The sequence below is a fragment of the Helianthus annuus genome, chromosome 13 (genome assembly GCF_002127325.2).
Source record: "Helianthus annuus cultivar XRQ/B chromosome 13, HanXRQr2.0-SUNRISE, whole genome shotgun sequence".
NCBI classification, from domain to species: domain Eukaryota; kingdom Viridiplantae; phylum Streptophyta; class Magnoliopsida; order Asterales; family Asteraceae; genus Helianthus; species Helianthus annuus.
In genome coordinates, this window is record NC_035445.2 from 135,069,790 (window position 1) to 135,141,878 (window position 72,089).

The following is a 72,089-nucleotide window of genomic DNA, read 5'->3' on the forward strand; positions in this document are numbered from 1 at the left end:
ATTTAATTACGGGCGCATAGGAAAAAGAATCGCGTAAAACGGATCAATAACGAAGAAGTTATGGTCGTTTCCGTGAAATTGGGTTGAGCTCGGAACGTACAGCAACAGCTGAAGCACATTCTGTGAAAACGGAGGCTAGGCGTCACGCGACGCCCCTTGGCGTCACGCGACACCCCCTAACTCCAAAAACTTTTAATTTTTGTCATTTTTAACCCCTGTACTTGTTTGAACTAAATATTTGACTATCAAAACTAACTTTTAAGTTGGTTTTGATCATAGGTGAATACCAAGAGTGCACGGATGAAGATCAAGCGTCGAGCAAGAACCGAACACGATTACGAAATAAGCTTCCGCACTATGTATCGTTATTATGTTAAACGATTAACTTACACATGATATGTTGTATACTTTTAAATTGTAAAAAGTTTTTAACAAACCCGTAATTTCCAATGCATATATAATCTTAATTACATGATTGTTTTCGTAAATGATACGTAAAACCTTAATTTATAAGAACGGGTGTTACAAGTTGGTATCAGAGCCTTGGTTTAAGAGATTCAAGTATGGTGGGAAAGCTATGCTTGGACTTAAACCTCACGCTCTTGATAAAGATTAGTGTTCGGTTCGAGGCTTGATCGCAAATCCGGTAAGTACATGTATATCAATGGTTTAATATGATTAAAGTGTTGAGAACAACACATATGGTTATCGTGTAATACACGTTACACCAATAAAATCGATATAGAGTAGATATAGTCAACGAAATTACACGCGTTGATGCGTATAGTAGAAAAGCCTTGTATTATAATACGAGCATCCTTTAATGTTGAAATTATTAACTGTTGTATATGTTTTAGTTGAAGGACACTCGCATATGAGGATAGCGAGAGCTTAACAAATTACGGATATGATAGAAGAACGGTCCGAAGTATGACAAGAGGGACATGCTCACCAAGGACTAAATCGCGTAACGACCGCGAACAAATTTAAAGGCAAGAAACGCCCGTCGGGGCAAGCATTACCAGGTGCGTGCTTTTAAATATAATCGCACAAATGACAATATGCAACAAACATGTAGAAACTGATTGTTGCATATGTAAGCTAGAAACTTGGAAAGCCTGAATAGAACACCTATCCAGGATATTACTTCCAAGAAAACTAAATAGAGGCGTTACTTACATAGGGCGTGATGTGAAAACTATAAAAAGGTCATGCGTGTCATGTGTTAATCGCTTACTCTGGCCAAGTAAGTAGTGGCATATGGCACCATGAACTTCTTGTAGCGGACACATTTACGTCTGACGTAGTATGGGCGGGGTGAAAGGGACTAACTTAAATAGTACCCAAATGAATCAAATAAATAAGATGTTTGATAGTAAACGTAAACGCAAGTCGGACGACGGAAGCGTATTACGTTAAAATGATGAGCCCGAGAGAAGGGACAAAGATCGGAGAAAATTAAAATACAAACTAACTAATGAGAATGCTAAGGCATGGGGATAAAAATTTTTATCGACATAAGCGATGAAATTCACGTGGACAAGTCAAACGAATTAAATAATGAATGAAGGACTTAATTAAATAAAAGCGATGGATTTCGCTAAGACGACCAAATAAATTGAAATGATGTCTAAAACCATATAAGAATGGTTACTTGATAATGATTACGGTAAAAATACCCGATGAACGGGTAGGATTGTGGGTGAATGCGCAAACCGAGAGACGGGAGCGCGAAATAGAAAGTCAAAAGACTCGGAATACGAGTCATGACTAAAGGATGACAAGAATTTTTCGCAAACATAAATTTTGGTAATTACGTTCAACCATTTCAAAGTTGGACGGGTCAAATAGAAAATGAAGTTTGACATTCACAAGTGATGAAAATTCACCCCAAAATGAGTCAAACGAGTCAATAGAGGAATAACGCTTAATATAATAGGAAAACACAAACCGGTGAAATCGGAAGGCTGAAAACAATAAGATAGAAGGACCCAGGTAATGGGTTGTAAAGGAGTATAAGTATAAACCGGGTAACGGTAAACGTAAGACAAACCGACGTGTAAATGACGTTAGAAGTCGTAAAGTCGGAAAGATAGCCCGAAAGTAAACAAATGAAACCTTAGACTACGGTCAAGGTCAACCAAAGTTCAAAAGCAAAATTAAATGATTCCAAACATAACAAAGGATGCTTTAAAGATATATATGTATAAATAGACATATGAATGTAGACGTGAATAAAAGACGATCTATGGGATCATCATAACCTACAGGATAAAATGTAGTGATAAGGTCTACGAGACCAAGGAGACCGTTGGGTCATAAATAGGAAGAGACGAACTGTTGGGTCTCACCTTAAAAGGTGAAACTTATAAAGAAATAGCCCATGAGGCTAAGTGAAGAAACCTACGGGTCAATATTGTAAAGCAAGGGAAACTGGTTACAATTGTCCGTGTAAAATAAAAACGGTCAGGAATAAAACTTAAAACGGAAATTCCTAGACATGAGAAAAAGATATAAGACAAGGAGAAAATGTAAACTAAAAATTTAGTTTTCAGTCAAAAGCAATGTTTTAACAAACATAAGTAGTATGAGATGGTTTAGAAAATCTTAGACACACATAAGGCCGAAGATGGCAAATTAGTATACCCGTGTCACGGGGTATGAAGTGACGGTGTCAAATTAGGCTAGCCGGCAAAACTATTCAAAGTTAAGAAAATGTCATGACGAATACAAAACGCTTGTTAATATAAGACAAGCGCGTGATAAACCTGTTAAAAGACTAACGAGACTGAGTGGTCAAGTTACAACTCAGTCAATAAAGATTAAGGGTTATAAGCAGTAAGTAACGGCCCGCGAGGCCTTACACTTGAAAGATGTACGCGTCAGTATACATGAAAACTTTTAACTAAAAGATAACGAGTTTTTAAATGGTTACCTTATAAGGTAAACCATAGCAAATAATAAGGGTAAAAAGTAACTGGACTAATAAGTCTAGTTAGTGAGACCGGTTGAGGTCATTTAAGTAATTTGGTTGCTTGTAGGCGGTGGATTCGGTATATCTGAACCAAATAAATGAATTTTAAAACAAAAGAAATTGTTGCTAAAAGTGAAAGATTTCACTAAAGACCTTTAAGCGGGTCAAAGTAACGGATTCATAAGGAATTCGATAGTATATGAAAGCGATGGATATCACTAAGTTAACTAAACTAGTGGAAATAACGAGATTACGTTATTTCGAAGTTACACTATGTCGTATGAGATATGTAGACAATTAGTAACCAAAAAGATGTTACCATACTTTTCGGGTAATACTAACGATTGGTTAAAAAGTATAAGTAATTTCTCGGATAGAATACATTGAGTTTAAACTCAATGAATTATGTAAGAAAAGGTTTCGAGGACGAAACCTCTTTAAGGGGGGTAGACTTGTAACACCCCGAAAACGGGTTTGGTAATTAAATCCCGTTAATACTAAAGACGGGGAAAGTACCGTTAGTGGTAAAAGTAAACTGGTAAGTATTCGGAATTTATTTAAATAATCCTAATATTTATTTAAAGTAAATAAGAGCTTTCAAGAAAATAGGAAGATATAAGGCCCGATTTAACGGGACTTAAAGTAAAACGGGTTACGACTTTCCGTACCTACTAAGCTAACTAGGAATAATTCTAACCTAGTTAGATAGTGACTTATAAGTGGGTTAAAACACTTAAATCATGAACTAAGGAAATGGAGGGGCCATAGATGTTAAAATTGAAACTTATGTTGCTAATTTTAATTAAAACAAAAACCAAACACCCCATTTGGGGATGTCTGGTCGTACAAAGAAGCAGGAGGCGACCTGGGTTTCTTCAAACCCTAAAATCCTCAATAAACTCTCAAATTGGAGGTGCAAATCTGGTCCAAAACGAAAATTGAGCATAGATTATTGATCCTCATCACAAGAGGATTACAAGGTATGTAAAATCTGATGAAAACTCTCAACTTGAAATTCTCATGAAATTGGGAAAATCTGAAATTATGGTTGCATGTGTGTCTTATGATGATACCCATGGCGTAAGCCGAAATAGGGTCAAGATTGTAAGAAATGAGTTAAAAAGAAAAGAAGGGGTCAAGAGGCAACATCCGAAATGAGTCGTAGGTGTAAATTGGAAATTGAAAACCCAGTTTTACTACATATGTAAATGTTCGGTCATATGAGCGAAACGGGTCAAACGGTGGTGATAACACCATTTGACAATAATGACTAATGTTGGTTGTCAAGTCCTATGTAAACAGGAGTGAGTAGCAATTTTGGGATAATTGCGGCGCTATAGAATATTGGTTAATAAATGCGAGGTGTAAACGGGTCTATACGTTGATCCGAGCCAGGTACGCATAAATAAGTTGTAGTAAGATGTGCAATTTGGTCAAATATTAGTAGAAGTCCTTCATCGTAAAAAATGAAGGATTAAATGTGACCAAAAAGCCCTTGATGGGTAAACCGGGTAAACAACCCTTAGAGGTTGTTTAGAAACTTATATTATGATTATTGTAACCTTTAGATGCGTATAAAAGTTGTAGGCGTGACTTTCAAAGGTTAAATGCCTTAAAATGCTTCTTGCCATAAAATCTCTTATCCGAGGGGTAAAACTCGGAATATATAGATATCCACATTAGATCCAACACACTTATAGTTGTAGTGGAAGATTATAGGATAAGAAATGTGGTGATGAAACGTTAGAAGGAATCGAAAGCGATTTTAGGCTCGAAAGTGCTTAAATACCCTTAACGGGTCAAAATAAGCATACGAGCGAAAACGGACTTAAATGGTGTAATAAACCTATGATTAGAACCTAATATAGTAGGTAACATTAATTTGAAGAAATGTATGAGATATAGGAATCAAATAAATACGTTTGTTAGATGAATTCATAAACGGGTCAAAAGTCGGTACAAAGGGGTAATAAGCTGAGGATTAAAGTCTGAAATTTTATTATGTTGGATGTTGGATTTTAACTCCATAAGATGGAGGATTTAATTACGGACGCATAGGAAAAAGAATCGCGTAAAACGGATCAATAACGAAGAAGTTATGGTCGTTTCCGTGAAATTGGGTTGAGCTGGGAACGTACAGCAACAGCTGAAGCACATTCTGTGAAAACAGGGGCTAGGCGTCACGCGACGCCCCTTGGCGTCACGCGACGCCCCCTAACTCCGAAAACTTTTAATTTTTGTCATTTTTAACCCCTGTACTTGTTTGAACTAAATATTTGACTATCAAAACTAACTTTTAAGTTGGTTTTGATCATAGGTGAATACCAAGACTGCACGGATGAAGATCAAGCGTCGAGCAAGAACCGAACACGATTACGAAATAAGCTTCCGCACTATGTATCGTTATTATGTTAAACGACTAACGTACACATGATATGTTGTATACTTTTAAATTGTAAAAAGTTTTTAACAAACCCGTAATTTCCAATCCATATATAATCTTAATTACATGATTGTTTTCGTAAATGATACGTAAAACCTTAATTTATAAGAACGGGTGTTACACTAATGCGTTCAACCAACTCCCTCAAACCCCGACTCCTAACGCGTTCACGCAACTCTCTCAAACCCCGAATCCTAACGCGTTCACGCAACTCCCTCAAACCCCGCAACCAACTAGTTTATTTCAACTTCAACAAATCCAGTTTCAACAACAATATCAGCAACAACTAAAAACGCTCCAACAAAGCCAAAGTCGGCCTATTCATACGAAAGTCCAATTGCAACCGACACCCGATACCCCTTCGTTAGACAATTTGGATGACATTGCCGTTGTACCCGAAACCCAACCTCAAAGTTCTAAGAAAACATCTACAAAAAAGCGTTCAAAGAGGCTAGAACAAGAAAATTTAACCACTGGTAGAGGTCAAACTTGGACATCGATCGAAGAGTTGGAGTTGGCAAGGGCGTGGACCAATACGTCTACGTGTCCGATTGTAGGTATGTTATACTTTTCTATTTATACTAAAATAATATTTTATTCAAGATAAAACAACATTTATTTACACCTTGATACTTTTTTTGTAGGTAATAATCAAAGGTCTGGTAGTTTTTGGAAGAAGGTTTGCAACAAATTTCATGCTTTGATGCAAAAAGAACCGTACCGAGAAGTGAACTCAATGGGCTCAAACTATCGAGAGATGAATAAGAAGATATCGGCGTTTTGTGGTTATTACAACAATGCTCATTCGAATCGGCCAAGTGGGGCGAGTGATGAAACGGTTTTTGCCATAGCTATGTCAAAATACCATACGAAAGAACGTAGTGCGTTCACATACGTAGGGGCTTGGGAAATCTTTAAAAATTGTCCCAAGTGGGCGCCGGTTCCTAACGAGGTGGCAAGAGCAAAGAGGTGTAAAACATTCGAGTCGATAGAGCATAGTGCCAGTGATTCGGATGTGCGTTACCATATTAATATTAATGACGAACCCGAGTTTGACGATGAAGTGACGGAGATTCCGGAATTGAAGCGCCCAAATGGTAGAGACAAAGCAAAAAAGGAAGCGGCGGCCAAAAATAAAGAGGCGTCGACAAAAAATGAAACTCCGGGTGAAACGAAGGTGGATAAGTTGATGAGCAAGTTCACCGAATTTAACGAAATACAAGCGGCGAGACTTAAGTTGAAAGAAAAAGAAATGTAAGAAGCGGCCGATCGTGAAGACTTTAAGCTAATGGCGATAAACATCGACTCGCTCCCGAAAAAAGATAAAGAAGTGTTGCAAAAAATGAAGGTGAAAATTGCTCAAAAATGGAAATTATGTCGTTATCATTTTTTATATTTTCTAGTTTTCATCTTTAATTTATGCCGCAATCGCTTTTTATATTTTCTAGTTGTAACAAAATTGATTCAGTTTTATATTTTATGGATTAAATTACTTTTCATTTTTCAATTTTTGGACAACTCTGTTATATATCTTTCATGTAATTTGGACTAAATCGGTTATATTATTTGTACCTACAGTAGCAAAGAAAAAGAAGAAACAGGTTATCCCACCACCATGGCGTCACCTACTTCTTCCGACGAGATTAACGAATTTTTTTTGAACGTGGTGATGGAAACGACACAAATAATTATAGAGGAGGAAGAAACCTCTTCCAAACGGAGAAAACGACAACAATGTTTAAATAGGGATCGTGAAGGTATTTTTTTTGTGCATTATATTTTTTGAAGTGCCGTTTATGTCTTAGTGTAATTTATATTTTTGTAAAATATGTAGGTGCCCACGATAGGTTGATGGCCGATTACTTTGCCGAAAACCCGGTATACACGGATGAAATGTTTAGGCGTCGTTTCCGAATGAGCCGTCGTCTTTTCTTACGTATAGCCAACGATTTGGCTAATTATTACCCATTTTTCACATTAAGATGGGATGCTACAGGTAAAAGGGGGTTTACCACTTTACAAAAGTGTACGTCGGCAATTCGCCAATTGGCTTACGGTACAAGTAGCGACATGTGGGATGAATTTTTGAAAATGTCTGATAGAACTTCACGAGAGAGTTTGTATCAATTTTGCAAAGGGGTGGTCAAGCTATACAGCACGAAGTACTTACGAAGGCCAACAAATAATGATATCATAAAGTTGTACCAGGCACACGAAAGTAAACATGGTTTTCCTGGAATGCTTGGTAGCATAGATTGTATGCATTGGCCTTGGCGTAATTGCCCTAATGCATGGCGAGGTCAATTTACTCGTGGTGATCATGGTCATCCCACATTAATTCTAGAAGCCGTGGCATCAAATGATCTTTGGGTTTGGCATGCTTTCTTTGGTGTTCCTGGTTCGAATAACGACATTAACGTTCTTGGTCAGTCAGATGTTTTCAATGATATCATTAATGGTATGAGGCCTGATTCTAGGTTTTCGGTTTCATGAGTAGAATACAAGCATGGGTATTATCTAGCTGATGGAATATACCCAACATACACATCGATTGTTAAAACTATACCGTATCCAGAAGATGAAAAAAGAAAGAAATTTGCAAAATGTCAAGAATCTGCTAGGAAAGACGTTGAGCGTCTATTTGGGGTTCTACAACAAAAATGGCACATAGTTGCAAACCCAGCATGAGCACTTGAACTCAAAACATTGAGATATTGTATGTATGCTTGTATCTTGCTGCATAACATGATTATCGAAGACGAAGGTAACGCCATATGTGAATATGATCCTAACGACATTCATGAGAATGTTGTACCAGTTGATGAAGGGCAACAAGAATCTAACATGTGGGCGTTATACAACGAGACTACGCATAACCATCTTCGTTCGGATTTGATTGAACATGTTTGGCAATTTGGTCGGGTTAACAACAACGAGTAGTTTTTTTCTTAATTTATAATATGTAATTTAAATTTGGATGTTATTTTTTTACTAATTTGAATGTTATGTAGTTTAAATTAGAATTGTGTGTTGGTGACAAATCTTATAGAAGAGATTAAAGTGATGGGTTTTTTGTGGATGAGAAGAAGGTCAAAGGGTGAGGCAATAACCTGGGAAAATTGGCTTGAGTTTGAGTTAACAAGTTCGGGATTTAAGATGTATTTTTTTTCTCTTCTGTTGTATCATGATGTGCTGGTTAACATGTCTGTTAGCCTATGCCCACCATAGATTCTTGCACTATTAATCTTTTACTAGTAAAAAATAAAGAGCAAGTGCTTCTCTTGTATGTGTAAAACACACGTAATATACTCTAGTAGACTAGGCAAATATGGAACCAACATGTGGATGAAAAAGGCTTCCAGCACTAACAGTTGTACCAAGTGGAGTGAAAGGTATACTAACAATCATCTGTTTATATATAGGGCAATAGATATTTTCTAGTCTAAGATATTACTCTTGAATTATCCATTTGTTTATTTGCCTTGCAAATCATATTTTTCTTATTAATTTGAATGTTACGTAGTTTATTACTATAATTTATTTGATGTTATTTGTTGTTTGTTTAAAACAAATAAAATATATTTCATAAAAAAAAGGGTGGATGGTGGTTTGGGTCATGACCACACCCTTAGGATGGTGGTTTTGGATGGTGGATGAGAGATCGATGACATGGCGATGACATGGAGGGTCATGGTGGTCATGAGGGTCATGACCACACCCTATAGCCTAAGATCATACCTTGTTTTCGAAACTATAAAAGTATGTCCTAAATATAACATCCTGATCACAATGTGACTTGTGTGTTAGAGATATTGAGATCGCAACCCCGCCATTGAGACCATGAAATCTAAATTTTAGGTGTGTAAACAAGCCCAGATGCTCGAGAGCTACCGTAAATACTTATCGAATCATTGGCAAGTATAAAACTACAATATTCACAAAGTAATCACGGTTTCAATGAATATATATTAAATAAAAGTAAACTGGTTACAGTTGGATATATATATAGAAGAACGAGTACGTTGGTGATTTTTATAAAATAAAATACACATTCCATGAATTTTGGCGACACATGTAAAGAAAGTATCTTGTTTATTCTATGATTTCCATCTTGGGAGCAGCGTATCCCTTAAACATGTTATGTCTATGAGCTTAAAGTATTTTTTTTTTGAAAAGTGAACTTCATTAAAAAACCGACTAACCCGAAAACCGGGAGGCAACAAACAAACAAACAGAGACTACATAATTACAAATTTACACCAATTTTCCCACGATAACTCTTTATACTTAGTTCTATTCCTAGCCCACAAATACCCATACGACTTCACGTCGCTTAAAATCTTTTCGATTCTGAGTCTCCTGTTCCTGAACTTAGCTTCGTTTCTAGCCTTCCATATGCACCAGCACGCAATGATAATAATGCCATACAGAAAGGTTCTTTCCGGATCCTTTAAGCCGCTGAAGTCATGGGCCGCCAAAAGATCTTGGAACGAAAACGCAAAGATCTGCGGCACCTTGCACCACCTACTAATCGCATTCCAAATCACATTAGCCACATAACATTCCGTAAATAGGTGAGAGACCGAGTCTTCTCCTTCATTGCAGAGCCCGCAACCCGAGTCAGAAATATTGACGTTTCTTTTGCGGAGAGCGTCCACCGTAGGAATTCTTCCTAAATCCGCCCGCCACGCAAACACATTACACTTCACTGGCAGCCACTTACACCACAAAAAGCTGGCCTGCACCGCCGGACAATTACCTTTGGCCAAAGTCTTTTTCACCGCTCCGACGCTAAAACTTTCAGGGCCGTTCCCGATCCAAGCCCACTTGTCCGCACTATCCGAGACCTGAAAATTATCCAGCAAAGCCGATAAGCTGGACAAATCACCCAGCTCCGAAGCCGAGGCTAGCGGCCTTTTCCAATGCCAACACAGCCTGTTTCCATCGCTATCAGTCAACACACGCTCACTAATTTTAACCTTCCTATTAGACTCCAATTGAAATAAATTTGGGAACAGGTCTTTAAGAGGTTCACAGGAGACCCACGGGTCTAGCCAAAAAGCAATACACTCAAATTATTGCATCACCTTAGGTTGTGTTATAGCGAGGTGAAAGGTGAAAAATGTTGTGTTACATAGACTCATGAGTCAATAATAGGATCTGTAAGCTCGCGAGTCAATCTTCATATGTGAAGCTCGAGCTCGTCTAAGCTTGGCTTAAGATACAAGATTTTGGCTAACTGATCTCGATCGAGTAGCTCATGAATAGTTTGATTTAGTTCGAGTGATTCCATTCGTCAAATGAACTTACCATCAAGGGCGGACCCAAGCCTACTCCAAGGTGGGCGGGCGCACCCCCGGGGAAAAAAAATTAGTGCTAAGTTCCGTCGAAAATCCCGTCCGCACCCCTTGGAATTTTTCGTCCGCACCCCTTGGAATTTTTCGACCGCACCCTTGAAATTTTTCGTCCGCACCCCTTAGGTAAAAAGTGTTATCAATTTATATTTTAATTTTTTTTAGTAAGCTCTTATTTAAAAAAAAAAATACTACCTAAATTATATAACTTTTAATACCTAACTAACTAAACCCAAATACCCATACCTTTACCCACTTATAATTCCTAACTAGCTAGCCCACTAAGTCTTAGCCAATTAACCAAACCCAACAATATTTCAAACTATAATAAAATAATTAAAGCCCAAAACCTTTAGAAATTCTCTCCGGCTCTCTCTCTCTCTCTCTTGCGTCCCTACACTGCCAACGAACAACATCACCCAGCGACAACAGTCCAGCAGCCGGCGACCACCGTAGTCAGCCACCATACCACCGTCGTTTGACACCAAATGTAACCGGAATCCGAACACGGGTAAGTTTCTTTGTTATTTTGATGATTTTGGTTGATATTATAGGAGAAAAAAGGGTAATAAAGTTGTTAAATAGGTTTGAAATTTTGTGTGTTTTAACGTTGTTTATGGTTGTTTAGATGATTTTTAGGGTGATTATGTTGTTTATATATTTTTAGGGTGATTACAACTTACGTTATGATTTCTAGTGCTTGAATAGTTGAAAACTAAAATTGAAACATTATGTTATGGAGCGATGAACTTATGTTATATAGAGAAAGAATTGTTTAAGAAATTAGCTTTAGATGATGTTTTGGATAGATTTCAAAAAATGAAAACCCGTAGGGCGTCGACGTTTTAATTATGTTTGTAACAAGGTTTGACATGTTTTTGATGATTATATAAATTTAGTTTGATGTTCGTTTGTTTTACATGACCCGACCCGACCCGATACGAACCGATTTTTTTACTTATATACCTAGGGGCCTAAAATTTTTAAAAATGTTCCGCACCCCCATGGAAAAATTCCTGGGTCCGCCACTGCTTACCATGGTAAGGGAGATAGGGTTCACTTAGCCGATATTCTTTGTTCATGTGAGTGATGGTTTGCCGAAGTCATGGCGTACTGAATCATGTTGGGAGTGGGTTGGGTCACGGTATGGTGCGGTGTGGGTGCAAAGATGGGTATGTAGTATACTAGTATATGCCCCGCCCGCGTTGCGGGGCGATTGGGCGGGGCGATGGCCGAATAATTCTCAATCAATTACATAAAGACTACTATAATTTTGCTATGGGGAAAAAAACGATGATATGACCGTAATTTTGGGCCTCCCTCTGTATGGCTGTACAGAGGGCAAAATCATAAATATATTTTGAACCGGAGGCGAAATCATAATTTTAAACTGAGAGCAAAATCATAATTTTTAGGTAGGGGTAAAAACATATTTTCATTTTGAACGGTGGGGAAAAGCGTAATTTTGAGCTAGAGGGGAAAACAACATTTTATTTTTAGCTGGGGGGGAAAACGTAATTTTAAACAAAGGGCGAAACCGTAATTTTAAACTGGGAACAAAAGTAAAAGTTAGGTTTTCAATCAAGGGTAAAAGTGTAATTTTGAGCTAGGGGCAAGAGTATAATTTTATTTTGAGCTGGGGGCAAAAAGGTAATTTTAAACAAAGGAGGAAAACGTAATTTTAAACTGGGAATAAAATTAATTTAAAAATAGGTTGGTCCAATGGGGAAGTGTCAGGCAGCTGGCTGACACTATTCCCCCATTTGGGTAAATTTTTAACTGAGAGGAAAATCATAATTTTTTAGCTGGGGGGAAAAAGCATAATTTTGAGCTGAGAGTAGAATCGTAATTTTGAGCTAGAGGGAAAAACAACATTTTATTTTTAGCTGGGGGAAAACGTAATTTTAAACGGATGGCGAAACCGTAATTTTAAACTGGGAACAAAAGTAAAAGTTAGGTTTTAACCCGATGGCAAAAGCGTAATTTTTAGCTAGGGGCAAGATTATAATTTTATTTTGAGCTGGGGGCATAACGGTAATTTTAAACAAAGGACGAAAGCGTAATTTTAAACTGGAAATAAAATTAATTGAAAATTAGGTTGGTCCAATAGGGGAGTGCCAGGCAGCTGCCTGGCACTGTTCCCCCATTTGGTATTTGGGTAAATTTTTAACTGAGAGGAAAATCATAATTTTTTAGCTGGGGGGAAAAAGCGTAATTTTGAGCTGAGAGTAGAATCGTAATTTTGAGCTAGAGGGAAAAACAACATTTTATTTTTAGCTGGGGGAAAAACGTAATTTTAAACGGATGGTGAAACCGTAATTTTAAACTGGGAACAAAAGTAAAAGTTAGGTTTTAACCCGATGGCAAAAGCGTAATTTTTAGCTAGGGGCAAGATTATAATTTTATTTTGAGCTGGGGGCACAACGGTAATTTTAAACAAAGGACGAAAGCGTAATTTTAAACTGGAAATAAAATTAATTGAAAATTAGGTTGGTCTAATAGGGGAGTGCCTGGCACTGTTCCCCCATTTGGTATTTGTAGTAGTTAGAATTAGCAAATGGTTGGATCTTGGTCAGATATTGATCTATTGATAAATGGTTCAGTTTATGAGCTATTTGGTTGGATCATGGGTTCGTAACTCATTAATTTTAAATAATTCAGATAATATATTTTTTAGACTGAATAAAATAAATATATCATTGCTCTAAAAATTTAATTATTTTTTATATTGTATCCATCACTTTGTGTCCTCTCTGATTTACATAATAAATGTTACCACTACTTTTATATTCACGATAAGATTGGTTTTCAAGCCCCATAATGTCCTGAAAATTGTTTTTTATTTTTATTTTTTTAGTTATTAGATTATTTTTCTAAACTACGTGTTAGATTTTTTAATAACTAATAAAAACATGTAAGTTTGTCCTTTTTCTCTGTAATATTACATGTTTCTAAACTATGCTTACTAAAAAAAGTTTAGTCATTGTTTAACATAACTTATAATTAAATATATCTAAGACATAAAAAAAGAAAATAAAATTTAACTATTACTTAATATCCGGACTCTTATATGCTCGCTTAAATGTCTTTTATTGTCTAAGTTGAGGCTTATTGTTCTAGGATTGCTCACAATCAAGCGTGTACTTAACTCTGACGTACTCTTATCATCCATAACAATGCGCTCAAACACTCTCCTATGGTGGTATTTGAGACTAGTTAGCTTCACTTACCAACGACCATTGTGACATTTGCCAATTCTTTAGGTGTTATGCTTTAATAAGTAGAAACCGATAATCATTTAGCTATAGTATATACCAACAAAATAATTTTACATTTATTTAAACAAAATTTATGTGACGACCCATTAAGTAGTTATGAAAAATAGTTATTTTGATCGCAATAAAAACATAAAAAAAAACTATGACAAATAAGTCGTATGAGACACTATAACACTAAGGCTTACATTTTAACTTTTGAACCAACAAAAACACACTTGCTCTAAAATCTGTTAACAAAATATACTTATTACCCATTTTATGGGACTCTTATCCGCACTACTCTAGTGGGGATAAAAATCTGGTGCTACTTGGCCAAGAGGACATTGACATTATGGGTTACGCGCTACTTTAGTGGGGATAAAAATCTGGTGCTACTTGACCAAAAGGACATCAACACTATGGATTACGTAATTCGTTGATATCTTAAATAAATAAATAAATAAAGTTATGCGCTACTTTAGTGGGAATAAAAATCTGGTGCTACTTGGCCAAAAGGACATCAACACTATGGGTTACGTAATTCGTTGATATCTTAAATAAATAAATAAATAAATAAATAAATAAATAAATAAATAAATAAATAAATAAATAAATAAATAAATAAATAAATAAATAAATAAATAAATAAATAAAGCCATATGATCCTTGGAATAGCCCAACGACAATTGTATTTGTTGCAGAGACCATACTGAGTGAGGGAACATATAATGGGCCGAATTGGCCCAATATTAAAACAAAAACGATTTATCCTAGTGGGCCAAATCAGACCAATCCAATAAGAGAGACGCATTATTTGAAAGTTGAATATACTAAAAAGTAAAAACTAAGTAAGTTAATATGCCCTTAACTCCTTATGTCCTGTTATAACCGAAGTTTCAATATTATTTATTGATGATGGGGTGGGTTAAAACTCACTTCCCCTCCCGTAATAATAGAAGGATATTAAGAATTCATTCACATAAAAGCAATAAGAAGGAGATATTCACTTGTAAACGGGTAAGCATACACAAGACAAGCATAGCCATGCGTCGTCTTCAGGAATAAACAAGGAGGAGTCATCTCCTTGTCAGCAAAGCACCGACTCAAAGGCATGATGCCCGAGGCAAGTAAGAAATCTCATCATTCAAAGACAAAAGGTTGAGACAAGATTCACTAATATTAGGCCCAGTGGCGGACCCAGGATTTTTTTTCAATGGGGTCCGCTTTTTTCAAGTCTTAAGATTTTTCACAACCCAACGTTAGAATTTTCGAGTCGGTCATCATTCGGGTCGGGCCAGGCGAGGAGTGTAATAAAGAACAATAGGTTTTTCCTCAACATTATTTGTCTATATATGTAGAAATATAAACAAAAAGGTAACAAAAAATATTTCTTCACATCTTCTAGTTTTATATGTGACATCTTAAAACATCAAACATCTAACAAAAAGGAGAAATTCAAGAAAAATTATTAAGTTGTGAGATTAAATATATAAATGTAATATTTAATCTTGTAGCCTATATAATCATTTATATTATATTAGATCAAATTATATTTATTAACCTATTAATAATTAGTTGGTAATTGTTGATGGACCATATTACCCTTATTAACTAATTGGGTTTCCTCTTGGGTGTATAAATAAGGGGCTTATTAGAGAGTTAAAGGGTTACACACATTATACAATCACAACCCTCATTAACATCAAGAATTTGTGACTCTCTCCCCTAACCGAAATTACCCTACTTCGGTTTTCATCACCATCATAACTTACACCCCAAAGAGGAACCAGATCATCCTGACAATCATGTCGAACTCAATGGCTGCATCTCTGACTGGATTCTCTGCTGGCCTGTCTGCTGTAACAGGTATTATTCATGTTTTCCATTACATTTAAACAGAACTGATCCAACATGTGGTATCAGAGCATATGTTGATAAACCAGTTCTGTTTTCGTATCCATTATTCTTGGATCAAAATCTGGAAAACGGAAGTTTTTTAAGCCTTAAAATCAAAAACTGTTTTCGGGTTGTTTGTGACCGAAATCCCTGTTTCGGAAACTGTTAATTGATAAACCGACTCGAAATTATAAAGATTAAACTTATTATCACGAAATCCCTTACAAAACCATTAAAATCAGGTTTCGGATTTCCAGATTATGTTCTTATTCTGTTAGGGTTCATCATAATGTTCTAAGAAAACTTGAAAATTCCCTAAGATTTGGAATATAATTTAGATTAGTGGGTGTTTTTCCTGTTTTTGATCTTATTTTTATCTAATAAAATTCCGAAAACTGTTAAAGAGATATCAGTTATTATTTTCGAAATATTTTGATAAGTTTAGATCAGCATTAAAACAGGAAACATTATCCCACAATCCCTTAAATTTCGAGTTTTCAGTTATTATCACAAAACAGCTGTTAACGAGGTTGCTACTCGCAACCATGAGGTTGCTACTCGCAACCATGAGGTTGCTACTCGCAACCATAAGGTTGCGACTCGCAACCATAACGTGATTTATCGCAACCATGAGGTTGCTACTCGCAACCATAACGTGATTTATCGCAACCATGAGGTTGCTACTCGCAACCATGAGGTTGCTACTCGCAACCATAACGTGATTTATCGCAACCAGGAGGTTGCTACTCGCAACCATAAGGTTGCGACTCGCAACCATAACGTGATTGATCGAAACCATGAGGTTGCTACTCGCAACCATGAGGTTGCTACTCGCAACCATAAGGTTGCGACTCGCAACCATAAAATGATTAGTCGAGACTAAGGTTGCGACTCGAGACCGCGCTAACAGGTGGTTTGCTATTAAATACTTGGTTTTATTAATACTTAATTCATTAATCAGAATCAGATAATTTTACAAAACCAAAATAGCTTTACTTGAATGAGCTTCTGATGTATTAATTCTGGCCAAAGCTGATTTAATACATCTATTTATTGTTCAAGTATTATAAAAGGCTATGTTAAGCATGCATTACAAACCTGAAATGTCTTAATTCTGGCCAAAGCTGATTTAATTCATTTATGTTTAGCATGCTTGACAAGTGCATAACTAAAGTGATTGTCTCATTTCTGGCCAAAGCTGATTTGTCACGATTGCTTTGCACACATACTTAAATGATTACACTTCTGGCCAAAGCTGATTTGTCTTCGTTTAAGTAGAATTTTTACTAAGTCTATTATTTTGATGTTAGTAATAGACATTATCACAGCTTCATAATTAAAATGGTCATTATTTATGCCTGCCTTAGTATAACATGCCCATTAGATCACATTAGGATTTCTTCTTTTGTATCATAACTTGCTCATCTTATTTCCATTATCAGCACCCAATTGCGGGATTCCACCTTTGACTGGTGATAACTTTGCTGAATGGAAGGATGCTCTCATGCTTACGCTTGGGCTGCTGGACTTTGATTATGCCCTAAGAGAGAATAAGCCAGCGGACCTTACCGCCACCACTACTGCTGCTGAGCAGATAGTCCATGATAAATGGACTAGGTGTAACCGCATGTCTCTCATGTTCATGAAGCAGTCTATTCATAACTCAATCAGAGGAGCCATTCCTGATTCTGAAAATGCTAAAACCTATCTGGCTTCTGTGGAGGATCAATTCAAGGGAACATCAAAAGCACACGCTAGCACTCTTATCCTCAAGCTGGTGACAACTAAGTATGATGGGAGGAGCGGCATTCGCGAACACATCATGATGATGCATGATATGGCCAATAAGCTGAAGGGCCTAGAGATGGAAATCAGTGATGGTTTTCTCGTTCACTTCATCATCACTTCGCTTCCTTCGTCCTATGAAGCTTTCAAGATCAATTACAACACTCAGAAGGACAAATGGACGATGAGTGAGCTGATCGCTATGTGCGTGCAGGAGGAAGAGCGTATGAAGATGGATCGCACTACTGATGTTGCTAACTTCACCACTTCCAGCTCAAAGAAGAGGAAGAACTCTTATCAAAGAAAGGATGCTTCTAAGGTTCAAAAGCCAAATCCAAATCCTAATACAAGTGCACCTTCCAGCTCTAAGAACTCCTTAGGCAAACCCTATTGCAAGTTCTGTAAGAAAACAGGACATAAGCAAAAGGAATGCCCTGACTTTAAGGAGTGGCTGGCTAAGAAAGGTAACGATTTTTTCATGATACTTGAGTCCTTTAATTTAAATGTTCCTGCTAATTCTTGGTGGTTTGATTCTGGTTCTATGGTTCATGTAACCAATTCACTTCAGGGATTCCTTACAATCCGGAAGCTGGGAAGAAACCAAAGAACACTTAAAGTTGGGGATGATCGGGAATTAGAAGTGAAGGCCATAGGAACATTACAATTATTTTTGAAAACTGGTTTATGTATTAAACTTTATGATACCTTATATGTTCCTGAGGTAACTCGGAACCTTGTATCAGGACCAAAGTTAGACATGGACGGTTTTGTCGTTTCTCATGGTCATCGCAAACTCTCTATTCTCTATGATTCCGTTGTTTATGGTACTGGCATTCTGGATGGTGGTCTCTATAGATTAGAACTAGATGATAATTTTTCCAAATCTTTGTTGTCATATAATATTAATGAATCACTCACAAAGATGGAAAAGAAACAAATTCGAGACTTAGAGACTTCATCTATGTTGTGGCATCAACGTTTAGGCCACATCTCAAGAGAACGATTAAATCGTCTCGTAAAGGATGAAGTCTTACCTCCTCTCGATTTCACCGATTTTGGAACATGTGTCAAATGTCTTAAAGGCAAAATGACATCAGCGAATAAGAAAGGTGCCACTAGGAGCTCTAATTTATTAGAACTCATTCACACTGACATTAGTGGTCCCTATCAAATCGCTGGCATCACAGGACATACTTCATTTATCACTTTCATTGATGATTATTCTCGTTACATGTACTTGTATCTTATAAAGGAAAAGTCTGAATCTCTTACAACTTTTAAAGATTATAAAGCTGAAGTTGAAAAGCAATTAGATCGTCAGATTAAAGTTGTGAGATCAGACAGAGGCGGTGAATATTATGGAAGACATACTGATGTGGGTCAAGCTCCTGGTCCATTTTATGAGTTTTGTAAGGGCCAGGGGATTGTGAACCAATACACCATGCCTGGTACACCTCAGCAGAATGGTGTCGCTGAACGAAGAAATCGTACCCTTATGAACATGGTGCGCAGTATGTTAGCCAACACTAATTTACCATTATTCCTCTGGACTGAAGCGTTAAAAGCAGCTGTTCATATACTCAATAGAGTTCCTTCTAAGTCTGTCCCTAAAACTCCTTATGAACTTTGGACAGGAAGGAAACCGAGTCTTAAATATATGAAAGTATGGGGCTGCATTGCTGAAGCAAAATTATATAATCCTTTCCTAAGGAAACTTGACCCTAAAACAGTTACCTGTTTCTTTATCGGGTATCCCGATCATTCAAAGGGTTATCGTTTCTATTGTCCTTCCCATGTCACCCGTATTGTTGAAACCAAGCGTGCTGCGTTCCTGGAGGATTTCAAGGTCAGTGGGAGCAGTACTAACCCTTATGAAGAATTGCAAGAAGTACAAGACGCGGGGGGGAGAGACTCGTCGCTTACCATTACTCCGTTTACTCCTCTTGTACCACATGCAACTGCACCTGAAGCCACTGCACAAACTCTAACTCCACAACCAGAACTCATTATACCTCATAACGAAGGCACATCAAACGCTCAAAACCAAGACAACGCTCAACCCGAAAATCAGCTCAGGAGGTCATCTAGGCAAAAACGGCCTACTAATTGGGATGATTATATTACCTACCTGACTGAAATGGATGCTGGAAAGCTCAATGATCCTATCTCTTATAATGAAGCCATTAGCAGTGATCAGTCTTCTGAATGGAACAAAGCAATGATTGATGAGCTTGAATCCATGAAGAAAAATGACGTTTGGGATTTGGTAGAATTACCCAACGGTGTAAAACCTGTAGGTTGTAAATGGGTGTTCAAAACAAAACTGGATCCGAATGGGAACGTTGAACGCTATAAAGCGAGATTGGTTGCAAAGGGCTACACTCAGAAAGAGGGAATTGATTATCAAGAGACGTTTTCACCTGTCTCTCGTAAAGATTCATTAAGGATCGTCATGGCCCTAGTAGCTCATTTTGATTTAGAGCTGCATCAGATGGACGTCAAAACTGCTTTCCTTAACGGAGACTTAGACGAAGATGTTTACATGAAACAACCTGAAGGCTTTAAACCTGAAGGTCAGGAGCATCTAGTCTGTAAGTTGAAGAAATCCATTTATGGGTTAAAACAAGCATCACGTCAATGGTATCTCAAGTTTGATGAAGTCATGAAGAGGCAAGGTTTTATGAAGAATCAAGTGGATCAATGCACCTACCTCAAGATGAGTGGGAGTAACTTTACTATACTTGTCCTTTACGTAGATGACATTCTATTGGCAAGTAATAGTTTAGACATGTTGCATGAGTCGAAGCGGTTACTCTCGCATAACTTCGACATGAAGGATCTCGGAGATGCTTCTTACGTCATTGGTATCGAAATTCACCGAGATAGACACAAAGGGATCTTAGGATTGTCTCAAAAGACTTACATAGATCGTGTCCTTACACGTTACAACATGCAACAGTGCAAACCCTCCGTCGCTCCAGTAGTTAAGGGAGATGTTTTCGGTTCATTCCAGTGTCCGACAACAGAGGTTGAAAAGGAGCAAATGAGCCAGATACCTTACGCGTCAGTAGTCGGGAGCCTGATGTATGCTCAAGTCTGTACTCGCCCAGATATCGCTTATATTGCTGGAATGCTAGGCCGTTATCAGACTAATCCTGGCCTAGATCACTGGAAAGCAGCTAAGAAGGTCCTCAGATATCTGCAAGGGACGAAAGACTATAAACTGACTTATAGAAGAAGTGATCACTTAGAAGTGGTAGGTTATTCTGATTCTGACTTTGCTAAATGCAAAGATGACAAGAAATCCACTTCGGGCTACATCTTTATGTTAGCAGGCGGACCCATCTCATGGAAGAGTCATAAACAACAGTTAACTACAACTTCCACAATGATGGCAGAATACATTGCTGTTTACAACGCAACCTGTCATGGAATGTTGCTTAGAAATCTGATCACTGGACTCAAAATTGTTAATTCCATTTCTAGACCATTGAAGCTTTACTGTGATAACTCAGCTGCCGTTAGTTTCTCGAACAGTAACAGTTCGACTGGAGCTGGTTTATATCTCGATACAAAGTACTTGTTCGTACGTGAACGTGTTGAGGAAAATAATCTTTGTATAGAGTATATTAGTACTAAAGATATGCTAGCGGATCCGATGACTAAAGGTCTCCCACCTAAAGTTTTCGAAGAACATGTATCGAATATGGGACTTACTAAAAACCTTGTTTAATGGCATATTGTACTAGCTTATGTTTTAATTAATAAAATTTCCTCAGTTTGATTTTGTATGTCTCTAACATATGTTCTGCCGGTGTAATGACATATAGACAAATATAAATACAAATCAGACGCTAAAGGGCTTATACATATTTTGATCGTAACTATTAGGTTTTAAATTGAGGCTATAGTATGACTAATGGGGGTCCTGAGTCGAATGATGATTCAACGGCTGTATTTCTCTGCTATAGTTCTTGGTTTAAAGCTAAAATGAGTGTTAACTCCTGGCCAGGCTTACCTAATACTCATGATAAATGATTACTTGGCTAAGTGGGAGAATGTGAGATTAAATATATAAATGTAATATTTAATCTTGTAGCCTATATAATCATTTATATTATATTAGATCAAATTATATTTATTAACCTATTAATAATTAGTTGGTAATTGTTGATGGACCATATTACCCTTATTAACTAATTGGGTTTCCTCTTGGGTGTATAAATAAGGGGCTTATTAGAGAGTTAAAGGGTTACACACATTATACAATCACAACCCTCATTAACATCAAGAATTTGTGACTCTCTCCCCTAACCGAAATTACCCTACTTCGGTTTTCATCACCATCATAACTTACACCCCAAAGAGGAACCAGATCATCCTGACAATCATGTCGAACTCAATGGCTGCATCTCTGACTGGATTCTCTGCTGGCCTGTCTGCTGTAACAGGTATTATTCATGTTTTCCATTACATTTAAACAGAACTGATCCAACATAAGTTTTATCTTTGATCACTCAGAATGCTTATCTTTGTTATATCAAATTTGTTGTTAGAAAAACATTAGGATAGGAAAACAGTTTGAAAATTGTACATATTAATATATTATCACATCTCAATCTTTTGTTCAGAAATAAGAACTGTGATGGAAATTCAAGTAACAAAACTCAAAAAAACAAACAGAAAATATGTTTACCTGTTGGATTTTAAAATATTAGCCAAAAAACGTGATGAAAATGATTTGAACCAATGACCTCTTGGTTGGAAAACAAGGGATTTGCCACTACAACAAGTTTAATTTTGATACTATGGGTTCCATCTGTAAATTCTTATGGGGTCCTTGAAAAATTTAACATACCAACTCTACTACGTTTACTAAAAACATTGGGGTCCCGGGACCCCGATCCACAAAGAGTGGGTCCGCCCCTGATTAGGCCTATAAACGAACCGAACGTTCATGAACTGTTCGTGAACTTGTTCGGTGGGAAGTCCGTTTATGTTCGTTTATTTGATAAACGAACGAACACGAAAAAAATTTTGTTCGATCTAATTAAACGAACGAACATGAACACACCTTATGTTCGTTTATTAATGTTCGTGAACGTTCGTTATGTTCGTTCATTTATGTTCGTGAACGTTCGTTTATGTTCGTGTAAATTTAGTAAATGCAAAAATAGTTATATTTATATGAATATTAGGCTTTCTAACTACTTATATCAATAAAACTAATTAGTAATTGAGTTTTCTAGTAAAAAAAAATGAAATTGTAAATTTTTTTAGATCGTAACTGATCACTTACATAATATTCATATAAAAACCTACTTAATTTTAGCATCTATGAACTCTAATTTAGATGTGTTTTCGGATAAACTATAATATATTTGAGTTGTTTGTTTGTGTTTGCTAATGTTAAATTGTGTTTGTTCATATTTGTTGAATTACGTTCATTTGTGTTCATTTTTGTTTGTTCAATCATGTTTCTTTGTGTTTCGTTTGTGTTGGGTTATGTTCGTTTACTGTTCGTTTAGGCTTTAAACGAACGAACATAAACGAACACGAAGATGCTCGATTTCTTAATAACAAACACAAACAAAAAAATGTGCTCGGTTATATGTTCATGTTCGTGTTCGGTTAAAGTTAAATGAACGAACATGAACATGCCTATGTTCGTGTTCGTTCGGTTCGTTTACAGGCCTAATTAATATGGCATAAGGAGACAAGACTAGATATGTCGCTCTCAGCAGGAGGGAGGTCAAAGAGTTATCCGATATGGTATGGTACGGAAGAGAAAAACACAAGTCTGGAAAGCAGGAAAGGAACCTGGTACACTTCTTCTCCTGGAAGCGTCACGGGTTGGCTTAGGAACAAGAGGAGTCACTTGGCTGGCTATAAATACCAAGCCAAGGGGTCATTGAAGAATACTTTAGATAGAAGACTCATATCTCAGAATTGTAAACCATTCGCTACTTTACTCCTCCTTTGTATTCTAGTATACTCTTCCTTTGTAATTCTATTATACATTTTCCAGCTGTTACATGTACTCCTTCTTTGTACTCTTACCATTTAGCGTTGATTTTCCCAAGGATAAGTGCTTTTTTTTTTGGGTAAAGGTTTCACCCTGGTAAATTTTTATATCACAACAAAACCAACAAAGAACAAGTGGTAGACAGAAACGTCTACCAATTCAAATCCCCGACATGCCGGGGAAATGTACAACCAAGAAAGAAAAAACATCTAACACACGAACCACAACTAACCACCAAACAAATCAGACTAGCATCCTAGACGAACACTAATTTGATCTGAACATTAACACAACCATATTAGCCTAGTTGATCGTAAATTACTAGCCCTTTCGGCAGCTTCCAATATTCAAGAATTTTCTCCACTTGTCTCGAATCCTTGAACTTCAAAGTTACCAACTTCAATCGAACCGAGGAGTTGACCGCATCCGCAACTTGCTGAGCTGAGCGTTGAGTATTCGCAAACAACCTGGAATTCCTTTCTAGCCAAATCTGATAAACGGACGCCGCAACCAAAATCCTTCCAATAACGTGCTTTGCTAATTTTGAACCTGATGTGTGAACAAGATGCTGGAAAATGTCCTCCCACTTATCCGAGATGTGTTGCATTGCTCCCATGGGTTTAACTATCATCCAAACTTGTGTCGAAAAAGGGCATTCAAAGAATAAATGCGTTCGAGAATCAATACCGTGCTGACACAATGGACAACACATCAGCCGCAAGTTTACGGGTCCACCAACATCCCAATGCTTCAACCTATCTTGAGTCTTAAGCTTGTTCCCAATCACTAGCCACATGAGAAACGCATGACGCGGTATACACTGAGAAAACCAAACTGCTCTATACCAGTTTACACTTGGGTTGCTTAACCGAAGTGTATCCCAGACATTCTTGGACGAGTATGTTGTTTCCTTTCCGTTATTATCAATCCAGGCAATGGTATCTTTTTTATTTGGCGTTAAACTCGGGATCTGCATATTTGCCAGAGCCGGGTATGTGTCTAGCCAAGCCTCCGGCCATAACCATTGACCATCATTCACCACTTCCGCTAACTTTGTGTTAATGCAAAAGCCCGCTTGTTGAAACATCCTTGGCGTAATAAAGCTCCCAATTGGATCCGCATGGGACCATTTATCATACCAAGCAAATGTCGCCATGCCATCTCCTATCTTTGACCACACATGCTCACGGATAATCGGTCTAAGCTTTAAGATTTTTCTCCACCCCCACGTATATTAATTATATATACTTCATTACCACATTTTAATCGTCGTAGCAACATTTATAATTATGATTTTTATATAAACTTAAGTTAAGTGAATTACATCGAACATATGTAAAACTTGTTCTTATATAACAACTAGTAATAAGACCCGTGCGCATTGTGGCGCCGGTACATCGTAAACATTGAATAGATTAGTGCAAGTGTTATGTGATTCGTTAACTATATGAAAACGCGTGTTTCGACGTATCCGACTGAACTCAGTGTAACTTATATAACCATTGTGATTGGATCAAAATGTCAAGTAAATTGAATTTATACCATACAATCATGATGTAATGTATGTGATCCGACTCATACATAGAAAACATAATGGGTATAAAGGAAAACTGACACGTATAATCAAAAGGGATTAATTAGAGCTTTAAAAAAACAGGAAAAAACCACAATTTCCTCTACCTATAGAGTGCATGTAGTAGTTTTGAGATCCAAGATTGATCGTAAGAGTTCTTGTCAATCAAAGGCCATGCTTGGCTAATGTCTTACGTCACTTGGTGAAGACAAACCTTTTATGTATTACTTTTGATTTCCATGCTTTGGATACTTTTTATTTGGGTTTGTATTAATGACTTTAATAACTAGTTTTTATATTGAAAGTGAACTTTACTCTATCATTTCTTCATGTTTTGTTGATTCACTCATTCGTGTCTTTATACAAAGCGTGTTAACTGCCTGGAAGAGGGTTAGAAAGTGGTTTAGGTAAAGTTCTTGCCTTGTTCAGTGTATAGATCCTGCAAGGACTTGATTCAAGTTTATTGGGACTTCTCCCGAGACAAATAGCATTAAATCGGGGGAAGTAAGAACGACTTGAATACCTTATAAATAAACCGCTATTAAAACTTTAACCCGGCCTTGTGGGACTGTATCCCTGCTGACTCATACCAATATGGCGGAGGGTAGCGTTGCCTCCAAAAGAGGGACATGCCACATTTTACATTAATAACTTACTTAATTATTTTCCAATAATCCGGCCTTGCGGATTGTATCCCTGCTGACTCAGACCAATGTGGCTGAGGGTAGCGTTGCCTCCAAAAGAGGGACATGCCACAATAACTAAGATAATCTCTTAAAAAGCCAAAAGTGCGGAAATCATCAAAGGGTAAAAGAAGAGTCGGAACCAAGTGGTTCTATCTTGTTTATTTTTTTCTAACATTTTATTTTTTTTCTCTTTTATCTTTTTAAACTTACTAACATCTTTCTTCCAATTTTTGTTAGATTAGACGTCTACAATATTACGGTATTAAAAGCTCTTGTGTCCTTGGACGACCTCGATATCTTACCATCACTATGTTACGCCAACGATTGGTGCACTTGCCCTAACGTGTTGTAGAGATTGATTGTATTGTATCATGTTCTATAAATTTAAAGCTTGATAACAAGTAAAAAGTGCTAAAAATATACTAAAAATTATACCACACTCGACACACGTCAGTGTACCATCAAACATCTTCAATGTAATGGTACTCTCGAGCTCATTTGTGGTTCTATGGCTCGTTTTCTTTCAGATTCTAGCATTGCTTATCATATTTTTTTGTCCCTATACTCCCCAACAGAATGGGATTCCTGAGCGAAAAAACCGCCATCTTTCTGAGGTAACTCAAGATTTAGTGTTTCATGCTTGGTTACCAAAGAAATTATGGTATAATGCATATGCCACTAGAACCTTCCTTATTAACTGGTTACGATCTCCGGTTCTTCATCACTACTATCTTACGAGGTCCTATTTATCGCATCCTGATTACTCTCTAGTTCGCATTTTTGGGTGTTTGTGTTATCCGTTTCTTGGTTATACTCGTGCGGATAAACTCTCACTGAAATCTACTCCATGTATCTCTGTTGGCTATGCTACTGGATCATCTTTGTTATCTCTGTTATGATCCTCATACTTCTTGTACTTATACTTATCGAGATGTTCGTTTTCATGAGATGATTTTTGATATTCCCGATTCTTTCACTTCTGCTTCTTCTTTCTCTATCTCTACTTCTTCATTCTCTATTCCTCCTCCTCCTCCATTGTTCATTCCTCATCCTCCTTCTACTCCTATTCCTCCTACTTTATCTTTGTCTCTTTCTACCTCTTCTTCTCCCCTCATACTCTTATTCCTCGTGCCTCTTCTTCTTCTCCTTCTCCTTTTTCTCATCCTTCGCCTTCTCATCATCCTCCTTCTTCTGTTTCCACTCAACCAATGGTCACTAGTTCTCATGATCACACACAATAGCCTTGCCAGTTTCCTGATCATGTTCTCTTTCATGTTTCCACTATTCCTATCACTGAGCCTTCTACATTAGACATGCTCAGCAGTGGTCTGTTTGGTGGGATACGATGCATTCTAAGATTGATGTTTTACATGCCAACCAGACTTGGCGTCTGGTCAGGCTCCCATTGATGCCAACATTGTTGGTTGTAAGTGGGCTTATCAGATTAAGCATAATCTTGATGGTTCTGTGAGTCGCTACAAAGCCTAGATTGTTGCTAAGGGCTTTCATCAGACTGGGGGTATTGACTACACTGAGAATTTTAGCCATGTAGTCAAACCTACTACTATTCGACTTGTTCTTTCAGTCGCTTTCTCTCGAGGATGGTTTATTCGTCAGGCTGATGTCAACAATGCGTTTTTACATGGGTATCTTTCTGAGACCATGTATATGACACAACCTCTAGGCTTTGTTGACTCATCTAGACCATATATGTCTGTTGTCTGCAGAAGGCTCTCTATGGCCTGAAGTAGGCTCCTAGAGCTTGGTTTTCCAAGCTATCCACGGCTTTACTTGCTAATGGTTTCTCTAAGTGTATTTCAGATGTATCTCTCTTTGTTTACAGTCAGGATTTGATACTCTGTTATGTCTTGATCTATGTTGATGGCATTATTATTACTGAGAGCTCTTTTGATTTCCTTACTGGATTGATTAGGCGCTTTCATTCTCAGTTTTTGCTTAAGGATTTGGGACAATTGTCATATTTTCTAGGTATCCCAGCTACCTTTTCTGAGGATGTCCTAGCAGCGCTACTTGATTTATCATAGCGCACTGGTCTTGTTGATTATCGTCCGTTATCTACTATTGTCTCTTATAGTAGACAACTTTCTCGGCACACTGGTGATCCTTTATTTGATCCTACTATGTATCGGAGCACTGTTGTGCCTTACAATATCTTGTATTGACTCGACCAGAGATTGCTTGTGCGGTTAGTAAGGTGTCGCAGTTTCTTTAGACACCTGTTGATCGACACTGGGTCGTTGTCAAGCGAATTTTACGGTACCTTAAGGGTACCATCTCTCAAGGGTTATGCATACGCCAGTCTAATTGTGTTGATTTACATGCTTATAGCGATGTTGACTGGGCTGGGTGTCCCAATGACCCACCTTCCACCACAAGTTATTGTGTTTTTCTTGGGCCCAACCTTATCAGTTAGAGTTCCAAGAAACAACATACAATTACTTAGACTGGGTATGGTGCTCTTGCTTATATAGCTGCCGAGTTACGATGGATTACATCTATACTACATGAGTTACATATTACGATGACATGTCTACCGTCCCTTTGGTGTGACAACATTGGAGCTACATATCTTGCAGTCAATCTGGTGTTTCATCAGCGCACCAAACACTTGGATTTACTTGAATTTTATTCGTGACATGGTTTTGGCAGGTGTTTTACATGTTTGATATGTTTCTACTATGATTCAGATTACAGATCTTTTGACCAAAGGACTATCTAGTGATCATTGTGACAATCTACGATCCAAGCTTAACGTGGATGCTTCCCATTCAGATTGAGGGGGCATATTAGCATATATACATATACATATATATATATATATATATATATATATATATATATATATATAGGGGGCTGCTAGAATGAGAACCACCCCGAGTTGTAAGAACCGCGAGAACTACACCCCACGGAGCGCCGTTCGCCATGACTTTTTTTTACAAGTAGATGTGTGTATTATAAACACAGCCGTAAAAAATCATGGCGAACGGTGCTCCGTGGGGTGTAGTTTTTTACACCACAAGTTTGGTGTTTTTTAATTTTTTTTCTTTTTTCTTTTTTTTTTCACCAAACTTGTGGTGTAAAAAACTACACCCCACGGAGCGCCGTTCGCCATGATTTTTTACGGCTGTGTTTATAATATACACATCTACTTGTAAAAAAAAATCATGGCAAACGGCGCTTCGTGGGGTGTAGTTCTCGCGGTTCTTACAACTCGAGGTGGTTCTCATTCTAGCGGCTCCCTATATATATATATATATATATATATATATATATATATATATATATATATATATATATATATATATATATATAGGGGAGCGCTAAAATGAAAACCACCTCCAGTTGTAAGAACCGCGTGAACCACTTTCTGGCCATTAGATCAAGTAGATGGATGGATGAGATTAAAAGTATTTAAAAAATAATATTAAGTATTTTTTGTCTTATTATGTCTTTAATATTTTAATCAAAAAGGGTAATTTAGTAAAATTACTTTTTTTTTGTCTTTTAGTCTTTATTATTTTTTTATTACATTTTTGTTTTATTATATTACTTTTTATTTTTTAATCATAATCTTTTTATTAAAAATCATTTTTAAATTCAGATTTTTTAACAAAACAAATTACGTTTTTTGCGACCCGAGCTTTTTCAAACGTCGTTTTTTTTACACGCTGTTATTTACGCCGTCATTTACGTTAAAAAACTTTACATTTTGCGTTAAAAATTACGTTTTCCGTTTTTTCGCCCGGCTTTTTCACGCGTCGTTTTTTGACGCGCCGTTTCTTCGCCCGGCTTTTTCACGCGTCGTTTTTTCAACGCGCCGTTTTTGCGTTTTACGCCCCGGTTTTTTACGTTAACGTTATTTACGTTTTACGCGCCGGTTTTTTGCGTTTTACGTCCCAGTTTTTACGACAACGTTTTTTTTGCGTTTTACGCACCGGTTTTTTACGTTAATGTTTTTTTACGTTTTACGCGCCGGTTTTTTACGTTAACGTTATTTACGTTTTACACGCCGTTTTTTTGCGTTTTACATCCCGGTTTTTTACGTCAACGTTTTTTTTACGTTTTACGCGCCGGTTTTTTACGTTAACGTTTTTTACGTTTTTACGTTTAACACGCCGGTTTTTTACGTTAACGGTTTTTTACATTAACGTTTTTACGTTTTACGCGCCGGTTTTTTACGTTAACGTTTTTTACGTTTTAAGTTTTACGTTTTACTTTTTTAAGTTTTACGTTTTAAGTTTTACGTTTTACTTTTTACGTTAACGTTTTTTTCGTTTTAGTAAAAAAAATTTACGTTTTTACGTTTTTCCTAAAATTTTTTACGTTAAAAAGTTTACGGTTGACGTAAAAAAGTTTACGGTTTAATTTTTTTTACAAAATTTTTTTACGCAAAAACGAACGGACCCAGAAATCGCAAACTCAATGAAGCGTCTCAGATATATTGTTATCATCATCGACGCCTAAAAAAAAAAAAAAACCCAACAAACAAAAATCAAAAGAACGAGTGGATTCTAGAAAAAAAAAACGAAGTTTTGGCTCAGATTTTCCGATAATCAACGGCTGCAAAATGGGGTTGCAGGTTCAAAAACCTACCCTCCGCCGTCCTTGCCGCGCCATTGTCAGTTTTTTTTACATCATCACTGCCGATTCAAAATGAGGCACCATATTCAACTGTTTTAAACATTCAAAAGGGACAAGAAACATCATTCAAACATATTTCAAGCCCAGATTCAACATTCAAACATATTCAAACGATTTGAACATTCAAAAGGTTACCATGCCTTGATTTCGATATCTGTTCCAACAAAACCCAGCAAAAAAGTAGCCTGTTCAAACCACAAAGTTCATCACAAATCACTAGAAAAAGCAAAGTTCATAAAAAATCACTAGAAAAGCAAACTCATTCCAAAAGCACCATGAACATCGTTCAAACATATTCAAAAAGCACCATGAGCATCATTCAAACATATTCAAATATTCAACATATTCAAAATAGCACCAGATTAAAAAAGCACCATGAACATCAATAAAAAACCCCAAATCAAAAAACCCCAAATCAGAACCAAAAAACATCAATAAAAAATCGCTACCTTTTCGGCATCCGACCGTCTGCTGCCGGCCTCCTTTTTCCTCTTCGGTTCTCTCCCTCCTTCCCGTTCTCTCCTCCCCCGATCTCTCTCTCTGTTCAGCTTCTTTCTCCGCTACTAATAACCACGCCGCAAACCATCAGGGGGTGTGTGGCGACGGTAAAAAAGCGACGCCGGAGCACCGGTATTCGCTGGTAACTGGCTCCGATCACCTGTAAAATCGGACAAGAGAGAGACAGAGTGTGTTGGAGAGAGAGCGGGTTGTGAGTGTGAGAAAGGTAGGAGGAGTTCCAGGCGGGGGATGTGGGTGACGGCTATGAAGATGCCAGAGACGATGCCGGTGGTGTTCATAAAGCTGACGATTATGATGGTGGTGTTCAAAACCCTGAAGATGATGGAGATGATGATCTTCATCTTCATCAGATGATATAGAGGAGAGATGCTTGAGTGTCTCAAAAAATGAAAATGAAGAGAGAGATATGAAATGACTTTAATAAATAAGACAAGATAGACTGACATTGAAAAGTGATATATAAAGTAAATTACCTAAATAACCTTTTGGTTGGCTTGATGTAATTGGTGGAGAGTGGTTCTCACAGTTCTTACAACTGGGTGTGGTTTTCAGTTTAGCGGCTCCCTATATATATATATATATATATATATATATATATATATATATATATATATATATATATATATATATATATATATATATATATATATATATATATATATATATATATATATATAGGGGGCTGCTAGAATGAGAACCACCTCGAGTTGTAAGAACCGCGAGAACTACACCCCACGGGTGGGCGTTCACCATGATTTTTTTTACAACTAGATGTGTGTATTATAAACACAGCCGTAAAAAAAATTTTAAACGCCGCGGCCGAGGGGGTAGTTTTTTACACCACAAGTTTGGTGTTTTTAATTTTTTTTTCTTTTTTCTTTTTTTTTCACCAAACTTGTGGTGTAAAAAACTACCCCCTCGGCCGCGGCGTTTAAATTTTTTTTTACGGCTGTGTTTATAATACACACATCTAGTTGTAAAAAAAAACATGGTGAACGCCCACCCGTGGGGTGTAGTTCTCGCGGTTCTTACAACTCGGGGTGGTTTTCATTCTAGCGGCTCCCTATATATATATAATATATATATATATATATATATATATATATATATATATATATATAGGGGAAAGATAAATCGAAAACCCATGTGAGTTGAGAAAACCCAAATAAACCCTATGTAACATTTTTATTTTTTTCTAAAAAAAATAGGAAATGTAATATAGATGTACACGGACCTATTTATGAAAAAAAATGAAAAAAACGCTTACTATTTTTTTTTAAAAAAATGTTGAAAATTTATATGTTACATTTTTTTTGGACATACATATTATGTAACCTGAAATTTTGTAACATTTTTAAAAAAAAAACTACTTGGTGTTTTTTTGTGTTTTTTTTTTAATGTTCAAATATATGTATATTACATTTCCTATTTTTTTTTAGAAATGTATCTTGAGTTTACATGGTTTTTTTACAAAGGTTTTCTGAGTTTTCTCAACTCAAGTGGGTTTTCGATTTATCCTTCCCCTATATATATATATATATATATATATAGGGTTAGGATCATGAGTGAACAACATCCTTGTTTGTGAACAGAGTGAACTAATCTCAGCCATCCATTTGTTTTCTGATTAAAAGGATAGGATTGTAATTTTACCTTTAATTTTCATAAATTAGATTTAAAGCATTTTGTTTTAATTCTTGATTTCAGCTACATGTTTCCTATTTAAATCATTTTGTTTTAATTCTTCATTTCAAGAGATTATACATTTTCTCATGACATATTTACATTCTCTCATTTTCCAACTTCCTTGGATGATGATTCTGTTATTAATAATTAGTAGTGCATGCGGAGTTTGGAAAAAAACAAAGATTTTTTTTTATTTTGTCCCCATGGCCTCTCAAGTAAATATGGGAAGTAAGGTAAAATAATCTTTAACACCAGATCTTCTCTTCTAATAAGAATATAAAAAAAATTCGCATCAATAGCATTCGCAATTTTTTTATCATATAGTTTATAATACAAGGGGTAAATTTAAATTTAAATTAATTAAAATGAAGAAATCATCAATAACATTCCATTCATAGTGTTGTTATACATATATGTACTTTTTAATTTACATGTGTATGTATGTGTATAAAAAAGATATACATATGTGTATAAAACAGTTTGGCTGAATAGAAACTGTGTATAAAATATACACAAACAAAACTAATAAATGGTTTATACACATATGTACTTGTATTGGATACTCAAAGTACACATATGTATTATTCAAATTACATATGTATGCATGTGTATAAAACGGATATACGTATGTGTATAAAACAGGTTGGCTGAATAGTAATTGTGTTTATTTTTAAATTAGTAAATTAGTTAATTGGTGAGAGAAATGAAGAAAGAGAATGTAATTAAATATTTAATTGGAAAGAGAACTAGTTAACAATTTACAATTATACCCTTTTCATTTATTTTCTACACATAAATAATTAGAAAATTGTCATTATTATAAATCTCAAGATCTCATAAATCAATGGACAAAATTTGTTCATTTTGTTCACAAAAACAATATGGTTCACTCTTGAACCCTACCGATGTTAGTTGGTTATGGTTGTTAGTTAGTTGTGTATAGCTGGCAGTAGTTTGTATTGTGTATAAAAGCATATCATGCATCAGAACACATATAGTAATGCGCATATTTTTAAGTGGTTTAGGGTTTTAATCCCATAGTGACCATTAATATAAATTTAGGAGTAGGTTTAGCTGATGTGTATAAGTTAACAATTCTAAAAATGCTAAACAAGAACAATTAAGATGTAATATCTATTATGTTCATTTACTCACAAGTTATCGATATAACTATATAATCAAAAGATGTTAGTTAACGAGACTTTTTCATGAATATTTACCAATATAGAGCATAATGGTGTGTAAATGTATGATAATCTGAAAAGTTTATAGAATATTATTTATTTAGGGAAAATATCAAACATGAAGTTTAGTTTTGGTAGGAAGGAAAGATAGGAAGCAATAAGAAGAGGACATGTGGCAAATGTAAAAAAAAAATAAGGAGGGACATTTTAGTCGAAACTCACCATCTTCAAAAAAAACCCAACATCTGCAATTCATTTCTCTTCCCCGTATACTCAAATCCACCATTTTCAAAACCATAAACTACGACATCACAACCAACACCACCACCACCTACGTTCGCCACCATCTTGACAGAAACCAGTGGCGGAGCTTGACCAAAAGTTTCGAGGGGGCGTAAAGTGATGGGACCCAAATTTTTTTTCCTATCGTTATGTTTTGGGTCGGGTCGGGTTGGCTGTTTGATTCAAGTCGGGTCAAATAATAATAGTTCCAAATAAAACAAAGTGTATATTTACCAAAATACCCATCATTTACATACAAAGTTTATAAATATTTAGGATATACAATTTAGGAAAAATAATCGGGGGCGCGATCCTATATAATTTTAAAATTTTCGCACAAAAAATCAGAACTTATACACTTCTAATCGAAATATTGGGGTGGGCGGGTGCACCCCTGGGCACCCACAATACTTCGCCACTGACATAAACTATATCTGAAACCACCACAACCACTTTCAACCACGTGTTGGGTTTTTCATATCTGAAACCACCATTCCACCATCCACCGCCATCGCTCCACCACCCACCGCCACCGCAACAAGTTTCCCCACGGTGTATCGGAGTTCTTTCTCCATCCACTGTCATTAATCAGAGTTCTTTTGTAAGTTGTGTTATTTTTATTTTCATTTCGTTTTAGGATATCAAACCTCAATTGCGTTTTTCACCTCATTATGTTTTAGTTAGAGTTCTTTTCATTTTTGTTCTTCTGGTCTTTAAAGCAGAGGCATGACCATGCTAAAACAGAAGCATGATCATGTTGGAACAAAGGCAAACCCGTTGCGTTTTAGAACCTGCAGTGCAAAGAACATGATCATGCTAAGACAGAAGCATGATCATGTTGGAACTAAGGCATACCCATGTTAAAACTACATTGCTTTTTAGAACCTGTGTTAAAACTTCATTTCTTTTTAGAACCTGCAGTGCAAAATATTGATTTTGGGTTTCATTACGCCTTACAACCTGGAGTGTAAAGAACATGATCATGCTAAAATAGAAGCATGGTCATATTGGAACAAAAGCATGACCATGTTAAAACATTAACATGGCCATGTTAAAACTCCATTGCTTTTTAGAACCTACAACGCAAAATATTGATTTTTGATTTCATTGCGTTTTACAAGCAAAAAACATGATCATGCTAAAATAAAAGCATGGTCATGTTGGAACAAAAGCATGACCATGTTAAAACATAAACATATGGCCATGTTAAAACTCCATTGCTTTTTAAAACCTGTAGTGCAAAATATTGATTTTGTGTTTCATTGCGTTTTACAACCTGTAGTGCAAAGAACATGATTATGCTAAAATAGAACCATGGTCATGTTGGAACAAAAGCATGAACATGTTAAAACATAAACATGGCCATGTTAAAACTCCATTGCTTTTTAGAATCTGTAGTGTAAAATCTTGATTTTGGGTTTCATTGTGTTTTAGAACTGGAGTGTAAAAGAACATCAAAGAACATAATCATGTTAAAAGGGAAGCATGATCATGTTGGAACAAAGACATGACCATGTTAAAACATAAACATGACCATATTATAACACATTGCGTTTTAGAACCCCGATGTTGAAACAGAGGCATGACCATGTTAAAACAAAGGCATGGCCATGTTAAAAGAGAAACATCACCTTGTGAAACCCATTGAGTTTTAGACCTGGAGTGTACATTTTCAGAATTTTAGTGCAAAGAACATGATCATGCTAAAACATAAACATGATCATGTTAGAATAGAGGCATGACTATTGATGCGTGTGAAGTGTTATATATATTAGGTGTATATTTTAAGCCATTTTTACACTTTTTAGCCAAGTTTTAAATTTATAAACACGATATTCACTAACACTAAACACACATATGGGCAAGTTCACCCATCGTGGACGTAGTATAGTGTTGGTAAAATACCGAGGTCGTCCAAGGACACAAGAGCTTTTAGTACCGGTTTATCCTCAACGTCTAATCAAATCAAAATGTTAAAAAAAGGTTTTTAAACTAGGAAAATAAAACTAACTAAAATGCTGAAAAGTAAAATAAAAATAAAAACAAAAACAGATAGACAAGATGAATCATTTGGATCCGACTCGCGTGTAGTGTAACCTTTGATTATTTTTCGCACTTTTGCACTTGTTTAAGAGATTATCTTAGTTATTGTAGTAGGCCCCTCTTTTGAAGGCGACGTTACCCTCAACCCAGTAGTTTGAGTCAGCAAGGATACAATCCTAAAGGGTCGGATTATTGAAAGATAATTAATTAAGTTATTAATGCATAATGTGGTAGGCCCCTCTTTTGAAGGCGACGTTACCCTCGGCTAAGTAGTCTGAGTCAGCATGGATACAATCCTAAGTAGCCGGGTTAAAGTTTTAATAGTAGTTTAACTTATGAGGGGGTCAAAGAGTTTGGACCCCCGCCATCCAATACCGTTGGGTATTGAAGGAGGTCCTACTAAATTTGACCCAGGTTCTTTGCAGGATCTATACACTGAACAATGGCAAGACTCTTACCAAACCGTTCCCTTAACCCCCGACCAGGTAGCCAACATACCTCAATATAGACCGTGGAGATATGAATGGTGAAAATCTTTTATTTTATATAGATAGTAAAATAATGCCAAGACACCACGGACAAACGATAAGGAAAAATCACCTTCAACATAAGAAACTAGTAATTAAAGTCATTAATACAAAACCAATTAAAAAGTGCAAAAGATTAAAAATAAAAAGTATTACACTAAACACTTGTCTTCACCAAGTGATGTAAGAGACTTAGGCAAACATGGCTTTTGATTATCAAGAACTCTTACGATCAATCTTGGATCCCGAGACGACTCACACACTCTGTGATGGACAATGGATGATGGTGGTGGATGATGGTGTTGTGATGGTGGTGGGTGGTGGGTGAAGTGTGAGAGAGGTGGTGTGCCAAGGGATGAGTTGCAAGAGCTCCAAGCACTCCTATTTATAGGCTGAACAGAAGCTCGGGCACGGCCCCGTGTCCGCTGGACACGGCCCCGTATCCATCCTCCTCTCTTTCTTCATTAAATGCAATTTGTCTGCATTAGTTGACCACGCCCCCGTGTCCGCTGAGCAGGACCCCGTGTGCAGAAGCATATCTGTACTATCAAGATTTGTCTGGATTCCGCGAATCTTATAGTTGACCACGGCCCCGTGCCCGCTGAGCACGGCCCCGTGGTGGGCGATGGAAGCTTCTACCACTTTGTCTTTTCTGCTGACACTTGGGCACGCCCCCGTGCTCACTGAGCACGGGGCGTGTTCAGGCTTCTGTCTTCTTGTTTTGCTTGGGAAGATGCTGTCGGGAGGTCGGGCATGCCACGTTTGTTCTTTTTCTTGTATTTATGTTAGATTTAGCTGTCTTTTTTGCTTCTTTTGTCTATTTGAGCTCATTTAATCCTGAAAATACAAAAGGAAGACAAAAGCACACTTTTTCCAACATTAGTACTAAAAAAGGGTTAGTTTTATGCCCCCACACTTGATGTAATTTATATGTTGCATTTTGTGCACATCAAATACCCCCACACTTGAATCTTTGCTTGTCCTCAAGCAAAACTCTTTATAATGTGGCTTTTTGACTCCCAAATGGAATGGGTAGAAGAGAAGGTTTTTGGGCTTGTCATAGAGTGTCGGGATTTCCAAGATTCTTTATTTAAGATTTATTTTTATTTATTTACAATCCTATTCGTCATGATTTATTAAAAACGTTTCATAAGATAAATTACTTATTAGGGCATAATATGCCTTTTTAAAATTCTATTTATATACGAGTTCACATTCCTCACGGGGGATCACTCAACACTCGGCCGAAGGTGTATTTTTTGTGAATCACTCGAGAGCGGCATGGAACTTACTCCTACCATAACCTTGCCAAGCAATCAATCCTCTTCCTTTTTAACTATATACATTTGTAAATATCAAGAGGACTTTTTGGGTGAAGGGTTAGGCTTGGGCTAAAGGTGGGTGGTTGGGTTACTGGTTAGTGAAAGGGTGAAAAGCGTAAAAAGCGTCGGTTTTTGAAAGACTTTTTATTTTTCACAATTTTATTTTATTTTGATGAACTATTTCTTTCAAACAAAGTAATTTTTGATGAACTTGTTTGTTTATTTGGTTTCATCGTCAATATATATATATATATATATATATATTTTAGTCATAAGAAAAACCTAGCTTTGTTACTAAAAGAAAGGGTTAAAATAAAAAGGTTTAGGTGGGTAAAAAGGGTGATTGTTTTGGGTTAAGAAATGAAAAGGTTTAGGTTCAAAGGGGTTAACTAGGGGGATTTTGGGTAGGTGGTAAAAAAATGAAAAATAATGGTGTAGAAAAAAAAGGGTTAGTCCTAATGCCTCCATCATTTACTTACTTGGGTTTAAGTTGGTAAGGACTGGGAATGCATTGTCGTGGCAAGTTCTAGAGTCGTAAGAACCAAGCGGCTATTCACACAAGAAACGAAAAATGAGCATTTAGTGTAAAGATATGTATTTGTATGCTCAATAAAGGCTCAAAACTCACTTTTGTGGGAATGAGTGTTTATGTGATCAAGTATATATAATCAAATTTTAACTAAGCTTGTCATGTCGTTTCATAATTTTCTTATATTGGTTCTTTTTATCACGACGCTATCGGTTGTAAATTTGTAAAAATATAACCTTTTTAGAACTTGAAATTCCCAACTTAAACTTAGACAAGTAAAAAGAAAATGGAAATTTTTGAAAAAATTTGGGGTGATTAACGGTTCCAATAGAGTTTTGTGTAAGGCTTGTTAATTAGGACTTGCAAGATTCAAAGTTTTAGCATCCCCCCCACACTTAAATTACACATTGTCCTCAATGTGTCCCCAAAATAAGTTTTTAGGTTGATTGAATGTGTAAAAGGGTGTTAAAAGCAAAATTTTATGTTACTGGCACTCTGGACACGGCCCCGTGGTGACCGGGCACGGCCCCGTGTTCAGGTGCCAGTGACAAAATTTAGTAAAGAGAAACAAAAGCCTGGACACGGGAGCGTGTTCAGTGAACACGGCCCGTGTCCAGTTACCTGAACTGGGCGTTTTCTGCAGATTGTCCAGCATGGGGCCGTGTCGGGCGGACACGGCCCGTGCTGAACTTGCTGTAATGAAGATTTTGTGTCGGGAAGCTCTGTTTTCGTGCATGGGGTGATGTTTCTCATTTCCCTTGTTATCCTTCACCATCCCGAGTGTGTTTTATTCCTGAAAATTAAAATTAAACTAAAAATTAATCTAAGTTAAACTAAGGATAGTTCCGCGGAATGCCTCCGTGGTGCGCCACGTTTATAAGGGTCCTTGGCTAGACCCAAAGTTAGGTCATATGTTATCCGAGCGGGATGTTTTGCATCCCATGTTGCACCGTCGGAGAGCATCATCCAAACGCGAATCAATGACCTTCATGTAATTGACCGGGTCATCGTCCTCTACTCTCTTCGCAACTCCAAACTTCACTTCCTTATCCGCAAACTTCAAAGTAAGTGTTCCGTCATTCATGTCTATCACTGCTTGTGCAGTGGCTAGAAATGGCCTCCCTAGTATGAGGGGGACTTCGGTGTCCTCTTCCATATCTAGTATGACAAAGTCGGTCGGGTAGACGAATTTGTCGACTTTGACCATTAGATTTTCAGCGACACCTTGCGGGTACTTGACGGATCTGTCGGCAAGTTGTATACTCATCTTGGTAGGACTTGTTTTTCCTAGGCCGAGTCGTTTGAACATTGATGCAGGCATGAGGTTAATGCTAGCCCCAAGGTCGGCTAGTGCATTACGAATGGGGGATTCCCTGATCGAGCAAGGAATCGTGAAGCTTCCAGGATCAATCTTTTTTTTTTGTGGGAGTTTGTTGAGTACAAGGGTGGAGCACTCTTCGCCTAAGTTAACTAATTGCAAAGATTCAATTTTCCTTTTATGGGTGAGTAAGTCCCTCATGAATTTTGAGTATTTAGGCATTTGAGTTAGGACTTTGATAAATGGAATATTGAGATGCAATTGTTTTAGTAAATTTTCGAATTTTGCGAATTGCTCATTGGTCTTTTGGCGAATTAACTTACCGGGGTATGGAACTGGAGGTGCCTTGGTAGGCTCTTGAATTAGATGAGAAACCTTCTCTTGTTGGGGCGGCGTTGTGCTTCCCTCAGTTGGCGGTGGTGGAGCTTCTTCGGAACCCACGGTACGATTTCTCAATGTTATGAGATGGACTTGTGCTTTTGGGTTTGGGTTTGTTTCGGTATTACTTGGTAACGCGCCTTGTGGTATCTCGGAGAAATTTTGAGCTAATTGATTTATTTGTTTTTCAATGTTTTGTATACTAGCTTGTTGATTTCTAAAATTCGATTCCAATTGTTAAAATCGATCAGAGTTTTTCTTTTCATTGTCGGAGATGAGGCGAGATACAGTATCTTCAAGCCTTTCTCGTCCACCTTGTTGTTGAGGGAAATTTTGTGACTCGTTTCTTGGTTGTTGAAAGTTTGTTCGTTGGTTTAGGTTTTGTTGGTTACTACTATTGCTGGGTTCTCTCCAACCAAGGTTAGGGTGGTTACGCCATCCTTGGTTGTAGGTATCCGTTGGAGGACCCGACGGCCTAGGTCCGTTATCAATGTAGTTTACCGACTCTTGTTGATCATCTGTTTCTTTCATACAACTCCAACTTTCATGTGGGCCACCACACCCTTCACAAGCCATAACCGAGACCGTTTTTGTCATTTCTAACTTTTTGATTTTTGAATAAAGGGCCTCAATTTGGGCTTGTAAAGAAGTCTTTAATCAACCTTATGGGCGCCCGGGGCAATAGATATATTGCCTCGGGGAGTGTGCCACTGAAAATTGGTTTGAGCAATTTCCTCAATTTGATTGTATATTTCATGTGGGCAGCGATTACCTAAAAGTCCCCCGGAGCTAGAGTCAAGTGTTTGTCTTGTGTGTGGCAACAACCCATTGTAGAAAGTGGATACTTGTTGCCATACCGCAAGACCGTGATGAGGACAATTTCGCAATAGCTCCTTGAACCTTTCCCAAGTTTCATATAAGGATTCCCCATCCTCTTGTGAATATGTATTAATTTCAGTCATTAATTTAGCCGTTTTAGCGGGAGGGAAATACTTATATAGAAACTTTTGGGCTAGTTCATCCCAGGTGTTTACCGAGCCGACTAGGAGGGCGTTGAGCCAAGCCTTTGCTCGGTCCTTTAATGAGAATGGAAACATCCGAAGGCGGATAACGTCGTTTGATGCTCCATTGATCCGGAAGGTATCACATATTTCTAAGAAATTAGTAATATGTAGATGGGGATACTCGTCCGCAAGCCCATGGAAAGTTGCGGAGTTTTGAAGCATCTGTATTAAATGCGGCCGAAGTTCGAAGTTGTTAGCTTCGACATTCGGGGCATTGATAGCGGCGCCGAGATTACCTACGGTGGGTCGTAGGTAATCCATGAGGGTATGTTGGTCCGCTATTGGAAATGGGTCCCCCGAAACTTTCTCTTGGTTTTTAGCTTTAAGTCTTTTTCTGAGAAAGCGTTCGGGTTCTTCTAGAGTTTCTTTTATGTCTCTACTAGAACTGGAGCTCATACACTACGTAGAAAGTTCAGATGTGGTGCCTGGTTCCAAGTCCTGCAATAAAAACAGAAAAGAATGTTGGTCAGAAAATTCACCACGGCCCCGTGCTCAGTGAACACGGCCCGTGGTCGGAGATTCAGTGATTGTTTTTCGGGTCCCTGTTACTGGGAAGTTGGACACGGCCCCGTGTTGCACCGACACGGCCCCGTGCTCAGCTCTTTGTAACTCGGAAAATAAAAACTGCCAGTGACACTGCTGGGCACGGCCCGTGTCCGACCATGCACGGCCCGTGCTGAGCTCTGCAGAAGCTGAAAAATTAAGAAAATCCTAAAAAAAATTAAAAATAAAATAGAAAAAATGATTAGGCCGCTGATTCCTAACTTTCTTAAAATCCTTGTGTCCCCGGCAACGACGCCAAAAACTTGATGCATGTGATGTGTTATAAATATTAGGTGTATATTTTAAGCCCTTTTTACACTTTTTAGCCAAGTTTTAAATTTATAAACACGATATTCACTAACACTAAACACACATATGGGCAAGTGCACCCATCGTGGACGTAGTATAGTGTTGGTAAGATACCGAGGTCGTCCAAGGACACAAGAGCTTTTAGTACCGGTTTATCCTCAACGTCTAATCAAATCAAAATGTTAGAAAAATGTTTTAAACTAGGAAAATAAAACTAACTAAAATGCTGAAAAGTAAAATAAAAATAAAAACAGATAGACAAGATGAATCACTTGGATCCGACTCGTGTGTAGTGTAACCTTTGATTATTTTCGCACTTGTTTAAGAGATTATCTTAGTTATTGTAGTAAGCCCCTCTTTTGAAGGCGACGTTACCCTCAACCCAGTAGTTTGAGTCAGCAAGGATACAATCCTAAAGGGTCGGATTATTGAAAGATAATTAATTAAGTTATTAATGCATAATGTGGTAGGCCCATCTTTTGAAGGCGACGTTACCCTCGGCTAAGTAGTCTGAGTCAGCAGGGATACAGTCCTAAGTAGCCGGGTTAAAGTTTTAATAGTAGTTTAACTTATGAGGGGGTCAAAGAGTTTGGACCCCCGCCATCCAATACCGTTGGGTATTGAAGGAGGTCCTACTAAATTTGACCCATGTCCTTTGCAGGATCTATACACTGAACAATGGCAAGACTCTTACCAAACCGTTCCCTTAACCCCTGACCAGGTAGCCAACATACATCCATATAGACCGTGGAGATATGAATGGTGAAAATCTTTTATTTTATATAGACAGTAAAATAATGCCAAGACACCACGGACAAACGATAAGGAAGAATCACTTTCAACGTAAGAAACTAGTAATTAAAGTCATTAATACAAAACCAATTAAAAAGTGCAAAAGATTAAAAATAAAAAGTATTACACAAAACACTTGTCTTCACCAAGTGATGTAAGAGACTTAGGCAAACATGGCCTTTGATTGTCAAGAACTCTTACGATCAATCTTGGATCCCGAGACGACTCACACACTCTATGATGGACAATGGATGATGGTGTTGTGATGGTGGTGGGTGGTGAGTGAAGTGTGAGAGAGGTGGTGTGCCAAGGGATGAGTTGCAAGAGCTCCAAGCACTCCTATTTATAGGCTGAACAGAAGCTCGGGCACGGCCACGTGTCCGCTGGACACGGCCCCATGTCTATCCTCCTCTCTTTTTTCATTAAATGCAGTTTGTCTGCAATAGTTGACCACGCCCCCGTGTCCGCTGAGCACGACCCCGTGTGCAGAAGCATATCTGTACTATCAAGATTTGCCTGGATTCCGCGAATCTTATAGTTGACCACGGCCCCATGCTCGCTGAGCACGGCCCCGTGGTGGGCGATGGAAGCTTCTACCACTTTGTCTTTTCTGCTGACACTTGGGCACGCCCCCGTGCTCACTGAGCACGGGGCGTGTTCAGACTTCTGTCTTCTTGTTTTGCTTGGGAAGATGCTGTCGGGAGGTCGGGCATGCCACGTTTGTTCCTTTTCTTGTATTTATGTTAGATTTAGCTGTCTTTTTGCTTCTTTTGTCTATTTGAGCTCATTTAATCCTGAAAATACAAAAGGAAGAAAAAGCACACTTTTTCCAACATTAGTACTAAAAAGGGGTTAGTTTTATGCCACAATTGATGTAATTTATATGTTGCATTTTGTGCACATCAACCATGTTAAAACATAAACACAACCATATGAAACCCGATTGCGTTTTAGAACCTGGGTTATAGTGTGTTGTTCTATCCATTGCGTTTTACGCATCTGGGTTTTCCAAAAAAATCAAAAGCATAGCAATATGTGCTCGTTTTAAAGATAAATAAACACCCGTTTTAATGGTGCGTTTATAAAAAAAAATATTATCGTATGAAAAAGTTATTAACGTTTTAAAAATGATGGGGAATTGGTGGAGAGAGAAACTATTGACTTGGATGGATTAGAATACACTCAAACTAACTCACGCGCCTTTTTTTTTTGTTCAATTTCACCCATTTACTCTTAGCCATTAATTATTTAATAGATAGTCAAGATTCTTTGCTGACCTTTCTACCCAAATAAACTTTCTGATATATCCTGACCTGTTTATTTAACTTATATTAATCAGTGACAAAATTATCATAAAAAAAAGTCATCTACAAATAGGGATGGCAATGGGTCGGGTTTGGGACGGGTTTAGGTAATCCCAACCCCAAACCCAATTAGATAAGCTTGTCCCAAACCCGTCGGGTTTTTAGTGGGTAAATACCCATCCGGTATCAAGTATACCCGCTGGTTTCGAGTAACCCATTAATTTGAAAAAAGTTTACCCGTTGAGTATACCCGACCCAAAACCCATCGGGTAACTACTAATCAGTTACATTTAGTATTATCACTCAAGAAGTATATCAAATAATTATAATGTATACGGGATAAAATACCTATATGTAGAGAAAAAAGGATGTATTATATATTTACATATTTAAAAATATAAAAGAAAGTATATCGGGTATACAATCGGGTAAACAGGTTTACTTTATCGGGTAATTGGGTCGGGTAAACGGGTATATCACCAAATCCTAAACTCATCCTAAACCCACAAAAGAATAAAAACTAGTCCCAAACCCGATTAACCAACCCTAAACTCATCCCAGATGTGTCATTTTTCAGATTTACCCATCGAATTTGGGTTCGATTGACATCCCTATCTATAAATGTCGAAATAGATATTATGTGGGAAGTTGCCATAGTTGGTAAGAAATAAATAGAGAAACATCATGCAACCACATGTTTCTATCAATTATCAATCCTATACTTCAACCATATTTTTCGGCTATTTATAATAAGAAGCTGCATTAGTTCATAAGTTTTTTAATAATATAGAGAAATAATACAAAAAGTAACTTAATACCAAGGTTCCTTCCTCTATATAATATAATTCAAGTACTTCATTCATTCTCATTCCGTAAAACCATACAAAACCAAGTAGCTAGCCATGGGTGTGAATGTAACCACATTTACCGACGAGTTCACCAGCCCGGTTCCAGCAGCGAGACTGTTTAAGGCCTTGATCCTTGATGCCCATAACCTTTATCCTAAGATCACCCCGCTCGGGATCAAAAGTATCGATACCATTGAAGGTGACGGAGGTCCCGGAAGCATCAAGCAGATCAACTTTGCCCTAGGTTAAGTTTAATTCATTTATTCATACAATAAATATGTACACATATCTGCATTTTCTTGAACATTCACTAAATCACAACGAAACAACTTATGATCTTTGGTCACATCATGTTTCAACATATCACTACCACAATTCTAGTTTTGTGACTGAAATGTAACGGTCAAATATTTAGCTACTTTTATTGTCGCTATGTTTGCGACCGAGACGAAACTATGACAAATTTTGTGACTGTTTTGTTACCGAAATGGGTGGGGTTGCTATGTTTAGCTACTTATTGGTGTAACTTCTACAGCAACTGCTGCCACTTCAGTCGCAAATCAGTCACTATGTTTGCGACCATTGTGATTTCGGTCGTGGCGAAGCTTGATATTTTCGACAGGGGGGTCGAAAACGTATATACCAAAAAATTTCTATAAAACGGGGGGTCGAAAATGTATATACCCAAAAATTTCTATACGAAAACTACATACTCTCCACTACTGAACGAAAAGTTCGGGGAGTCGGCCGCCCCCTCCCGCCCCCACTGTCCTTCGCCCATGATTTCGGTTACAAATCAGTGCTAAATTAATTTGTGACCATTTCTTTGGTTGCATATATCGAGTTGTGTAGTAGTGGATTCAACAAACCTAATCACACAAAGTGACAAAACCCTAAACACATCGTTCTATCAATAAGCTTCAAAACTGAAACAAAATGATTTAATGACTGTAATATTGTAAAGAGATCTTTCATTTGAAATGCAGATGGTCAGGCGACATACGTGAAGCACAAAGTTGACGCATTGGATGAGGATAAGATGGTATATGCATATACATTGATCGAAGGTGGTGAGCTAGCCACGGATAAGATCGAGTTGATTTCGTATAATATGACGTTTGAATCGAGCCCGAGTGGTGGATGCATTGGCAACAACACAAGCAAGTTTCATATCAAAGAAGGTCTTGAGATCAAAGAAGAGGATATCAAAGAGGGAAAAGAGAAAGCTTTTGGTGTCTTTAAAGCCATTGAAGCATTTCTCTTGGAAAACCCTAATGCTTATGTTTAACTTGGTCATTTTGCATTGTTCGCGCGGACTGGACATTCAATCATAAATCTTAAAATACCGTTCAACATGGTTTATTTATGGATATGTGTGGTTGTTTAGGTCATTTTCATGTGTTTTAAGTATGAAATAATATTGGAATGTTGTGCCTTCAATATTCTATGAATTATGATCCAATTAAGATTGGCTTATTTTCTTGTAATAAATACATAATATATGGGAATTTATAATTGCACCCTACTCTATTTGCTTTTTCTAACGACGAACCATACTATACTCATACACTTACATTACACCAAATTAATACTAATTTACCTGATGCAATGAATTGAACATTGGTATTCTCTCTAAGATCATCCGTGGTGGGGCGTGATGGAGGAGTTTTTGTGAGTGATGGCTCCTCATAGTTCCAGCCACACCATAACAGGCGGCGCTATGGGGGAAGATTTGATTGTTCCCGTGATGTGCATAGCGGCATGAAGAAGGAGAAGTTTGAATTTTTTGACGGTCATAAAGTAAGAAAAAATAAATTCAATTAAATTCACCATCTCTCATATAAATATACTCCATCTCCCATTTTTTTATAAAATCCCATACAATCAAGATACTTTCAAACACTCTTTCTCTCTACTTTTTTTAAATCTAGAATTTTTATACAACGCAACCCTTCAATCGCGGTTTTTCCTCCCCGTTCGAGTGCGGACGCGAACCAAAGTAGCAATCCTACCCGTCCCGTGTCTTCGGTTCCCACTCGACCCGCTCCATACGGATCCAGTTTTGTCAATTTTAATCATCATAATACCGAGTTCATGAACCTTTTGAACCAACCACTCTCATGGGACCCAAATCTATATGGTTGGAACCCGAATCAAAACGCGGACGGAATGGGGTCGTCTCAAGCATTTGGATCGGCACGAGCATTCGACTCCCCACTACACGAGCCCGAGGTTGTTCCGGAAACACAACCGGAAGTAGAGGAGACGCAAAAAGGAAAAACAAAACGTCCACACAATAAGTGCACGAACTTCCAATCCGTTTACCAACGCACTTTTAACGGATTGAAAAGTGGCCACAAGGACGAGGACATTACATAAGCGGCCTTAGTCGAGTATACACAAAGTCAAGGCAATTTCCCGTACCTAAAGTGTTGGCAAATTCTTCGGAATAGCCCCAAATGGGCCAACGTCCCTAGGAATACCGGTCGATCGGCAAATAAAAGGCCGTCAAAGAGATAAAAAACCAACGAGTTGGGTGAACCCAAAACACCAACCTCCAACGCTCGAAACACCGACGTCAACGATGATATTCCGGAGGAAGAGCCGGTGGAAGAGCCATCACGACCCGTCGGAAGAAGAAGCGGTGCAAGATCGAAAATGCCAAGTCATCGTCGATGGGGTCCGAAATGACTAATGCATTTTCGGAGATAAACAAACGACTTCAAGACATACACGAACTAGGGACTAAACGTAGGGAAGAAAACCGCGAAGTGACCGGTATTATGCGGGATAGACAATGGGCTCATGACTTTGAATTCTACTCGAAACCGGAAAAGCGTTGAAGATGGCGTTGGCACAAAAGGAGCGAATCGAAAAAAATAACCTTTAAGTTTTTAATTTTTTTAGTGTAATGTTTTTTAATTTAATGTTTTTTTTTTAATTTTATTGTAATGTTTTTTTATCTAATGAAATGATTTTTAATTTTATAAAGTTAGAAATTAATTAAAAAAAATTGAAAATTAATTAATTGAGTAATGATGAGATATGGGGTTTATGACCACGGACTCTAGTGATATAACGTCTCATAAAGCCCCTGTTTGACGTGGCGCGACATGTGTCGCATAACGCCCCCAAAGGGGCTTTATAACTATAGATGGCCTAAGAAGCAAAAGCCTCTATCACACAAGCAAAAGTCCCTTGGTATGTACTTCATTAATCCGACTAGTCATCCAATGTTCCGGTGGTGTGGGTTAGGGATGAGCATATCGGTATCCGATACCGAACCGATACCGATACCGCCTAATACCGATCCCGAATTTCACCCAAACTAGGTACCGATACCGATACCGAAACATGTCGGTTAGGTATCAGTACGGTACGGTATCGGTATTATACCGTATTTTGAGGGTCGGTATCGGTATAATACCGATACCGTACAGTACCGATACCGAAAACGCCAAAAAGTGGATACCGATCGGGATACCGATCGGGATCGGTACGGGATCGATATTCGATGGCATATGCTCATCCCTAGTATGGCTGGTGCTAGTTACACCTACTCTATAGAATTAATTACATTTAACCGGTGAGGCCCAGTAAGATTGATTCTCTCTCCAACTCATTGTACTCTTATTCTCATCTCCTCTTGATGATAGGGTGGGTTACAACCCACTACCTCTCGTGTAATAATGGAATGGGATAAATAATCTATATAACATTAGACAAGGAGGAGACGTCACCTTGTCACCAGGTGAATAAACACAAAGCCAATAAGGCAATGCGTCTCTAGAAACGAACAAGGATCAGTAATATTCTCGTAAGCAAAACAACAATTGTAAGGCACGAAGATCAAGACAAGTCAAAAGTCTCATAAGTCAAAGACAAAAGGATAAAGACATGATCAATAAACAAGATGACAATTCTAGACCAGTCACTTTCAGCAGAAGAAGACTAAAGTGTTCGAAATAACCTGTTCATATGGCCCAACGGATCATCTAAGCAACATTACCAATATGACACAACTACAAGTTCCTAACATTTACTTGATGGAAATAAGTGGTATAAGTTAAAGGGACTTTACGATTTCCCTTTAGATGCCTTTAGTAGAGAGAATACCAAAAGTCATTAACCAACCATAATTTATGATCATAATCATGGATCATTAGCGATAGTCATGGTTTATAAATAATTATATAAAAAAATCTTTTAAGAACACCAGAGATACAGTTTTACTCTCATCATTCCATCAAGATTAAGACATTCATTGGTGTATTCTAGGTACACCTTTATTGATATTAATTATATTACAAATGTGCTAATTACCATATTATAAATTAGGAAAATGTTTGTGCATTATGGCTTGTACTTCAAGCATGGGGAGGCTTTCAAAAAAAAATTTTGATTTTTCATTTCTAACCTAGAGGTTTTATTTTTTGCATTTTAACTTTTTTTTTTACTTTTAACCAAAAACTTTTCATATCTTTTGAAATTAACCCCAACACATTTTTATTTTCAATTTTGATCCATGTATTTTTCATCTTTTTCAAATTCTTCGTTTTCCGTTTTGTTCTACTTTTGCGAGTAAACACACCGTAACGTTCGTGTGGGTTTCAAAATTTTTTCGACTATTTTTTCCCGTTTGACAGGACCGTCAAAACGCGTCTACTTTTCGCTGTTTTTGACAGGTTCGTCACAACGCGCGTGATATTAGATCGACTTAGTTATTCTTTTCTATTTTTACATTTCAGTCTTATTTCTTCGCATTAACATGTCGCAACTGGCATACGTTGTTCAACGATTTTACGTATGCTTTTCGTTCGGTGTTATTTTTTTCCTTTATATTTATTTTATTTTTACGAGCTTTTCTGGTGTTGTTGGTCACTGGTAGTTGGTCGCAACGCGGGGTCTCGTAATACTACTTAGCAATTAAAGTGAACTTCAAATAAATGGGTCATCTATTTTGAGTAACACGAATCAGCTTAACTAAAAACATGCCACTGTCAAACCGGCAACCCGTAATTCAGAAGGCAGATCGGCAACCGGCTTTTGTATATTTTTTTCTAGTTTTAGTACAAATTATATTAATATAAACGGTTTTTATATATTGTAGGTTATAAAAGAAAATGAGTTAAATTGTTGAACTTATGATACTTAAAAGAAATAAATGTGGCATTATTACATATTATCACAGTTCATAATAATTAATTGCTTTTAATTAATGTTTGTTGGGAAAATTATTTTTGGGTCCTTGTGTTTTAGTGGTTTTAACCACTTAAGTCTAAAATCAAAATGTTTTAACGTCCTGAGTCCTTACAACCACTTTTCTTAACCATTTGAGTACAAATTTCTAACACCATCCACTAAGTCTGTTAACTATGAGGGGAATTTAGTCATTTACACGCAAAGTAAAATTCTTATATGCATATGAGTACAAGAACAAGTCTTTAATGCATAAACTTTTAATATATATATATATATATATATATATATATATATATCTAATACTAATAAAAGAGTAACTTTAATGCCACATGGCATTTTCTTATGTCAAAGGATTTCACCAAAATGTCATATGACAATTTATCATGCTACCTCAACCATATAATAAATAATAAGTAAATTAATATAAAGATTATTAAATGATTGAAGTTAATATATATTAGAAATAATCTTATATTCATGAATATAGCACTTCAATATTCTTAATTCATAATAACTAATATTAATTATCTACTTACCTATACTTTAGTATAATATCTTTACTTTAGTAAATAAAAACATACTTATCAAAAGAAGATGAGATAACCAAAAATTTATATACCCATCACTATTTGACGTAATCAAAATTTTAAAACCTCATCACGTTTATAATTTGTTATTATCGTTTTCACAAATGTTAAACATATGTATAAGCAATATATATATATATATATGTATATGTGTGTGTGTTTAATATATAATCTTAGATCATTAACTAATTCCATTCTATCTTCTATTTTGATAACACTTTTTAAAATTAGAAAATATTAATTTGAAACAAAATATACTAATTATTTTGTATTCAAAAACAACATTCTTACTTCGTAAACGCATCATTTAAAATGAGTAGTGTTATATTTTCTTTAATTTTGTATGTATAGTTCATATTAGGGTTATTTGTATTCATATCAAAATTATATACTATAATTTTGTAACATTTCTTGGCTTTATAGGTTGTATTTTGTGCTTTATTGGTATGTTGTGCATTAGAGTGTTGTATGCTAATGGTACAAGTTCTACAACAACTTACTATAATTTTGTAACATTTGTTGGCTTTATAGATTGTACTTTGTGCTTCATTGGTGTGTTGTGCATTAGAGTGTTGTATGCTAATGGTACAACTTCTACAACGACTCATAGTTATGTATTGTACCAAATGTTAAAGCACTTGATACATCCTCTTGATGCAGCTTTTCTTGGTTGCTTGGCACGTTTTCTCCACGTGTCCCTAACTTCTTCTGTTACCAAGTTGATTGATGTTTTTTTTAAGTTTTGTATTGTCATAGGTTTTACATGGTTAATGTTTGATGTCATTTAACCTTCACCACGACAACGCGGGGGCTTCCATCTAACACTTTTTTACGTTTTGTCTGAATTTGTAAGTTGCGGGCCGCAACGCGGCGGGGTTCCATCTAGTTTATATTAATTATGTGTGATGCAAGAAATAATATGAAATATAAAAAATAATTTAAAACTTATAATCGTGATGTCCTTCAAACGCAACCAACCTCAACAATAATATATATTTTAAAAAAACTCATTTAAGTTTATATAAACAGAAAACACATTTATTTCCCTAAAGAACTCGATCAACTCCATGATTATTTTAAAGACTTTCATTTTCTATCCTCAAACCCATGTAATACATGGGTCTATAAACTAGTATATATATATATATATATATATATAGGGGAAGGTTCATTTGAGAATAAATTTAATGTGAGAAGAAAAAGAAGAAAGGGCATATTAGTAAAATACTATTTCATTTATAACTCATAACATTAATTTTTCTCTCTTTAATTAATTAGTCAACTAATCATTAATTATCCTACATATAATCTACAAAATCTACACATATCAAAATTTTCCTACATATACCCTACACATTATAAAATTTTATCCTACACAATCGAAATTTATCCTACACACCTCGAAATATATCCTACACAACTCGTAATTTATGCTACACAACTAGTAATTTATTATACACTTTAAATTAAGTTTTTTTTAATTTAATAGAAGTATATATTTTGATAATACAAATTAATGATTTATGTAAGTTTACCAATATACCCTTATATTAAAATCAAATGCAAATATTAAATGAAGTAAAATGGAGCATTCTCATTGGTTGAAACTTTTTCTTTTTTCTTCTTACATAAAAATTCTTCTCATTTGAACCAGTGGATGAGAAGAATTTATTTGTAAGAAGAAAAAAGAAAAAGTTTCAACCAATGAGAATGCTCTATTTTACTTCATTTAATATTTGCATTTGATTTTAATAAGGGTATATTGGTAAACTTACATAAATCATTAATTTGTATTCTTCCCATTTAATAACTAACTAAATTAAATTTGTAACTCATTATCAAAATATATAATTCTATTAAATTAAAAAAAAAAACTTAATTTAAAGTGTAGAATAAATTACTAGTTGTGTAGCATAAATTACGAGTTGTGTAGGATATATTTCGAGGTGTGTAGGATAAATTTCGATTGTGTAGGATAAAATTCTATAATGTGTAGGGTATATGTAGGAAAATTTTGATATGTGTAGATTTTGTAGATTATATGTAGGATAATTAATAATTAGTTGATTAATTAATTAAAGAGAGAAAAATTAATGTTATGAGTTATAAATGAAATATTATTTTACTAATATGCCCTTTCTTCTTTTTCTTCCCACATTAAATTTCTTCTCAAATGAACCTTCCCATATATATATATATATATATATATATATATATATATATATATATATATATATATATATATATATATATATATATATATAATAAAACACACACACACATTCCTACACACACTCTCTCTTATCTTTACACACTCGTCTCTCTTTATAAACACCACCGCACCGCCACCATCTCCATCACTCTCCCACCATCATCCCCACCAAAATCATGGTCTGGATCTAGAAACCCTCCACCACCAATGTCACCCCACTGACACCACCATCCCACTACCTCCACCTCCAAACACCTACTACCACTGTCTCACCCCCACTGCCGAGATCCCTCTGCCATCAGTGCTGCCCCATTGCCACCACCATCCCACTGTCGTCATCCAAATTCCCAAACATTCATCCCAAATCACGAGTCCAAAACATTAAATCAATAATATAAACACTCATCATCCAATTTTTCAAAAGCAAATCAACAGAACTTGAAGATATACATACACAAACATAAGCAATTTATATTACAAATTTCAAAACTCTAAAAAATGAAGATGAATACCCATCTGATGAAGATGATAGGGTTAGGGTTTCAGTGGTGGCGGCAAACCCTAGATCGGTCATGGCAAACCCATCTGATGAAGATTAGAACCAATCTGATGAAGATGAGAACCCTAGATCGAGTTTCAATGAGAACCCATCTTTTTTCTGATTGCTCCGCTTCAACTTCATGGCTAACCTTCATAAAAGAAACACTCATAATCCGTTTCAGTGATGACGGCGTTAGGGTTTCGGGCGGAAGTGATGGTGCGGTGGTGGAGGTGCAGTGATGATGGTGATGGTGCGGTGGTGGAGGTGCGGTGGTGGAGGCACTACGTTAAAAAAGGGCTATGGCCACACATTTGCCCAAATCGTCTTGCCACACACTCAAATAAATGTGTGGCTAAAGGTCATTCAGAACACTTTTTGTCACACATTTCATTTTTCATGTAACCATTGTAAAACAGTTGAAACCTTTAGCCACACTTAAACAAAAAAATGTGACATTTATAGCTACACTCAAAAAAGTGTTGCCAAATATGACCAACAACTACAACATTTGTTTGATTTTTGATTCATGTGACCAAAAACACATCAGTTCAAAACTTTTAGCAACATTTAAAAAAAAATTGTGACACGTTAAAAAAGTGTGCTCAAATATGACTTTAAGCCATGATCATTCTGTTTTAATGATGTGACTAAAAACAATAAATATGGTCACTTGTTTTAGTTTATGTGACCAAAACGTATTGTTTATTTTATTTTTTATTTTTTTTGAATGACAAAGGTTACATTACTCTACTTCTAAACTACACCAATAAATACTAAACTACACCTCATCCCAGGATTTGAACCCTGGTCTTTTCTCCAAAAGGCAAGAGAGGCTCTACCACCCAGCTATAGCTGGAATGGCACTTGACGTTTTAATTTGTGGCTAAAACGAGATACATGACTATTAATAGCATATGGTCACACATTAATTGCTTCATGTGACCATCAACCTTCCACCTCCAATTGGAACCCTAATCTCACCTGCTGCCATACGTCCACCTTCACCTCGTATCCTTGATAATTACCAGTTTCAACAGTGCATCAACATCGAATTGAAGTTTGGTAGGTGATTTACACCAAAATTTTAAAAAGTTTTGAGATTATAACCGAAATTTCTGGTTGATTCCATGGCAATAATGTGTGATGAATTTAGTTTTGTTCGTATATGGGTTTGTCGGTTTTTTTCTGATAATAATGCTTGATTCGGCCGTGAATGGTTGAATTACTTTGAAGTTTGAAAATTAGGGCTTGATTTGGATCACTGTTGGTATGATGTTATTTGTTAAAGTCTCTGCAAGTTTTGTAATTCTATATATATCATGTTTGCTGAGGCCATTTGCCAATAGATTCAGGATATTGTTCGGTATAGATTGTTGGGTCTCTCTTTTGTGTGATTCCACATTAATGTTGATGTTTTTTAATCAATTGATAACTTCCAGCAGAGTTTGAAACAAATCTCTTCTCAATTTCATGTTTTTTGATCTAAGGCTGATTAAGGGCGTGATGATAGATTTACAACAAATTAACAGTATAATTAGATGATGTTACCTAGTGTAAAAGTTTACTGCAGGGCAGAACAAACAATTCTTGCTGAAGTTGGACATAAATATATGTTACAAAGTCAACAACCTTTTTTAGTGTTTCAGAAAGTTAGGTTCTATAAGGTGTATTGTTGCATGTTCTTTTCGACTCTAAACTTATTTTCATCTTGTCCGAAAGAAATATGTTTTTTTGAAATTTATAATCTGGGTTTAAGGTTAGTCCGAGTAGTTTTACCATTAAAAGTGGTTGAAACTATTCATTAGCTGAAGTTATCCTCACTTTGAACAAAACGAGTAAATAAACCCTGCTAATTACAATGTTGAAAACATAAGTTCACACTCTTTCATTTTGATCCTCGACTCAGGTTGGACTGTGGATATTTGAAGGAATGTTGAATGTTGATGCTGTTACGGCTGTTGTTCTTGGACTGTATGTTCTCCGTATAACCGGAGTCGTGACATGGAAGGAATGCTTGGCTGAAGCTGTTGCATGGGATACCCTTACAAGGTTTTTTGTACCTTAACGAATATTTGTCAGGGTATATCTTCATATATCAAGATGTTGCCCTTTAGAGTATTTTTCATATAAAAAATAAAGGACTCTTAATTCAGATAGATTAAGTAATTTTTTGAGGGACTCTTAATTCTATATGTTTTACATCCCTTTTAATTTGTCTTAATTTTAACTTTTTGCACCTTTGTTCATTCTTTACTTTTACTACCTCTGTAATCTAATGACCCTCTCCTCCGCCACAGCAGCTCATTCAGGAGTTCTAATGGTAAACCTCTAAAAAAATCTTCTTTTACATTTTGAAGATACTACATTAAGTGAACTGCCACTTTTGTTACATTAACCCATTTACACATACAAATATTGACTTTCCATTATTTGACTTTAATTGCATAATCACCATGTCTCTTTTTGACATTGAGTAAAAGTATGACTATAATATTACAGCCATTTACAGTTTTACTTTTAACTAGTGCAACCCAACAAGATATTTATTTTGTTTCATGATGACATTATGTGCTCTATAAATTCTGCAACCATTGTTTGACTTTTGACTTTCATAAGTGCAGTCATTGTTTGACTTTTAATTGCAATCCACTCCCAAGTTCCTTTGACTTTTGTAAGACTGCATCTGCATACACTAGTTACTGCTCTGTAACTTTGACTTCTAAATAGATGGTGACCACGTTAGAACAATCTACTTGCAAGAAATGCGAAAATGCGAAAGACTCTGAGAAAGACTCTGTCAGGTAAATGATGTCTTTCACTTCAATGTATGTATGCATGAAAAACTGGTTGTAATTCACAAATGATAAATTAGCCAAAATCTAAACGAAAATAGTACAATTGTAAAACATTGGTCATGTGAGCATCTACCATGGTATGTAGGGGTGTGAATCGTGTCGGGTTGCGGGTTGGTGTGTTGAAATGTTCAACCCAACCCATATTATTATTCGGGTCAAAGATTCAATCCTAACCCACACGCATATAAATTTGGATCAAATCCAAACTCGACCCGTTTAACCCGTTTTTTTTAAATGAGGCATACAAGTTGACGAATTATAAATGAGCTATTGGGTTTTAAGCGGGTTATCGATAACAAATTTAGTGTTGAGTATGAGTGTCAGAAGTAAAAAATATAATGTGTTTATTATAACTAACATTATTATGACTAACCATGTAAAATAGGAACGAAAAAAACAAAAAGGAAAATATAAAAGCTTTTTTTGTTAAATATTTAAACGGGTTAACGGGTTAACCCGAACACGACCTATTTTTAATAGGGATCAACCTTAGTCGACCAAACCGGTTATTTCGTGTCAGGCTGGCGGGTCGTGTCAAGAATTGCCGCCCCTAGGGTATATGGTTGATTGGCTGAAGATGTACAATCTTAGGTTCATCCTAAATAGCTTGTTCATTGTTTATTTCAACCATCTGTTGTCAACTCACATTTGTTATTCCAATATTACATGACTATTGTAGAAAACTGTTATTTGTAGTTTTGGTAGGATATTAAGTTTGACCTAAAAAAGTCAAAGAACATCTATTACTTTCAAATAGCAGGTCTGTTTGCAAATCTTGTTGGTTTTTTTGTTATTTTTTCATAAGGTTATCAGATGTTGCCATACATGTTTTTAGCCAAATTGTTTGATGTTTTTAGTCCGCTGTGAATTGTTGGGATGGTGCTTAATTATAACCTGATCTTGGCTGTAAATTTTGGTTATGTTTGCTGGTTCAAAACTGAAGTATATTTTTTGCCTTTTCAGTTGCTTTGATGCTACATGTAGGTGAGAGTGCAACCATTGAAAACTCATGAAACCGGCTCGGGCTCAAAGCTGGAGTTGTCTAGCTCGCCACTTAAGTTTCTGGTCTTCACAAAGATAACAAGCCTGAACGACATACTTACAGTGGCATAGCCAGGGATTCTTTTTAGATTGGTTCTTGTGCTATTAATAAAACGACAGGTTACTTGTAGTGGCGGAGCCATGAATATTTTTCGTTGGGGTCAAAAAAACAATTATCGGAGTTTGTTTATATGAAGTACTTTTTACCGGGTTATGTCAACAGGTTTTTATGTTAGGTCAGGTCAGGTCATCGATGGTGTTTATCCAAATATTACCCAAAAGTAACATAAATTAATAATGACTTCAAATTAAGCTCCTTCTATCATTAGAAAAAATCTACATAAAATTTTCCAAATAGTAATCTGTATGCACAAAATGTGATCATTATCTCATCTTCATCGTAATGAGAAAGAAAACACATAGCAATAGACATATACAAAACAGAATTAGAACACACACTTCAATAGTTGCCGTTTTTTTCCTATTGCATCAACGTGTATAGAATTTCGAAAAAATTGTAATAAAAAAGTTGGGCTAAAAAGGGGAAATAACAAAAAAAAAATATGTTTAAAACGAGTTTCGAACAAATGACCTACAAGGCTAAAAATAACTTGAAAGCAATGAACTAAACACTCGACCATAAAGGTTTTGATGATATAATTCTCTACTAAATAGGGTGTTTGGATTTATGTTTGGAAATGACTTATTGACTTATATGAGTCATTTCCAAAAGTCAAGATTTGAAGTTTTCCTAAACTAAGTTAATAAGTCATTTTCAAACTCATTCCCAAACACCCTTAAGATAGTATTGAGGTCAATCTTTTACAACCCATGGAGTCGAACGATAACCATTCATGAGTTAAGCTTTTACTTTATTATTAGTGGAAAAATCGAATCTTGCTAATAAATAAAGTTTAATCACTAAGAAATAAGAAATGTATGATTTATTACTGTCTATTGTAATCCACTAAGGCTTAACATTGTTCATTACGACTAGGGATGACAATGGGTCGGGTATGGCTAATCCCATACCCATACCCGGCTGTAAAATTTTGTCACATAAACGGCCCATTACCTGTCGGGTATCGAGTATACATGTTGGGATTTTAATGCATATATATTTTACTTTCCTTTATAGTTTTATGTTTTAAAAATCTATATAATATATTAAATTATGATAAATGACATACATATCATCATCACCATAATAATATTTGATGTATTTAAAAATATAAATATATTATAATATTAATCTCAAAAATAATTCCATATTTTATAGCATATAAATTAAATATGAATAATGTCACCAACATATATATTTCAAATTAAAAGTTTATTTTTCAAATAATAAAGTTTCCGGAATGAAACATTACTAAATAATAGTTAAAGGAAAATAAATATAAAACTTAAAAGTTTTCGTATAAACAGATATATAGTATCGGATAATCGGGTTGGGTATAATCTAAAGCCCATTACGACATATATGATCTACTATTGTCCATTGTGATCCATTAAAGCCCAATATGGTCCATTAAGACAGACATCTATTATACACTATTGTCCATTGTGATTCATTAAGACCCATTATGCCCCATTAAGACACATATGATCTATAATTGTCCGTATTGATCCACTAAATCTCAATATGGCCCATTAAGACATGTATGATCTACTATTGTCCATTGTGATCCATTATGACCCAATATGGCCCATTAATACATGCATGATCTACTATTGCATCTATTGATCCATTAAGGCCTAATATGGCACATTAAGACCTGTATGATCTACCATTGTCCATAGTGATCTATTAAGCCCAAAATGGTCATTAAGATATATATGATCTACTACTGCCCATTGTGATCAACTAAGACCCAATTGGTCTATTGAGACATGTATGATCCACTACTATCTATTGTGATCACTTAAGTTTCAATAAGGTCCAATAAGACATATGTGATCTAGTATGTTTATTGTGATCCAATAAGGCCAGTATGGTCCGTTAAGATACGTATGATCTACTATTGTCCATTATGATCCATTAAGGCCCATTAAGACATGTATATATTAATGGACCATACTGGGACTTAATGGATCATGATGGACAATAGTATATATCTTAATGGATCATATTGAGCCTTATTTAAAGTTACTTTAGTGTAATATTAGTTTTTATTAATATTTAATAACGCTTACCCTTATTTAAAGTTGTCTAGAAAACGAGCCAAGCCGAGTCGGAACAAGAAATAAGCTTGTTTAGTAAACGAGTCCAAGCTTCACTTATCGAGCTCGCGAGCCTAAATGAGTCTAATATTTATTATCTTTGTTTACTATATTAATTAATAGATTATAAATGAACTAAGCATGAGAAACTAACAAAGAGCCGAGTTTGAGCTTGGGCTCGGCTCGACTCGTTTATACTCGTAACCACAATGTACTGTGGTTAAATTTAGTTCAAATTATACCATACTAAATTAATAACTTGTACAAATAATTACATTGACAATTGCCGTTTATCCAAATTTTAGCCAATATTTAAAGGAAAATTGGTTTTTAATAAACCAACCTTTGCCCCATTGGTAAATAATAATCCAACCTACAGAAATGGTATATAATAATCCTACCTATCAACATGTTGGTACTCAATGAACTTCCGTTAGTTTTTTTTAACTGAAGTTAGTTTTTAAGTTTTATTTATTACACAAACAGTCCCTGTAGTTGTAATTTACTAGTTTTAAGTTTTAACTATGAGTTAATAGCCAAAATGATCCCTGAGGTTAATAGCCACAACACCGCCACCACCACCACCACCACCACCACCGCCACAGCACCGCCACCACCACCACCACCACCGCACCGCGGCCACCACCACCACCACCACCGCCGCACCGCCACCACCACCACCACCGCAACGTTTTTTTTTTTCACCGCGTTTCCGAATATAGCCCAAAGCAAGCGACTAAACTTGGTAAACTTGGTAACAAACTAACTGATCGATAATGAGCTGTAAATTCCGCGTTTCTTTTTATAAGATTGCATGAACCTAGCTTTAATCGTGTCCCTCTCATTCCACGATTCAACAACCTTCCTTTTTAAGCTCGAACATTATAAAACGGCATGAACATTCTCTGTTTCGATCGCTGGGATAACATCACGAACCACTCCAGTAACATTTTTCGCCAACACTCAACCCACACACCCTTCGAAACCCCCGCATAGTTGGGACCAGGAGCTCTCGCCGGAACTAGCCGAAGGTTTTGAGACATCACTGGTATACATCAGGAAGTCACGTCATTCTTGTTCGGTATATTATTTCCTTCCCTGTTGAGTCATTTTTGAGATTATACATAAAACAACGACAAGGAATTTACGAAAGCGAATTACAAAGACGATTCAAAATATTAATAATAATAATAATAATAATAATAATAATATTAATAATAATAATAATAGTGTTCAGTTTGGGTGGTGAAAAAAAAAACGTTGCGGTGGTGGTGGTGGCGGCGGTGCGGTGGTGGTGGTGGCGGTGCGGTGGTGGTGGTGGCGGTGGTGGCGGTGGCGGTGTTGTGGCGGCGGTGGTGGTGGCGGTGTTGTGGCGGCGGCGGTGGTGGTGGCGGTGCTGTGGCTATTAACCTCAGGGACCATTTTGGATATTAACTCATAGTTAAAACTAGTAAATTACAACTACAGGGACTGTTTGTGTAATAAATAAAACTTAAAAACTAACTTCAGTTAAAAAAAACTAACGGAAGTTCATTGAGTACCAACATGTTGATAGATAGGATTATTATATACCAATTCTGTAGGTTGGATTATTATTTACCAATGGGGCAAAGATTGGTTTATTAAAAACCAATTTTCCATATTTAAAAGTATTTTAGTTCCCCGTCCAACTTTTCCCTCTTCCTCAAAAACCCAAATTCCCCCTTTTTTTTTCAAAACCTAAACTTGCTTCCAGTTCAAATCAACCAAACCAATGGGTGGCACAACCAATATATGAAGGGCATATAATTCAGACCTCCATCTTCAACGCCCTACACTCGCTCACACAAGGTCGGAGGCCTAGCTCTCATCACCATCACCTTCTTCACAACCAGACCGTTGGACCAATCATTCACACCTCAACAAATTAGAGTTCGACGTCGTACGATTTTCCAGTGACAAAGGTGGTTCTATACGGTCGCCCGCCGTGGATACGGTTCTGAGATCTTTCTCAAGATCTATGTTTATGATGAGAATGAAATTGATGGCGTTAAAGAGCCATTTTACGGACGTGACTTAAGGATAATGCCCAAATCGTGTCTCAGGTACTTCGACTAGTTCATCATTTGATACGTTCTCGTTTTAGTGTGATTAGTTATGTTTTGATTTGTTTATCTACATAGAAAAAAGGGAAAGTATAAAGCTGTTAAGTAGGTCTCTTTGACTTTGGTTTTTATTTTGACCACCATAAGGTTTATTGTTGCTAATAACAATTGTTGACTTTATTTTTACATGGTTAAATCCTTAGTTTTTTTTTCTGTGATGTTTGGTATTTTTTTCGTTTTACAAAAAAAATGAATATAAAAATACTAATTATACGAAAATGGCCACATGGAACCATTATAAATATGTGCGACCAATGTTAGATAATAGCCACACTATAGGCACTTTGTTTTTTGTTTGTATGATGAAACCATACCAAACATCACAGGAAAAAACGTTATTTGTGACTAAAAGTTAGCCATTACTCATTAGCCACACTTAAAAGCATAAAACTTCATGTAGCTTTACATAAACGTTAGCCACACTATCGTCATTTTATTTTTGTGTGACAAAATGATAGCAAGTGTCATGTAAAAACAAATTATGTGTGACCAAAGGTTAAACAATAACTACACTTAAAATTATAAATTTTCATGTGGCTTTACATGATCATTAGTCACATCATCGTCATGTTGTAAATTTTGGTGTGACGAAATGTTTGCAATTGTCATGTCGTAGGTAAAACATATTATGTGTGGCCAAAAGTTAGACAATAACCACACTTGAAATTACAAAATTTCATGTGGCTTTACATAATCATTAGTCACACCATCGCCATTTTGTTTATTTTGATATGACGAAATGATAGCATACGTAATGCACAAAATGAATATGTATGGCCAAATGTTAGATGATCGCCACAATTAAAATTATAAACTGTTGGAAATTTTGTGAAAATAGCATTTTTCACAAATATAGGAAAATGTTTTTTTTTCCTATTTTGAACTAGAAATAAATATAATAAAATGAGCGGCTTTTATATATTTATTTGTGGGTTTGTGTTCTACGTTGGAAGGGCTTCGCAACGAACTAAACCACGTCCAAAACGGAGCTAAGATAAATGAGATATCGATGCTCAAAGTTTTGTGTTTGAAACTTGAATGCTGAAAAAATGGGAAAGTAGCACCTTGTCCCACATCGGATGAGAGATGAAACTTAAAGGGGTATTTAAGTGGGAACTCTCCATTCTTATTGTTTCATGGGAGCACTCGCTAGTGCACTCGCGAAGGGTACCCTAACTCGCACTCGCGCGCGCGTGACGTGGGCGATTAGGCGCAATGTGGCGCTTTGATGGCGCACTTCGCACGCTCGCATCGCCGCAAGCCGCTTGAGAGCCGCCTTTGTATTTTTGACCGCGTGCGCGTGGTGGAAGCACAAGGGTTGCAAGGACCAAGTGGTTGGTAATGTGGCATGCTGGCGCATGACGTGGCAGTCATGTGCATACGCGCGCGAGCGAGTACACATGAGCGCGCGGTTGCGCGCATGGTGCATGGGTCTGATGTGACGTGCGCGGCTCACCAAAGTAGCCAAAACGGTGTGACTGTGTGGCGTGCTCGTAGAGGCTCACAGGTGACGTGGCACACGCGCGCATGGACCTGAGTGAATATGGCGCACGCGCGCATGGCAGTGAGCCCAAATGAACGCACCGCACGTGAGGTTGCAGACCTGCGCGCGCACTAGTGTGTCTTGCGCGCACGCGCGCGCGGAAGCTTCCTGCTGTAGTTAATGCCAGTGCAGTTACATTCAGCATTTGAAACTGACGAAGTTAATGCGTTTGACTGAGAATTAAGTGACGAATTAAAGTGCAATAAAGACGTTTAATGCAGTTTAATTCACCCATTTAATTCGTTTTTCAGTTCTTCAAGACCTGCAACTATAAATAGGAGCATCCTATTGAAGACCATCACACCGAAATACATAGCCTTCAATCTCTCTCTTCAGAATTCTTCTCTTCTCTCAAGCAGCAAGGTACACCTTCGGGTTGGAGTCAAGACCGCCAGTGCAACTGCTTGCGGCTGTTGTATCCTGGAAACAAACGTGTTCTCCTGGGAGACACGAAATTTGTTTTAAGGGACCCGTGTCTAACACGATCCTCAGCCAAGAACAGTTTCGTCTGTTCGAGTTTTCAGTTCTTGTATTTCATCTTTCAGTTGTATTAGTACTGTTTTTATTTTTCATTCTGTAATTGTTTCAGTAATTCAAGTTAATAAATTATTTTATTTATTTTACACGAACGGATTCCTACAATCTTAAAACAAAATTTTAAAACACCGTTCGTGTGGAATCACAAACATATTCTGCTGTGGATTCGAACCAGTTTTGAATTCATACAGTTGTGTTTTAAAAAACAGATTTTTCTTCCTGTTTTGATTCAAAGTAGCGACCTTGTCAAAACAGATTCTGTTTCTACTCCTTTCTGTCGCTGAGTTCTAAAAATCCTACTGTTGTAGTCTTCAAAGTTGGACTTAGAAGCTACACGGCTGGTTTTTTCGCACTCATAAAATAATAAATTAGCGTATTTATTATTTTGAAAACAGTTTTATTAACTTGTTTCTTGAAACTTTTTCAGAATGTCGACTGAAAATGTGAACACGAGCAACACTAATGTTGTCGTTGGAATCCCTGCCAACACTGTGGGAGCGTCTACAGTGGCAAATCATGTTGAACGACCCGAGAAGTTCTCCGGTCTCCACTTCAAGAGGTGGCAACAGAAGATGTTCTTCTACTTGACCACCATGAACCTTGCAAGGTTCTTGACGGAGACCGTTCCCCAACCTGCGGAAGGGGAGACCGATGCTCAGGCTCTGAGCGCGGTAGAGGCGTGGAAGCATTCGGACTTTATATGTCGAGGCTATGTTCTCAACGGTCTCTCGGATGCATTGTATAATGTGTACTATAATATCAAGACTTCCAAAGAATTATGGGAGTCCTTGGATAAAAAGTACAAAACGGAGGATGCGGGAACAAAGAAATTTGTTGTCGCCCGTTTCTTGGACTTCAAAATGGTTGATAACAAGACTGTTATGAACCAAGTCCAAGAGTTACAGATTATACTTCATGACATCCACGCTGAGGGTATGGTACTCAGCGAGACGTTTCAAGTGGCGGCCATGATCGAAAAATTACCTACTGCTTGGTTGGACTTTAAGAATTATCTTAAAAACAAGCGGAAGGAAATGACGATTGAGGAACTTGTCGTCCGTCTTCGTATAGAAGAGGACAACAGGGTGGCCCAAAAAATGCACCATTTTGCAAGCTTCGGCTAAGGCAAACATGGTGGAAGTTGGGGAGTCCTCAAAGGGCAAGAAAGGCAAGGGTAAAAACAACAACAAAGGGAAAGCAAAGGTTAACAATCTTGGACCGAAAAAGGGGGCTGTGAAAAAGAAGCCTGCGCCTTTCCAAGGTACTTGTTACAATTGTAACGAGACGGGGCACCATGCTAACCTATGCAAGAAACCTAAGCGTGAGCGTGCACACATGGTTGATGAGGATGGTATGCCTCTAATCGCAATAATAACCGAGGAAGCGGCTATGATTGAAGAAGTCAACGCGATGGGTGAAAACCCAAAAGGATGGTTCGTTGACACGGGTGCAACCCGCCATGTTTGTGGAGACAAGGCTCTTTTCTCTACATTCAAGGAAGCGTCAGGTGAAGAAAAGCTTTATATGGGAAATAAAGCTACCGCAAGCATCAAGGGGGAAGGCACTGTCATCCTGAAGATGACGTCTGGCAAGGAGCTTACTTTGACCAGCGTGCTTTATGTCCCGGAGATAAGGAAGAATCTCGTGTCGGGATGGATGCTCAACAAGTTTGGATTTCGTCTAGTGTTTGAATCGGACAATTTTGTCTTGTCTAGACGTGGAATGTTTGTTGGAAATGGTTATGCCCTCAATGGTATGTTTAAAATGAATGTAATGGTTGTAAACCAAAACAAAAGTTTGAATGAAACTTCTTCTTCTACTTACATGGTTGAGTCTTCTAATGTTTGGCATGGTAGACTAGGACATGTAAATTTTAATTCATTACGACGTTTAATTAAATTGAACTTAATACCAACATTCCATATCGATTCCAATCACAAATGCGAGACATGTGTTGAATCCAAACTTACGAGATCATCATTTAATTCGGTTGAACGAATAACGAAACCCTTGATTTAATTCATACCGATGTGTGTGATTTAAAAGCGGTTCCCACGCGTCGAAGAAATAAATACTTCATCACGTTTATTGATGATTGTACTAAATATTGCTACGTGTATTTACTTAAGAGTAAAGACGAAGCAATAGAAAAGTTTATCTTGTACAAAAATGAAGTTGAGAATCAACTTAAAAAGAAGATAAAAGCTTTGAGAAGCGATCGAGGAGGTGAATATGTTGCACCTTTTGCGGGTTTATGCGCAAAAAGTGGCATTGTACATGAGTGTACACCTCCTTATTCTCCACAATCAAATGGTGTTGCGGAACGAAAGAACCGCACATTGAAAGAAATGATGAACGCCATGTTGATAAGCTCGGGAGTGAACCGAGAAATGTGGGGGGACGCCATTTTCTCAGCAAACTATCTTTTGAACAAGATACCTTTGAAAAATAGGGACGAAACTCCATATGAGTTATGGAGAAAAAGGAAGCCATCGTACAAATACTTGAAAGTGTGGGGGTGCTTAGCTAAGGTGATTGTACCACCTCCTAAGGCTCTTAGGATAGGACCCGAAACTGTTGATTGCATTTTCATTGGATATGCACATCAAAGTAGTGCGCATCGTTTTCTTGTACATGAGTCCAAGAATCTCGATGTACATAAACACACTATCATGGAGGTAAATCCTAACATCGTCTCGTATTTTGAAAATGTGTTTCCTATGTTAGGACACACACATGCGACTTCATCAACAGCAGCTGATGAAGCGGGTCGAAGTTCATCTACATGGGTACAGGTCCAAGTTCATCTACATGGGTAGATGAAGCAGGTCCAAGTTCGTCTACGAGGTTAGATGAAACTCATGAACGACCTGAGGTCGAGGAGGGTGAGCTTAGACGAAGTAAACGACAAAGGGTTGAAAAATCTTTTGGTCCAGACTTCATGAGCTATATGGTTGAGGGTGAGCCCAATACCTACCGCGAGGCGGTTACCTCTGCGGAAGGAACTCAATGGCAAGAAGCAATTAAGAATGAAATTGATTCTATATTGCAAAATCATACTTGGGAGTTGGTAGATCTTCCACCTGGCTGCAAACCACTTGGATATCGTTGGATATTCAAAATAAAGATGAAAGCTGATAGAAGTATTGATAAATACAAGGCAAGGTTAGTGATCAAAGAATTTAGACAAAAGGAGGGTCTAGACTACTTTGATACTTACTCGCCTGTTACGCGAATAACCTCTATAAGATTGGTTCTTGCAATTGCGGCTCTAAGAAATTTGGAAGTTCACCAAATGGATGTAAAGAGCGCATTTCTAAATGGCGATTTAGAAGAAGAAATTTACATGGAACAACCCGAGGGTTTTTCCGTCCCAGGAAACGAGGGCAAAGTATGTAAATTGGTCAAGTCTTTGTATGGCTTGAAGCAAGCTCCAAAACAATGGTACCAAAAGTTTGATCATGTCATGATTGACAATGGTTTCAAAATAAATGAGTGCGACAAGTGTGTTTATTTTAAAGACACACCAAGAGGTTATGTGATTTTATGTCTTTATGTAGATGATATGCTTATCATTGGGAGTGATGATAACATGATCAACTCAACGAAAGACATGTTGAAAGCAAGGTTTGACATGAAAGACATGGGTCTCGCGGATGTGATTCTTGTAGTAAAAATCACTAGAACCCAAAATGGTCTTGTATTGAGTCAATCTCACTATGTGGACAAGATCCTTAGGAAATTCAATTCGGACGATACGAGTATAGCTCGAAGTCCAATTGATAATACCCAACGCCTAAGGAAGAATAGAGGCGAGAGTGTTTCTCAGTTAGAGTACTCAAGGATCATTGGTAGTCTCATGTATCTAATGACATGTACTAGACCCGACTTAGGATACGCTGTAAGCAGGCTAAGTAGATACACCAGTAATCCGAGTGAGGATCATTGGAAAGCTATCACGAGGGTGCTCAGATACATAAGATACACGAGAGACTATGGATTGCATTATACCCATGATCCAGCAATGATCGAAAGATACACTGACGCGAACTGGATATCAGATATAAAAGATCATAGATCAACAAGTGGATATGTGTTTACACTTGCTGGCGCAGCTATAGCTTGGAAGTCTTCCAAGCAAACAGTTATAGCTAGATCTACGATGGAATCCGAATTCGTCGCTTTAGATAAAAGCGGGGAAGAGGCGGAGTGGCTACGTCAATTTGTGGAAGATATTCCAAGATGGCCAAAGCCGTTGACGGCGATCTACATACATTGTGACAATCAGTCTGCTCTTGCTAGAGCACAAAGCATGATGTACAATGGCAGATCAAGGCACATTCGACGTAGACACAACACAGTACGACAACTTATCTCAACGGGTGTGATCTCAGTTGACTATGTTAGGTAAAATGAGAACATTGCGGACCCGTTAACAAAATGCTTAAGCACAGATAAGGTGTATAGGTTGTCAAGAGGAATGGGACTAAATCCCATAGATGAAGGGAATATGAGGGAAACCTAACCTAGTTGACTGGTGATCCCAAGATCTAGGTTCAATAGGCAAACTTAATCTTAAACCCAAAGGGAGTCACTGTGGGGGGTGCCCCAAAATCAATAAAGGGAGTTGTATACTTCCTAGTCCATTCTAATCAGTGACATGAAGGAAAGGTTAAGCATGTTGAGGTTAAGGATTTTGAGGAAATTCAAATTAACCATGATGCTTTTAATGATTCAGAGGAATCACCTATGTTAGAGAGAAGTGGGGTCGCTTCGAATGGATTTGTGGGGAGGCGCAAACCCTAGAGCTCTCGCAGAACCAGGAACGTGTTCCATGACCATTAACGGACACAACCATGAGGTCTTGACTCGACCAGGGAGAGTATTGTGTGAATGTATATTGTCGCCTACATAAATGGGGGATTGTTCAAGGACACCGTGTCTACAAGACCCTAGGAGGCTAAGTATGCTTCACAAAAGAAGGTTCAAAGGTTACACCTACCTATCTTGCAATGCTCAACTGTTGAACGTGTATCGTTGAAACTTGATAGATCGATTTCTATTCATGTGGGGGATTGTTGGAAATTTTGTGAAAATAGCATTTTTCACAAATATAGGAAAATGTTTTTTTCCTATTTTGGACTAGAAATAAATATAATAAAATGAGCGGGTTTTATATATTTATTTGTGGGTTTGTGTTATACGTTGGAAGGGCTTCGCAACGAACTAAACCACGTCCAAAACGGAGCTAAGATGAATGAGATATCGATGCTCAAAGTTTGGTGTTTGAAACTTGAATGTTGAAAAAATGGGAAAGTAGCACCTTGTCCCACATCGGATGAGAGATGAAACTTAAAGGGGTATTTAAGTGGGAACTCTCCATCCTTATTGTTTCATGGAAGCACTCGCTAGTGTACTCGCGAAGGGTACCCTAACTCGCACACGCGCGCGTGGCGTGGGCGATGAGGCGCACTTCGCACGCTCGCATCGCCGCGAGCCGCTTGAGAGCCGCCTTTGTATTTTGACCGCGTGCGCGTGGTGGAAGCACAAGGGTTGCAAGGACCAAGTGGTTGGTAATGTGGCATGCTGGCGCATGACGTGGCAGTCATGCGCATACGCGCGCGAGCGAGTACACATGAGCGCGCGGTTGCGCGCATGGTGCATGGGTCTGATGTGACGTGCGCGGCTCACCAAAGTGAGCCAAAACGGCGCGACTGTGTGGCGTGCTCGTAGAGGCTCACAGGTGACGTGGCACACGCGCGCATGGACCTGAGTGAATATGGCGCACGCGCGCATGTGGACGCACCGCGCGTGAGGTTGCAGACCTGCGCGCGCACCAGTGTGTCTTGCGCGCACGCGCGCGCGGAAGTTTTCTGCTGCAGTTAATGCCAGTGCAGTTACATTCAGCATTTGAAACTGATGAAGTTAATGCGTTTGACTGAGAATTAAGTAACGAATTAAAGTGCATTAAAGACGTTTAATGCAGTTTAATTCACCCATTTAATTCGTTTTTCAGTTTCTTCAAGACCTGCAACTATAAATAGGAGCATCCTATTGAAGACCATACACACCGAAATACATAGCCTTCAATCTCTCTCTTCAGAATTCTTCTCTTCTCTCAAGCAGCAAGGTACACCTTCGGGTTGGAGTCAAGACCGGCAGTGCAACTGCTTGCGGCTGTTGTATCCTGGAAACAAACTTGTTTTCCTGGGAGACACGAAATTTGTTTTAAGAGACCCGTGTCTAACACGATCCTCAGCCAAGAACAGTTTCGTCTGTTCGAGTTTTCAGTTCTTGTATTTCATCTTTGAGTTGTATTAGTACTGTTTTTATTTTTCATTCTGTAATTGTTTCAGTAATTCAAGTTAATAAATTATTTTATTTATTTTACACGAACGGATTCCTACATAAACTTTCATAAACTTTCATGTGGCTTTACATAATCATTAGCCACATTATCATTACTTTGTTTTTTATGTGACAAAATGATAGCAAATGTCATGAGAAAAGTAAATTATATGTGACTAAATGTTTGCCATTAGCCACATTTATAAAAAATAAAACTTGATGTGGCTTTACATAAACAATAGTCAAACTATCGTCACTTTATTTTTTTGTATGACGGAATGATGGCAAATGTTATGAGGAAAAAAAATGTGTGACTAAAGATTAGACAATGGTCACTTTTAAAATTACAAAATTGTTTTGTGTGTCTAGAAATAGTATTTAGCCGCACTTATAGTAAACTCATATGACTAAATAATAAAATGGCCACACGTATAGTGAGTTCATGTGGCCACTACTATCATTTAGTCACACTTAATGAATGAAATGCTCGATTAAAACAACTCCTTTTGTAACATATTTTTAATTGATGTGGTTAAAACAAACTTTTAAGTGACTATATAATAAAAATGGCCACACTTACAATAAATTCATGTGGCTGTTGCTACTCTTTAGCCACACTTACTGTACAAAATTTTGATTCCAGCAAGAAATAGTGGTACCTTTTAGCCACACTTTTAAGTTGCTACGGCCACTAAACGTGAATGTGATCGTATAATACCTATGATGACTCGACCTTTGGTCACACTTAAGTTGGAAAAAAAAACGTGGCAAAAGGCGTATGGTCACACTTTTTTTGTGTGGCCGTAAGCCTTTTTTGACGTAGTGAGGTGTAGTGCAGTGGTGGTGGTGCCAGAGATGAGTGTTGCAGCGGTGATGGTGGTGGTGGTGGTGTGGTGTGGTGTGGTGGTGGTGTGATTGAGAGAGAGAGAAGGAAGAGAGAGATGAGGAAGAAAGAGAGGGAAAGTAATCAGTGTGTGTGAGTGTGTGTAAGATAATAATAATAGTAATAATAATAATAATATATGCAGGGGCATTTTAGTCTTTAATAAAAAACTAACAAAAAATTAAAGCAGAGTTAAAAAAAATTGGACTCAATGGTTAAGAAAAGTGGTTGTAAGGACTCAGGGCATTAAACATTTTGATTTTGGACTCAAGTGGTTAAAACTCCAAAAACACAGGGACTCAAAAAGTAATTTTCCCATGTTTGTTTGTTTGGAGTTCAATGCAGACGTGATAATGAAACCGCCGACAAAACTGAAACATCAAGGAGTAAAATGACTATTTTGAAAGGATTGGAGCAAAACCATTAAAACGACCAAACCACAGGGAGCAAAACAGAAGTTTACTCTTTATTTTATGTTGGCTTGTAGGTTGCAATATGAGTTATAGGAAGCGCTTGACCATTACCAGAACATTGTTAAGAGCAAGATCACCCAGTATTTTTGTTTATCCAATAGGAAGCGCTTGACGATTACCAAAATAAACATTTTGATTACCTTGGGTTGGAGTTGAGTTCTGAAGAGAATAATTATTTGGTAGCATGTGAGTGGTGG

General features: G+C 37.1%; 3 protein-coding genes, 1 long non-coding RNA gene and 1 other non-coding gene across 5 annotated transcripts; 4 read left to right on the top strand and 1 right to left on the bottom strand.

The window, feature by feature from the left end:
* The first annotated feature begins 5,499 nt into the window (after nt 1-5,499).
* Nucleotides 5,500-6,675, top strand: LOC110901760. The gene is made up of 2 exons (XM_022148547.2): nt 5,500-5,974; nt 6,062-6,675. The coding sequence occupies exons 1-2, from the start codon at nt 5,500-5,502 to the stop codon at nt 6,673-6,675; spliced, it is 1,089 nt and encodes a 362-aa protein (XP_022004239.2).
* A 17,357-nt stretch (nt 6,676-24,032) lies between these two features.
* On the bottom strand, nt 24,033-24,890 carry LOC110901761. Its single transcript, XM_022148548.1, has one exon. The coding sequence runs from the start codon at nt 24,888-24,890 to the stop codon at nt 24,033-24,035; it is 858 nt and encodes a 285-aa protein (XP_022004240.1).
* Nucleotides 24,891-41,304: 16,414 nt separating this feature from the next.
* Nucleotides 41,305-41,411, top strand: LOC118485993. The gene has a single exon (XR_004877850.1). It is a non-coding gene; the product is annotated as a small nucleolar RNA R71 (small nucleolar RNA).
* Nucleotides 41,412-45,203: 3,792 nt separating this feature from the next.
* LOC110899408 (major allergen Pru ar 1) lies at nt 45,204-46,828 on the top strand. The gene is made up of 2 exons (XM_022146291.2): nt 45,204-45,547; nt 46,290-46,828. Exons 1-2 carry the CDS (start codon nt 45,358-45,360, stop codon nt 46,589-46,591), a joined length of 492 nt encoding a protein of 163 aa, XP_022001983.1. The 5' UTR covers nt 45,204-45,357; the 3' UTR covers nt 46,592-46,828.
* Nucleotides 46,829-54,717: 7,889 nt separating this feature from the next.
* On the top strand, nt 54,718-57,961 carry LOC110899409. The gene is made up of 3 exons (XR_002570250.2): nt 54,718-54,907; nt 55,752-56,646; nt 57,664-57,961. It is a non-coding gene; the product is annotated as an uncharacterized LOC110899409 (long non-coding RNA).
* The last annotated feature ends 14,128 nt before the right edge of the window (nt 57,962-72,089 follow it).

Bases quoted from the DNA above. Each gene is read 5' to 3' on its own strand.
- LOC110901760 (XM_022148547.2), top strand. From the start codon at position 5,500: ATGATACGTAAAACCTTAATTTATAAGAACGGGTGTTACACTAATGCG. The intron at 5,975-6,061 runs GTATGTTATACT...CTTTTTTTGTAG, and splicing joins GTCTACGTGTCCGATTGTAG to GTAATAATCAAAGGTCTGGT.
- LOC110901761 (XM_022148548.1), bottom strand. From the start codon at position 24,890: ATGGCGACATTTGCTTGGTATGATAAATGGTCCCATGCGGATCCAATT.
- LOC110899408 (XM_022146291.2), top strand. From the start codon at position 45,358: ATGGGTGTGAATGTAACCACATTTACCGACGAGTTCACCAGCCCGGTT. The intron at 45,548-46,289 runs GTTAAGTTTAAT...TTTGAAATGCAG, and splicing joins GCAGATCAACTTTGCCCTAG to ATGGTCAGGCGACATACGTG.